This window comes from Ananas comosus, linkage group 16 (assembly GCF_001540865.1).
Source record: "Ananas comosus cultivar F153 linkage group 16, ASM154086v1, whole genome shotgun sequence".
Lineage (NCBI taxonomy): Eukaryota > Viridiplantae > Streptophyta > Magnoliopsida > Poales > Bromeliaceae > Ananas > Ananas comosus.
Genome location: NC_033636.1, coordinates 3,052,491 through 3,124,579, shown reverse-complemented (window position 1 = coordinate 3,124,579; position 72,089 = coordinate 3,052,491). Strand labels below are relative to the sequence as shown.

The following is a 72,089-nucleotide window of genomic DNA, read 5'->3' as shown; positions in this document are numbered from 1 at the left end:
TCTATGCCATTTGGATGGTTTTGTTGTTTTGAGAACTCATGGGTGGGAATTGAATTCCATGCCCGTAGTCGTCACTCTGGCATTTTCCTAGAATAAACTACTACTGTGTTGTCCACAGACTCGGTCATTATTGTATAAGGTTGGTGCTTGCACTTGTGCTGTTGCATCAGCATTCACATTAAGTGTTGGCTATCTTTTCCTGGCAGGATTATTCGGTGTAATCTATGTTATCCATTCGACTTGGCTGCCACAACACTCCCAAGATGGCCAAAAATTTCCTCGGCGAAATTCTACGAAATTCGGATCTTAAATCACATAGAAATCCAATTCCAAGCTTCAGTTTCAGCGAAAATCCATCAAAAAGACCTCTCGTCATATCCACTATCAAGAATCCACCAAAAATCGGATTCAAAATTATAAACTAACAAGGAGAAGAATCCGCTAAAAGGCCCGTAATAATTCAAGTAATTTAATTTTAGTCCAATTTTGATCTGGTACATCCAATTGGAGCCCTTCTGCATGTCGATTTATACCTAAATTTGACAGGCAGACTCAATTAAAGTTAATTAGATACAATTTATCTTAAGTTTTTGGTTTTGGATTATTTTAGACTATCGAAAGTTCTACGCCGTTTTCACTGCTCAAGTATCCAAATGACACAAAACTTTAAATCTGACTTTAGAAAAATAGTAAAATCAACTTTTCAAAGTTTCATAATTTTTCAGTCCTATAAATTTTTCAGTTGAACTATTAGCCCTGTTTTATATACAAATTTCAAAACTCTTATTTTCATTCTAATTTAATCGTAAACCATTTCTAAATTATCCTTTATTGCTCTAAATCTAATAAAAATAGTATTTCATACTATTTTTATTTACAGTTACTTCTATATTAAAAAAATCTTATGTACTACAATATTAATTTACAATAATATTATGGCCTATCTAATTTAACAGGACCACAAAGTGATCTAACATGAGTTTTGGAGACATCTATTAGGTACGGGCTATTAATGTGTAGAAGCCTTGTACATGACTAATTAGCGTTTATGTAGGGGTGGAACTGGGCCGGGTTTGGGTCGGGTAATACTATGCCCAAGCCCAGCCCTAATGAAAATGTTGGGCTTCGGGTCGGGCTTTTACCCAATTTTTTTAAAAAACTAAGGCCCGACCTAAGCCCAAGCCCAAGCCCAATGCCCAATACTCATCGGGCTTTGTGGAGGCTCATTTCATTCATTTATCATATAATACATAAATACTTTTATTTGTATAAAATTAAAATAAAATATTTAGTTTTAGTTTGATTACATCAAAGAAATTAATATCTAACATCAAATATATCCTAATATAGAACTAAATATTTTGCTAATATATATTATATCCTCATATATATAAGTACATATCATTAATAACAATATATACTATATATGATATACTATATCATTTATTTCTTTTAATAGATAAATAATATGTATATAATTAAATATTTTATTTTGATAATTAATATATCGGGCTTTTGGGTCGGGCTCGGGCCGGACTTGGACATGCCCGAATAGGCCCAAAATATTTTGGGCCTAAATTTTTAAGCCTGGCCGAACCCAAAGTTATATTTTTAATACCCAAGCCCGGCCCAAACATGGCCTATTGGGCCGGTCCTTGTTTAGCCCCGGGCCCAGTTCCACCCCTACGTTTATGGGACCCAAATTATATATAGTATATAAGAAACACAATACAGTTGTGGTCCTGAGTTGGATTCTTGCCATCATTTGCCCTGTCCCATTGAGAGCAAATTAGAGAGATGACGAATCCAAACTTGGAAGCACTCAATTCTAGGATCGGTATTTGAGAGAAGTTAAAGTCTATGAACATATTTCATCATGCTTGAATTTTGGTTAGTGTTTATAATTAAATACATTAACAATTGTCTAACGGTTTACATGTGATTTTTGGGTTAGTTGCATTTATTTGCATAAAGATCTAACAAGTGGTATTAGAGCGGACACACGTGATTAAATCGTTAGATGTCTATTTTTTAAATAAAATTGTCATGAATCTTTGTTAGTTTTTCACATTGTTGTTCGATTTATGACATTTTGGATTTCATATTCTGATTATTTAAAGATTTAGGATCATAAAATAAGGTTTTTAGGGTTGCAAAATAACCCATAAGGCCCAAGGGAGGATTAATTTCGCATCTTGAAAACTATTGAAAACTGTCATCTTGCGACCCCTAACAATCTGCCCCCTACCTTATATTTCTAGTTTATGAGAATTTTGATTTTTCTTTTTTTGTATGCAAAATATAATTTTCAAATTTTGGTNTAGGATCATAAAATAAGGTTTTTAGGGTTGCAAAATAACCCATAAGGCCCAAGGGAGGATTAATTTCGCATCTTGAAAACTATTGAAAACTGTCATCTTGCGACCCCTAACAATCTGCCCCCTACCTTATATTTCTAGTTTATGAGAATTTTGATTTTTCTTTTTTTGTATGCAAAATATAATTTTCAAATTTTGGTACTTTTTTACTTTTGGGGTGTCTAATTTTTTAAAATAAATTAATTGAAATAACATGTTACCAAAGTAACCTCTTTTGTGTAGATTAATTTATGTAATATATTTGGATGTGTGTATTTGTTGTTTATGTGAATAGTGATCGGCCCAAAAGAAGTTACTATTTGGCCAAACTACACATACACTTGTGGTAATAAATATATGACAATCATCAAGTGTGCCATGTGAATAATTAGTCAGTCCAAACATTATTTGTCGGGATTAATTTTTAGTATTTGATTACCATTTACAGTTGATATTTTTGTCAAAAAACTAAATGTCAATGTTGTACAAGGTATCTTGTTTTGGGGCCCACCATTATTTAAATTTATTTATTATGTTTTGTTATGGAAAAAAATTCTTAAAAAAGTTATGAGCCTAATGTTTGAAGTCTAATTCTCTGTTTAGTTAATGCTGATGCTTCTTCAATATCTGCAAATATCAATTCAATCCTAGTGCCGAATGGCACAAATTTCAAGAATTGGAAAGAGAATGTTGTGATTGTTCTCGGTTGCATGGATTTGGACATTGCGCTATGGACAGAACGACCCCCTTCTCTTACAAATAAAAGTTCCATTAAAGATAAAAAGGGACTTTGAGAAGTGGAAACGTTTTAATTGCATGAGTCTCATGATAATGAAACATGCAATTCTAGAAACTTTAAGGGGCGCTATGTTTGATGAGGATAATGCTAAGAAGTTCCATGGGGAAATGAAAAAGCGCTTCGCCAAGTGCATAAAGGTTGTCTAAACTTATTTCAATAAGATATAAAGGAAACGACAACCTAAGGGAGCACATCATGGAGATATCTCACGTTGCTTCATAATTAAAGGAACTAAAGCTAGAGTTGTTTGAGGACTTGCTTGTGCATCTGATTCTCATTTCTCTTCCTACACAATACAGCCAATTTAAAATGAGTTACAATACTCAGAAGGATAAATGATCTCTTAACGAGCTTAATTCTCATTGTGTGCAAGAAGAAGAAGCTGCAATACTCAGAAGGATAAATGATCTCTTAACGAGCTTAATTCTCATTGTGTGCAAGAAGAAGAAGCTGCAATACTCAGAAGGATAAATGATCTCTTAACGAGCTTAATTCTCATTGTGTGCAAGAAGAAGAAGCTGCAATACTCAGAAGGATAAATGATCTCTTAACGAGCTTAATTCTCATTGTGTGCAAGAAGAAGAAGCTGCGATTAGGACATCACAAAAGAAAGGGCAAAAGAAATAGGATTCAAAATTCACTTGTTACTTCTGCAAGAAGGGTGGACATATGAAAAAAGAATATCCCAAGTATGCCGTTTGGCGTGTTAAGAGAGGCAAGCTTCTCACTTTGGCTTGTTCTGAAGTTAATTTGACTTCTCTTCCTAGATACACTTCGTGGATAGATTCTACTGCTGCTACTCACATAAGTGTGTCTATGCAAGCTTGCTTGACGACCGACAGCCAAATGATGGTGAATGATTCATCTTTGCGACAACAAATCAATTGCAGTTGAGGCCATAGGGACTTTTAGGTTGTTGTTAAAGATTGGTTTTTATTTAGATTTGGAAGAGAAATTTACGTTACTGTTGTTTAGACAGAATTTGGTTTCTATTTCTGTTTTGGATAAATCTAGTTACTCTTGTTCATTTGGAAATAATAAATTTAGTCTTTTTCAAAATTCAAATCTTATTTTTTTTGAGAGATAGGTAGCACGCTACCCTTTTCGTTTATTTCATTTAGAAATAAACTTAGCTGAAAATGTGAATCAACTATATTGGTACTGGTTCTTCAAAATTCAAATCTTATTGGTACTGGTTCTTTATATATAAATGACAATCTATATTTGTTGGATACAATCGCTTCATATAATGAAATTTTGCATACTAGTTCTCGCGGTACAAAATGAAAATTAAGTAATGAGAATTCCACTACGTTATGGCACAAGTGTTTGTGTCACATCTCTAAATAGAGAATTGAGAGACTTGTGTCTGATGGGATTCTTGATCCTCTTGATTTTACAAACTTTCAAATCCGTGTTAAGTGCATTCAGGAAAAATAGACAAATATTAGAAAATTAGATGCCAATAGAAGTTCTGACGTCTTAGAAATAATTCATGCTGATATTTATGGACCATTCCCTATGGCTTCCTGAAAGGGTCAACTGTCACGCCTCAGGGTCCCTTTGAAGTTTTAAAATCGATGCGGAAGTGATCAATTTTTTTAAAAAAAAAAACCTTGACCCCAGGGGATGTCAGATCCGCCACAAATACAGGAACCCACTGTTCACATGACAGAGTCTCCCCTGTATTTGCACGGCGTCGTACAAATACAAGATACAACCACAATGTATAACCATACACATACAATCACTACATCGCATATACCATTTTTCATTCATTCAATCACCAGTTTATCATATTTTCATCATAAATCCACATCTATTAGTTTAAAATGTTTTTCACTCGAAAACTTATTTTGAAATACCAAGAATCATGAAAATCGAAAAACTCTTTTTAAAACCGTTTTCCACACAGAAATCTTTTCCTTTAAAAACAAGTTACCACGAGGGGTAGAAAACCATTTTCATAATCTCACAAAAAAATCATGAGCGCGCACTTTATTAATTTCACAAAACCACATGTATCCAAATAAAATAGAACCAACTGAACCATAATTATCTAAGTTACTTTATTCGGGGGAAACAGATCAGGAATTAACCGTAAATCATCGGGCCGAAATACTCTACAATCACTAATCACACGCCTCACGTACCGTCTCTATTCGGACCAGTAATGTCACCCGAAAGAGGGGTGGGGGGTAAGAACATGTACACATGTCTTCCCTCCCAGTGGGTACCGCAAACCGATAAGGGCGAAGGGTACTCACTAGTCAAGGAGGATAACTGAGAGTATAAATAACAGTAATACAGTAATGTCACGCCCCGGGACGCAGCGGAAGCCCGCCCGGCGCGTGTCGAGACCCGCCATACGTCTAAAACATATAAGGCGTCTACAACAAAACGTTAAATAAAGCAGTAGAAGAAGAAGATCTAGGAGTATCAGAGCAAAGTACAACTAGGTTCTACAATAAAGGAAAGAATAGGACTAAAATCCACTAAATAAAACCATAAAGTGATACATCAGAAATCCCAGTACAAGGGCTAAGAATAATACAATGGTGGTCTCTATACATAGTAACAAAACTCTCTCTCACCAAAAACACAAAAAGAGAGTAGACCACCTAGGAGCAAAAGCAAGCTCTGCGCTAACTAGCTATGCGACTCCCTTACCGTGATCCCGTGCCTGCGCCGGTGCTGAAGGCTCTGAAAGAAAACCACAAACAGGGGGCGTGAGAACTATTAAATAATAGTTCCCAGTAGGCAATTACTGACTTCAGTGAAATGCGCCACTAGACCCAAAAGCGAAAAGGGATAAGTACAAGTATGAAATAAACCATAAGTTATTAACATGAAAGCTTACTACAACATGATATCTCTACTTAGCATGATTTTGCACAAGTAAGAAAGCTATTCTAACATAAATAAGCATGAATGTATAACCAACATAATGTCCACAACGCAAATAGTAAGATGTCATTGTTTACTATTATAGTCCAAGTCCTCTTGTCATATTAACTACTCATAGTTCCAATCTGTAAGACCCATCCGTAGGCTGTCTAGCCTGCCCCATGCCTAATGGCCCCGTGGTAGTCAACATCCCCACGCTAGGAATGAGCCTCCCCCACGGCAATCCACTTCGGCGCCCAATCCCGCACAGGCGATCATATGTCACGATGGCTATCTCCGGAGTACCGGCTTGTAGGGAGCGACCCTCACAAGCATGTGCGAATGAGCACAAAGGCAAGTAAGCGTAAAAGTCTGTCATAAGTACCAAGTCCTCATGTCTAAAATATGGAATATAACATATATCTCAATGGCCTATCACTATGTCATAATGTCTAAAACATGGAATATAGTCGATGTCCCAATGGCCTATCTCTATGTCATCATGTCTCTATGTTGCAATTTAACCGTTTACTAGTTCGAGTGCCCCTTTATGGCACTTTTGTTCATCAAGTCCAAGCACGAGTTTAGTGTTCAAGAATACATCATTCGAGTTATTTTCGTCATATGAGACATGTTTCCAATCCACAAGGAGAATGCTACTCGTATGCATGTTTAATCCACATAAAGCCCTACTATATAGAGATGAATTTTCATAATACATAACACATGCATTTTAAGCATTCTAAAATTCACTAAATTCTATCTAGCATGAATATGCATGCGATGCGATGAAACGAAAGCATTTAACCCCTTAGGAGAAGTTTTTCTCCTATTCCAATGAAGCCAAACCCACCGAAAAAGTCGGAACCCTTCGTTTCGCCGAACGAAGTTGTCCACTACTCTCCTAGCACCCTAAAGGTATAGAAACAAGAGTTAAACGAACCTTACGAACAACACCAAGCTCAAACATTAAGCAATTCGAGCAAAGGTGGAGAAAACTCACCTATAGTGTAGAAATCCCCTTTTAAAACTCAAAAGAGAGTTAAATCCCTTCCAAAGCAACCTAAACTAAGGTTCTAATCCAATTAATAAAGCTCTAAAAGCTTCTAATCAAAAAGCCCCAAATAAACCCTAAGTTTCCAAAATCTAGGGTTTCATCTCAAAAATCATGCAATTCATGATTAAAAGAGGAATAGCAATCAACTAACCTCACAAGAAGCTCCAAACAAGGCTTGGAACGAGTTAGGGTTGAAGATCTCTCCTCCAACAATCCTCCAACCAAGCTCCAAGTCTTCTCCTATGGTGGAAAAGTCCCCAAGATGCAAAAGAAGACCAAAAAGAGATGTTTAATCTCTCAAAACCCAAGCAAAAGCAAAGAAATCAAAAAGGGGAGGTGTGGAGGACCCCCTTACCTCTTTCTCTGCTGGTGCAAGGCTCAGGGAGAGCCCTAGGGGCGTAGGGTGTAGTTATAGAAGAGCACAATTGCAAAAACACCCCTCAAACACTGCCTGTTCGCAGTCTGGCAAAGTGTACCGGTACACAGAAAAGTATACCAGTACAAATCCTGCGAAATAGCTAACCCGAGCTTCGGGTTGGCAATTCACCTCAAGTGTACCGGTACAACCATCAAGGTGTACCGGTACACAGCCTTGCAGACAGCAACCCGAAAGCAGCCTAAGTCCTCCTCTTTGGTGGCCTTAGCGCTACTTAAAATACCATAATTCTCGGGATACGAGCCATAGGTCGGAACACTGTCAACGACCCTCCAGAATATCTCGAAAAGCTCGGAACACGGAGCAAACACTCGAACCTTGCAATTTGCAAAGGTCCAGTGTGTTACAAGTAACAATGATAAATAAGGAAACATGATATATATAAATCACTACCGCTACTGTATGCATGCATCAACACGACGATAAGTCCAAAAGTACCCAATCAGAAACCTGCCATATCGGTCCGCAGACCTCAAGCCTGTGCCACTGCCACTCTACCTGCATATAACCCAGACTAGGCCTTTGGGCTCACGGGTTGGCACTTCCAACCACTTTTTCGAAAAAGAACACCCCCTTGCGGTGGATCAGATCGCTGGTGTTCGTGAAATGCGTACGAGTATTGGACGATCAATGCTGATATGCTCAATAGCCAACTATCGGCAATTAGCCGACAATCCTACCCCTCGGGGTATACCGACCGTGTAGGTCATCAAGTAGCCAAACTGACCAAATAGTTCACAATATCAGGAACACTGAACCGACCAAATAGGTCATAGATCTCAAATACAACCGAAAACCTGCTCTACCTCTAAATCATGATACTGAATATGCAAACTAACCAAGTAGAGCAATAGTGAGAAATAGTATGGGTGCTAGGCTCATCACATGACATGCAAAGTAGTAGAAAAAGAGGGTGGAGAGAATGTCACCGAGCGTGCACTACTGTACCGACTTCGGATCGAAGTACCCACCTGTACGAATGTAGCACCGGTCTTCCGGCTGTGGAAGAATGTCAACCGAACCTACGGAGGGTCCACCAGGTTAGAATCCAACCCATAAATATGAAATACTAAACTCACAACCCCATAATTAATCCCACGGGAATCGATTTCTCGAAATCGATTACCGTAATTCGCTGGAAGTCCCGAAAATCGAGCTGGGACTCCGTCGGTACCCACAAAATGTCCCGAGACTCACCGACTCGTGCCATGAGTCACCCGCTGCCACAAAACACATCATTTTGAATATCTTGGCAGCAAACACAAGATCACACATCCAAACAATTATCGTCGGATAATCGTTCGGATCTGGATTCCCGAAAGTGTCAATTTCGACACCGGAATCCACCGTCGCTCACCCATCATCTCCGAACTCTTGAGATGACTATGGTGACCAGCCAACAAGGCTCAGCGACAAAACTCAGGGCATTCTAACACCATCGGATGTAATCCGAACCGAAATCGCATTTTGCCGGCGAATTTCACCGAAAAATGCACCGAAACCGATATTCAATTTCTGCGAAGGGCATCAGACCTTGGACAGTCAGTCCAGAGGTCACTCGCAGCCTACTCAAGTGGTCAGTGTGTTCTTTTTCGTGGCAACATTGCTGCCCATATAGCCGTTGAGTCACTTCAAGCTGGTCTACAGTACACTCTTCGGTAATCCCTACCCGATCATGTTTAACCTCAATATGCTGGCACAAGTGGTACACCCAGATGTCTCTACTCGAGTGGTCAATGTGTTTTTTTTCGTGGCAACACTGCGGCCCATATAACCGTTGAGTCATTTCGAGCTGGTCTACAGTACACTCTTCGATAGTCCCTACATGATCATGTTCAACCTCAGCATACTGACACAAGTGGTACACCCAAATGTCCCCGCCCGAGTGGTCAGTGTGTTCTTCTTCGTGGCAACATTGCGGCCCATATAGCTGTTGAGTCATTTCGAGCCGGTCTACGATACACTCTTCTGTAGTCCCTACCCGATCATGTTCAACCTCAACATACTGGCACAAGTGGTACACCCAGATGTCCCTGCCCGAGTGGTCAGTGCGTTCTTCTTCATGGCAATATTGCGGCCCATATAGCCGTTGAGTCATTTCGAGCCGGTATAAGGTGCACTCTTTGGTAGTCCTTACCCGATCATGTTCAACCTCAGCATGCTGGCACAAGTGGTACACCCAGATGTCTCTACCCGAGTGGTCAGTGTGTACCTTTTTGTGGCAATATTGTGGCCAATATAGTCGTGGAGTCACTTCGAGCTGATGTACGGTACACTCTTTGCTAGTCCTTACCTAATCATGTCCTACCTCAGCATGCTAGCACAAGTGGTACACCCAGATGTCCCTACCTGAGTGGTTAGTGTGTTCTTTTCGTAGCAACATTGCGACTCATATAGTCGATGATCCACTTTCACAACTCCTTTATAAATTAAAAAGAAGAAGAAGAAAAAAGAAGGAAAGAAAGAAAGAAAAGAAGGGCTCACCAGCTTGGGTGTTCTGTTTTGCTTCACACCCAATCCGGTGGGGGGCATTTGTTGGGCCTGTCTGAAATAGCATAAAACAAAGAGGTCCAATTTAGGCCAGTTTTGATCCAAACCCGGACTACCTAATATATATATATATATATATATATATATATAGTAGGTCTCCCGTGCTTTCAAAAGTACGGAGGCCTCCGTACTTATAAGTTGTTTTCGATTATAGGACATCCGATTCGACGATCGGCTCCGTTAGGCATAATCTACGCTATTGTAACTATCTAGAAATCAAATTTTATAATTTTTCGACATCATTTATCAAGCGATCACAGGGTCTCAAAATTGACTATTTGAACGGCCGATGTGGCACGTTTTTAAATTCAACGGTGTAGAAGTTTCCAAATTACATGAATTTTAATAGAAAATTCTACTTAGCATTAAGAGTAAGAACAATACTTCCGATTTGAAATTTGAGTCTTTTATCACTGTTTTTAATGAGATTTTTATTTTCAGCCGTTCATTTTGAAACTACTCGTTCACTAGGCAAACAAAGTCAAAAAATTATGAAATTTGGTTTCTAGATAGTTCCAATAGCGTAGATCATATTTAACGGAACCGATCGCCGAATTGGAAGTCCCATCATTGAAAACAACTTACAAGTACGGAGGCCTCCGTACTTTCGAAAGCATAGGAGCCTAGCTATATATATATATATATATATAATGTGTCACGCCCCGCCCCGAATCCACTACCAATTTGGCACGGTTCGGGCGCGCCGGACGGACCGCCGAACGGACAGCACCTCTCTTGTCCGCCCAAGGCTAAGCAACTAGATCATGCACAAGAATTTGCCCAGGAGAATAAATTCAATACATACATGATCGACTAAGGCACACAAGTGCCAAGTAACTAAGAACAAGAACCACAAGTATAGGTACAAGTGTATAAAGAGAGATAAGTCTAGCTATTACAATCATTCAACATTTACATCATTTGAATATATTACATTTTCATCTTCCAAAATGTAAATACATGTTTTTCTCAAAATACAAGTAGCTCTTCAATAACTATCCAAAACATCATCTAGTACACGAGGGTACTCTAATGCATAAAGGAAAAGCTACTAACTAGGCTCACTTAGGGCGCTATACCCTTGCCGCGGTCATCGCTCGGCTCGCCTCTGTGTGTACCTGTACACCAAAACCACATGGGGTGAGAACTATATAAATATAGTTCACAGTGGGTTCGGCCGCCGACGCCGTCGATTTTTCCACTAGGTCTAAGCTGACACAGATAGAGAGATAGATAGATATATAAAAATGAACTGCAACTACTCTATTATGCAATCAATGATAATAATGTATGCAACAACTACTATCATGCTAGTATTATGTCATGAGCATATAAAAGTGCATAGTAATGTAAACTACAACATACACTATGTCTACTCAAGGTAATAATGCAAGTCTACTATGCATTCCATGTTTATTACCCAATCTACTTGGTTAACCCGTAGGTTAAACCCTCGACTCACTCTCAATCTCATAGGTGAGGAGAAGCTGCACTCGCACACCGAGACCGTCTGCGGGACAACTACGTCTGCCCCTAGTGAAGTACTCTGGAGACTCGTGCTTCGGTGGAGCGACCACCGACAAGCGAAAACAGATGAGTATGATCAAATCCTCTCAAGAGGATACCCTGTCTACTAGGGTCAATGTGCCTCTGCTGCACAATCATGATATATAATCAATGTTGGGACTTCTACCATCCCTAGGTTCATGTCTCGTTTACTACATTAGACTCGATGCCACTCGTTAAGTCGTTGTAGTAATTGTCTCAATTATTCTACATGCCACTCGTTCATGTCATAGTGCTTCTACCACACTAGTTCAATGCCATTTTCCTAGGCTATCATATGTCTAAGTTCGGCTCTTTATGCCGCTATAGGATTCTATGTCACAGGACCCAATCCTCATGCTATCCTAGTCCACGTGTCAAGCTCACCTCATTACACTACCAAGAAAGCATACAAGGAAATGGAAATGTACAACTACTATCCCTATAGCGCAATATGATCAACATAATTAACTTAAGCATAAAAAGAAATCTGGTTGCTTCGGGATGACACCCCCCACCTCTTGAGGGAATGGAGTTTCTCGAAATGCCCTCCAACGGACGTTACGACGAAGTCTCGGTCTTCTTGGTCCAAAATGTTGCTCAATCGGTCTTATTTTGCCGATAGCTCTTGACCCATTTGACGAATGCTAAATCCGACTTCGCCCCCGCGTTTAGGTACCTACCAATTGGGTTTACAAGGCCTCAAATGAGATCAATCTCATACTTTACCAAAAATTCCATTTTGGTGCCCTAGGGTTCCCATCTTGTCATTTGCAATTAGGAACCCTAACTCTAGCTTCAATCCACCAACAATGGTGCTAGGGGTCCATTTGACCCCATCTCCAAAGCTCAAAACCCAAAACCCTAAGTTCTGTAAGCTAGGGTTTAGTAGCTTACCTCTAGGTTAGCTCTAAAGAGAGAAGAGATGAAGAGGGAGAGGTCCTTCTTAGCTTGATCTCCTTCTTCTTCTCCTTCCTTTCCTTCCTTCTTTTTCTTCTCTTTTCTTCTTCTTCTTTTTCTTCTTCTCTTCTAGAGAGAGAGAGAGCAAGAGAGTGTGAGAGAGAGAGGGAGTGGAATAAGGAGATGAGAAAAAGGAGGGGTCCCATTCACCTCATATTGTAACAATATCCATCCAAGCCCCTCCACTTTTCACTCTGTGCACTGCCCCTCACTGGGCATTCTGTGCCCAGAGGGACCGGTCTCCCCGACTTGGGACCGATCCCCGAGAGCTTCAGCTCGGGTCACGCGTTCGGGTACCGGTCTCTCCCAAAGAGACCGGTCCTCGGGAGACCGGTTCCTTTCTGAGAGACCAGTTCTCGAGAGCTGGGATTTCGGGACTTAGCCAATTTTTGGCTTTTCTCGCTGGGATCACGTTCGGGGACCGGTCTCTCCCTGCCAGGGACCAGTTGCCTCAAGCAACCCCGCAACACCAGCCGATGGGACCGGTCCCTCCCTGCCAGGGACCGGTCCCTGAGAGCAGTTTTGCTCCAGTGCAGGTTTTGCACTATTTGCTCTCGTGGACTCATTTCCAAAGCACTTTTGGTGATTTTAACATCTTTGGCTTTTCCAAAGTACACCAACACGACCTTTGGTCGATTCGCATGAAGTTTAACTCTCGTATTTCGAGAATTCACTTCCTTACATAATGAATGAACAAAAAAAAATTAGTGGGGGAGAGAGAGCAATCTGTTTCTCTTTCTCTCTCTTTCTCTCTTTCTTTCTCTTTCTTTCTCTCTCTACAAGATCCATGCCACCCTACAAACAAATCCCACAAAATTCGGGATCACAAATCCCACATCATCGCTTGCATATCTCCAAGATCCTTTCCAGATTTGTGCTATGGGGAGTTCTATAAATTCATGTTGAGGAGAGGAGGCTTGGAGGAGGTGACACCCATAATGGCACTGTGAGGAGTAAGTTAAAAAAAAAAAGAGAGTGAAGAAGAAGAGAGAATTTTTTTAAAAAAAAAAAGAGTGAAGAAGTCGTCGCCGTTACATCCATCGCGTCCGCGGCCGCCACCACGCCCGTCCGCTACTGCATCCACTGCCTGAGCTGCCCAAGGTGCTGCCCAAGCCGCTGTGTCCATTGCTGACGTCACCCAAGCCGTTGCCGCTGAAGTCGCTCAAGCTGCTGCGGCCTTGAGTCACCTAAGCTGCTGCTACTCTATTGCTTTGGGCCAAGCAAGAACACAAAAAGAAAAAAAAAAAAGAGTGGAGTTCTCTTTTTTGTTAGGCTTAGAATAAAATGTACCATATAGTTTTTCTTTTACTAATGAAATATCGTACTTTGGACTAAAATAAAAAAAAAAACAAAGATTTATCTATATATTTATATATTATATATATATATATTATATATATATATATATATATTAATAATATATATATATATTATTATATATATAAACTAGGTGATATTACTATCAATAGACACAAGCTATTGGTGGCTATTGATTTTTTAGCCCTTGGATTTGAGAAATGTACGATTAGGATGATATGGGCTCTCTAGGATTGAGCGGGTGGTTGGTTTAATAGTATAATCTAATGGGTAAAAATAATCAAAGGGTTAAATCTAACGGTGGAAAATTCGATAGCACCAAATTCTTGGTGCTATCGATAGTACCCCAATCGGACTATATATATATATATATATATGTCACGCCCTGAACTTCAGCGGAAGCTCACCAGTCACGTGCACAGACCCGCCGTGTACACTACAATCCCACGTATACACCAGGTGTCTACAATCCACATAATAAAAGCATTTGATTCTAACCGGGTATTCAGAGCACGACATAACTGTAAAATAAACTTATACATCCCACAACCTTATTTCAACTTAAAAGTAAAGTACACTTTACATAAATCTAAAATACAACCATGAGCTAAACCAAAATAAGCCAGTAGAGGTTCCTCTATTTAACATCGAGAAGTCTTTATTTAACCGCTGACCCTTCGCTAGGAATCCTTAGCCTTTCCCGCTGTGAAAGGCTCTATAAAAATAACAACAAAGAGGGTGTGAGAACTATTAAACAATAGTTCCCAGTGGGTAAGCCGCCTAGAGTGGCGAAGTACACCACTAGGTCAGCTGAGACATAAGTATATAGCAGTAATTAAGCAGATTAAGTACAACAATAAAAGAAATATTTCAGTAATACTATGCCTCCACAAGATATGTCTCATAATATGTCATGTATATCAATTCATGTGAATGAATGCTCTAGTCACAATAGTTAACAATTTAATCAATCAGATGTCATGCTGTATGCAGAATAGCATTATGTTTACCAACTACTGATATCATGTAGCTATCTCCTACATTGACCAGTGTGTATACATTCAGATACGATTGTAATACTACTAATCAACCTCTTTGGTATGTTTATTATTAAATAGACTTAACCACTAACATAAAGCATCTTTACTACTATGTCTCTTTAAGGTTAAGATAACTCATAATAATCCAATTCACAATAGACTTACACAGGGTATAGTCATAGCCACGCCGTGCCTAATGGCCCCGTGGAAGTTAACACTACCCACGGCAATATACTTCGGCGCTCAAATTCGTACATAAGCGAGCAATCTGTCGCTAAGCCACTCCGAAGCGCTGGCTTGGGGGGCGCGACGCCCACAAGCATGTGCGAAAGAACACAATGGCATGCAAGTTGTAATCCATAGCACAAGTATCACGATTTCATCATGTCTCGAACATGGAATCTCAACTCGACACAAGGTCAACACTGTAGTACGAAATCATAAGTCTCTATCAACTACTTGTTGACACAATTCTACCAATAGCTAGTATAACTTAACCAAGTATATTCATTACATCATAAGGGCTATACCCATACCTACTCATGTAGAGTCCTCTCACTACTCCCTATACATAAGGAAAGTGATTTTCTAAGGTCATATCCAATGACTCATGACACATATTCTATAGTTCAATATAATCCTCTGCTACTAGGAATAAACAAGCAATATGCAATTACCTCTACTTGATTATGCAAGTATAACATCATGTACAATTCTAGTTATTCACTAGATCATTTTTAATAAAATAACAATCATGTTATGTTACAATGCCCAGTTCCAATTGCTTAACTAGATATATATATATATTCCAACATGAAACTCATGCTATCACTATTGGTGAAAACAATAACCATTTGTTAATACAAGTATGTGAAGCATTCTCAACTGTACTCTTAGTATGATTTCATAGAATTACATAAGCATGTAACTTCAACATACTTGATATGCTAAGAGTTCTGTTATCTAATCCATAACATAAGGTTACATGGATTCAACTCCAAAAATAATCATTACAATACCTCATTCACTTAGTTACACCTCTAAACTAAGTGTCGTGATCATAGCTTTATCATTATTCGTTCCTGAAGGATACCCTACTTAACTTGTCTACACAAGTATGTTAACATCATATCAAGCATATTGAACCAGCGAGTGATCTATGTATGCAGGCTATTTCACACTTTTCCTTACTACATATAGGTTTCCTCTTGTCCAGTTTAGTATGCATGTTGGTGCAGCCACAATTCATTCAGATGAGCATGTACTTTCATGACTATGCAATAATTGCAATACCATAATGTCTAAGAAGACAGAGGGAATTCACCCATTTCGGGAAGGTCCGACCCACCGTAAGGTTGACGCTTCTTGACGATCTCACAATCGAGGGTCATCTGAAGTCTCCAAGCACCTTTGATTAGAGTCCAACTTAACTTCACTTTATTTCAGGTTGGAATACATCAAATTCAGACTTTAAGAATCATCAAAATTCAGCCCACGGTGGTCTTTAAACCTGGTGCGAATAAGTACTAAAAACTGTATTAAAACTACAGTTGGAGTATTCCATTTTGGTAAGATTCTCACCTGGGTTCAGATTAGAACCAACCCTCCATTTCCACTTAGGTTGAAGTACTCTAGACCAGCTCACAATAGTTACCAATTCGACTCAAATGCTTCTAATTCCCTGCTGCAGACCAGCTGAGAACATGCCTCCAAACTGCATTAACACTACCACTATTACATTTAACTTAAAAGCTAGTAAGTAGTATACTTCTCAATGGCTCTAATTGAGCTTTTCCCCTGGTTCCGAATGGAAGAATCACAGCAAACTAGCTTCACAAATTACCCAAAGCTCAGTATCAAGTTCACATATCCTGCTGTGAATAAACACCCCAAAAAAAACTGCATCACTACTCACTAACTCAACCACTAGCTAGAACACTTAACTAGTGAAACATTAGGCACTATACCTTTCCAAGCTTTTACGTGAAAGTTTTGGGGTAGCCCAAGGATCTATCTAAATTATATCCAACACCTAGAGGGGGGTGAATAGGTGTAACGGCCAAAAACCACAAATCTTAATGCGATCAAAATAAATGCGGAAAATAAAAATCACACCGAGATTTACGTAGGAAAACTCCAACTTGGAGTAAAAAACCCACAGGACGAACACGCGATAACAATCCACTAAGAATAAAAGATTACAAGGTGATTTACCAAATCCACGGACTCAAACCTCTCTTTTATCTTCTCCGGATCTCGCGCACACCAACCGGTTGTCCACACCCCACGTCCGAATCCACGAACGCCACGTCCCGAATCCACGAAACGTCCACACTTCAAATCCACGAAGCCTTGATCACGCCGAATCCATGACGCCCACTCGAATCCACGAGCACACTTCGTCCGGAGCAAGAATACCAAGATTGATGATGATTTATTGCTTAGACAATCATTAAAGAACCATAGAAGATGTTTCTAAGCAATAGCCGGATCAATTCTCCATGAAGAACAAGAAATTAGGGTTTCAAGAATTGATCCAATAGAAACTTGTTGTTTGAGAGAAGAAAGAATGCACCCAACAAGTTTCTAGGGTTTCAAAAAGATATTCTATCCTTCGTTATCTTTTAGAAACACCCCTACATCTTATTTATAGGTTTAGAAGACTTAGAAACCGACTAGGATTGTAAAAATCTAATTTTAAAAACTTATGTCATCCTTAGGGACCGGTCTTCTCGAGGAGACCGGTCTTTGGGAGACCGGTCCCTCGCTGCGTAATAGAAAACACAACGTTCGAGAACCGGTCTCTCATGCCAGAGACCGGTCCCTCGCTGCGTTACAGAAAATCCCATGTCCGGGAACCGGTCTCCCTTTCCAGAGACCGGTTGCCTCAACATCCCATGCAGTGAGGACCCTCGGAGACCGGTCTCTCAACTCAGGGGACCGGTCCCAGCACATTGAAAAACTCAGTTTATCCAGATTCATATTTTAAAAACCATCCTAAGTCTTCCAAACACTTTTAAATATTTATAAATCATCATCAATGGTATTTAAACTTACCGAGCATTATGCATTCATGTTTTGAGTCTTCGAGTCTTCGATCTTCATCTCTTCTTCTTCAAACATTCAAGACTCCGACTAACTTCACGAAATATGCCAACATAAAATCCGTAACAATCTTCTCCTTTGGCAATTTCGTGACAAAACCCGAAAATACATCAAAATACTCACAATGCTCAACTCTCCAAAAAAAATGAAATTCATTGCCATCACCAAAACAATGAACTTCTCGTGTGAAAAATCCAAAGAAAATACAATATTACAATTTTGCAACTCCTAAACAAACTCTATGACTTAAACACAAGGAGTCTTGAAGTCTTCGAGAATCTGTAGAAAGAATACTTTCTCCTCGAACAAAATTAGTTAAAAAAAATGAACATCTCTCCCCCTTTGTTAATGAAATCCTCTCCCCCTCTGTTCATGCATCCTTTGTTAATAAAAATCTCTCCCCCTCTATTCATGCATCTAATATGATCAATAAAAATTCACATGAAAAAATTTTAAAATCTCAAAATCTCTTCTCTCTCTCCCCTTTTTTGTCAAAAATTGCCAAAAGCAAGTACCAAAAATAGAGAGAGTACCAATAATGTTAGTGCATGAATACAATAAATTCACATAGACTTTCGAAAGAACCAGAAAAGAGCACTTTGAAAAACTGTGGCATCTTCGGATTGTTGCAGCTCCTTCCAGAAGCCATTAACCCTTTTTTTTTTTTTACTTTTCCTTTTCATTTTCCATTTTTATCGTTGAGAACAAACGTGCCTTGTAACATGTTTTAAAAAAGAGAAAGGAGAAGTTTTGATAAAGTTTGGAGAAAGATTGAAAACCTATAACCGGTTTTAAAACTGTGGCTACCAATACACTTTGCCGGATTTCGAAAATTTTGAATTTTAAAAACTTTTTAAACTTAAATTAATTTCATACGAATTAAGGACTTTACTCCAAAAATCATTATAATAGAGGTAAAATATTATAAGATTTCAAAATACATTGAAACACAAAAATTTCATTATCAAAAACGACCTCAAGTTTCAAAATCATCAAGATGTAACGATTCACGAAAAATAATTTTTAGAAATTCGGCAAAATTGACACCAATTTGTCGCAATCCGTTCAAAATAGAGATTTAACTAATATGATACCGGGGGTGGCTCTTTGAGCATCTTTTTATTTTTTTTTTCAAACTAACACCTTATAACTCCGAAAATTCTAAAATATTCAAATTTTTTTTCAGCCTTTTCGGTTATTCAACTCAATCTTCATGTGGTAGCTTCACACACTTGCCGGACGACCGGGGTGGTAGTTCTTTCCTACATGTGGTGGTAGTTTTCACACTCCTTTTTGGATGTAACTCTTTCCACATCTTTTACACATAGGAGTTTCCTTTTTTCCTCCTTTTTTTTAAATAATTTCAAACTCCCCCTAAATTAGACAATCTCATAATTGAAAATATTTTGACAAATTTTAGTCTATTAGCGAATATCCATCTATCATATCCAACACACACAACTGAGATAGATTAAGTGTCTAAAGATTACACAAGATTTCTCAAATTTGATGAATATAAGAATAAGATATCCTAAAATAAATTATCTTCATCAATAATGAAAATGAAGTGAAACCAATAATTAATATGAAATTAATTTGAAATGAATAAAAGTAAACTATCAATGTTCAACGCACTATTTAATATTGTAATCACCGAATTATTCTCAAAAGTCTGAAGCACATGTAATGCAATGATCAAAAGATATGTAATAAAACCGATCATAGCAAAACATAAAGTCAAACACAAATTAAGACTTAAGGCAAGGAAAGATATCACCTTTTCGAATCCAAACTAGTCGGATTATCGGTTGTCATAATTTGTTGTAGTTGTGTACCGATTGTTTTGACTTTTGATCAACCGTTGGTCGTCTTGTTACTTGAAGCTTCGGTTGAATTTGTCGTTGAAGCTTAGAGATCCGGTTTGCCTGTGGGTTTGGTTGAACATGACGTTGAGCATTAGAAAACCGATTCCCTTGAGGTGCACGACTCAATTGATTTTTATTTGAATTCCGTGAAGAAAGTCGAGTAGTGGAGGGTGTTGCTTGATTTTTCGAAGTTGCCAATTGATTCTTCTTTGTCTTGTTCGGGCAACTCTTTTTGATGTGTCCTTTGATGCCACATTTATGACACACCTTCTCTTTAAAAGTTGTTGAGACTTTAGAATTTGACTTTTGATCCTTCTCAACATAAGTTCTTTCATATCCGAGGCCAAGTTTGTCCGTTTGACCCAATCTGAGCATATGATCCAATTTCTTTGATCCTGAAGAAAACTTTTGAATGTCGGATTGGAGTTGACGAACTTGATCGGTCAAGGATTGATTGGATGTAAACATTTCCTTAAATTGTTGCTCCAAAAATCCAATCTTATCTTTATAGGATTTGATCATTGATTCCGCTTCATCAAGCTTCTCTTGGAGGACCGAACCAAATTCCCTTTGTCGTTTCGCATGCCGAAACACAAGTAAACTCCGTTTGCGATAAAGCATTGAATAAAGCATTAATTCCTTTACCGTTAAACGAAAATAACTCGTTTTCATCTTTTGTCCACTTGTTTCGTGGTTTAGGAACGGTGGCATTATCGACGACTTTGGTAGGATGCTTCCAACCAAATTCTATAGCTTTCTACACCTGCTCATCGATTGCGATTAGAAAAGCTCTCATACGAACTTTCCAATAGGCATAATTCGTGCCATCGAAGAGTGGTGGTCGATTAATGTTACCGCCTTCGGCTATTAGATAACAATATATCTAGATCCCTCTCTGATATCAATTGTAAGTTTTGGGGTGCCCAAGGATCTATCTAGATTGTATCCAACACCTATTCACCTCCTCTAGGTGTTGGATACAATCTAGATAGATCCTTGGGCACCCCAAAACTTACATAACGTGGGTACTCCCTGAGTTAATCTTGAGAAACACAGCCCCAAAGTACTCTTTCCATAGCTGCTGTAAGCTTCCTCCAATCAGCTGGCAGCAAGAGCTAGCAAAGAATAAGCTCAAATTCTCTATTAGTGCCTTAAGCCAACAAAAGTTGAGTAGCTCACCTCATTAACCCTCAACTAAGCTACCTGCTGTATAGAGCCACGAAATGCCTCCAAAACTCTTCTCTCCACCAATAAATCACAGCTCCCAACCTTCCAAATCTGCCAGCTACAAGAGAGGGGAAGAAAATGGGCTCAAATCCATCATTTTCCACTCTCACATGGAAAACCTAGAGAGAGAAAGAGAGAAAGGGTTCTTACCTTGTTCCCCTGCCTCAGACATGATAAGAACAAGGTGAGGCTCGAACTAAGCTGATAAAGGATAAGCTCAAGAGGTGAAATGACCAAAATCACCTCAGCGACGCAGCTACTGTGATGTGTACCGGTACACGGGCATATCTGTACCGGTACACTATGCAAAATCCTGCATTTCGAAATTCTAATGCACTTTCGATCCTCTGGCTGTTCGATCACCCTTTTAACTTGTCAAGAACCTCACTACAACTCTTTAAAAGATGTAGGTTGGCTCTCATTACCCATTCCACTCCTCAAACATTATAATCGGCCAAGTTTGGATTACTACATTTGAATAGTGCATTTACAATGCACTTTTCCATTTCCAGCTACTTGCTTACTCCAATATCTTGCGAAAACCCCTCAACCATCCTTCACAAGTTGTAGAATAGTTTCAATTACCGTTCCATCACTCGAATTTCGCAATTTGCCAAAGTTCAGTATATTACAATATATATATATATATATATATATATATATATATATAGAGAGAGAGAGATAGAGAGAGAGAGAGAGAGAGAGAGAGAGAGAGAGAGCGCGTCTGGTATGCTTTTGGAAGCATGGAGTGCTCCATGCTTCCAAGTTATTTTCGATGTTCGGACTTTCGAATCGATGATCGGCTCCGTTAGACTTGATCTAGAGTATTTGAAGTATCTAGAAAATGAATTTTGCGATTTTTCGATATCATTTGCCTAGTGATCGAAGTGGCTCAAAATCAACGGCTGAAAATAAAAATCTTACAAAATCTGATGATATGACATTAAAATTTTAGATCAAAGTTATTGATCTTGTTTTATATGGTATAAAAAATTTTTTATCAAAATTTCATGTGATTCGGATATTTCTACACCGTTAAACTTGCAAACGGCTCACCACGGCCATTAAAATTATTGATTTTGAGCCCCTTCGATCACTAGGCAAATGATATCGAAAAATCACAAAATTTATTTTCTAGGTACTTCAAATACTCTAGATCAACTCTAACGGAGCCGATCGTCGATTCGAATGTTCGAACATCGAAAACAACTTGGAAGCACGGAAGGCTCCGTGCTTCCAGAAGCATACCGGCCCACTCTATATATATATATATATAAACTTTTGGTTTACTTCCTACATAAAAATGATTATCTTGCAAATTCGGCGTTATCTATGTGAGCATCATTTTGTTGTTTAACTAAAATAAAAAAAGAATGCTTTAAAATAGAAATCACTGTGTTTATGAAATGTTGCATTTTCATGGTGCTGTAAAGTTGTCACACCCCGGGACCGATGCCAATTTGGCCCGACCCGAGCACGTCAAACAGACGCCGAACGGACAGAGTTTCCCCTGTCCGCCCAAGGCTCATCACATGTACATTTTCATCAATAGAGAAAAACACTAGCGGAAACATACACAAACGGCTTACACGAGGGTAAGCAATAGCCATTAGTGAAAGAAAGGAAAACTAAACATTTGCTTGTAGTATGATTCAATTTAGATCATATACATACATCCAACTTGTAATTTTTTCGAATTCCTTACATTTCGATTCATCATTTCTTTCTTACATCACATTTACCTCAAAATACGCATTACATTCTTTTCTTTACATCATTCATCATCAAGTACAAAAGATGAACATAGGGTACTTTATTACAAAATGAACCCAACTGTGGTGGCCTCTGACTAAGGCGCGATACCTTTACCTCGATCGCTTGCCGGCTCGCTCGGTCCCGGCTCTGTGGAAATAGTGGGGTGAGAACTACAACAAAGTTTCCAGTGGGTTCGGCCTCAACATCACCGACTTTCCCACTAGGACTAACTCAGGCATAGTAGAAAGAATAAGCTGTATAGTAACCAATCTATAACATGATGCTAATATGCCTGAACAATAAGCAAGAAATATGCTCAACATTAAATAAATGCAGATTATGCAATTCTTTTTCGTTCTTTGACTTTACTTTGTACTTTGTTCTTTATTCTTTGCTCTTTGTTCTTTGTTCTTTGTTCTTTGTTCTTTACTCTTTGTTCTTTAATCTCAAGGCTAACCCGGGGGCTTCGCCACATTAACTTGCTTCACATTAAGTCCATCATCGCAGGAACTCACCCGCTAGGACCGTCCTTCGGGTTTACTCCAACCCGTGATGCATAACTCCGGAGCGCATCGCCCGAGGGGGAGCGACCGCCCTCGAGCACGGAACTCATAGCAAGTATGATCATATCCTTAACTCAAAGGATTTATAAGTTCAATCTTGACTTTACACTAGCTCTAGTGTTCTTTACATCACTTTATGTTGCAAACTCATGCAATTACGTTCTTTACATTTCTTTACTCTTGCTAACTCTAGCATTCTTGTTCGTTACAATACTTGTTCTTATTGCCCCACTTTACTTTACTTTACACATTGTCATTTTCATCATTCTTTTCGTCACTTTGGTTCTTTGCATCACACTAACTCTAGTGTCTCTTTACTTTACATTTTCAAATGCTACTCGATCTATGTCATAGTGTCACTCTGTTCTTTTGCTCACTTTGGGTGCTCACTTTTCTCTCATGCATACATAGGGTTTTGACATTCATAAGGTTCTCATTCATCATATTATGCAAGTTATACTCACAATCACGCAACATTACACTTTCATCATTACTTTACCCTAATATGCATGCAACAACATATATACATGCTCAAATGAATGACACATTAGGCATAGAGAGAAGTTCAATGAGTTTGAGAAGCACCACCCACCCCGTAGGCTTTCAAAGGTGCTCCGATGATTTTCTTGAGATTTTTAGACCCTTCGTTCTTTACCTGCGGCAAAACGAAGCCAAATTAGGCTTATTTGGCCATATCTTTCTATAGACTTGTCGTAACGTTAATCCGAACGCACCAACGCGTCGGAAATACCCCCAATTAGATTTTTAGAGGGTCAATTGCACTTAGAAACCCTCATGAGCAAAAGCCCCAATTTGGGTGCCCTAGCTCCAATGTATATCAAAACCTAGGGTTTGATCTCATTGGGAAGCAAAAGTAGCTTCATTATACTCTAAATAGTCCATTAGAACCATTCTTAGGCTTTCCAAAACCCTAGTTTGGATTTCACCATGAGAGGTGGTCCAAGCTCACCTCTAATGCAAACCAAGGTTTTGATCTCTTTAGAAGCAAAAGAAAGCTTCAAAACTCTTTAAACATTTCACTAAAACTCATTTCTAGGTCATTCAAACCCATTTCTAGGGTTTTACTACATTAGGGTTCAAAGCTTACCTTGTAAGCTTCCTTTTCTTGCACTAGAGAGGAAGAAGATGAAGCTCCTTTGCTCTTTGATCTTCTTCTTCACTTTCTTCTCCTTCTTTTCCTTCTTTTCTTCCCTTCTTCTTCTTCTCCTTTGTCTTCTAGAGAGAGAGAGGGAGAGAAGAGAGTATGAGAAGGGGTGAAATGAGAGAAATATCTCACTTACCCTCATAACATAACCATTGGGCTGCAAAAATGCTAATAAACCCCTCAACTTTTATCTCTGTGCACTGCCTGGACTGGGCAGTTTTCGCAGGCAGAGACCGGTCTCCCCGAGCAGGGACCGGTCCCCGAAGGTCCACCCTGCGCAGCCAGAGCCGCCGCGCGCAATGCATCCGGTCCCTCCTTGGGGGACCGGTCTCTCGGGGACCGGTCTCTCAGGCAGGGACCGGTTCCCGAGAGCTAGTCTCTCAGGACTTAGCCGATTTTTCGGCCGTCTCGTTCCATACGCGTTCGGAGACCGGTCTCTCCCACCAAGGACCGGTCCCCGAGAGCTGAAAACCTGCAGAATGCAAATTTCACAATTTTAGCTCTCGAAAACCTCCCGTAACTCACTTTTGGTCATTTTAATACCTTCGGACTTTCCGAAGTGTACCATCCTCGCACTTTGGTCAATTTGACTAAAGTTCGATATTTATTTTCCGAATTTTCGGTATATTACAAAAGTAGTAGTCAATTTTATTTTATTTATTACCCACTTCACATTTTGTTTTTTTAAAATTAAGATTAGTATTTAAATGAGGGTTTTATTATTTTATTTTATTTTATTTTACTCTTACTAGCTTAATCGGAGGTGGCCCTCTTGTAACAAAAAGGGTGTAATTAACCGGGTAACGCAAGGATACCCGGGAAGCATGAACCCCTTTTATCTCTGATGATTGTTATCTATTGTGCTATACATCTCTTTGCACGTTGTTAAAGAATATATAGTTCAAAAAAATATACAAAATATAAAAAAAAAAAGAAAAAGAAAAGAGTTGCACCCTCATAAAATCCCATGCCCCCTTCTTTTTATTTATTTATTTATTTAAATTTTCTCGTTTTTCGGTCGTTCATTTTTCGGAAAAACAGTCGCTTGCGAGGTTGGGCAGTCTTAGTAGCTTGAAATCCTTGCTGCTCCGATGCACTTGCACCTTTGCCATCTCTACTATATATTATCTGCAATACAAATTTGATAATTATTATTAATCTAACACCTCAATATGAATCAATCACAAACAAATCAATTAAATTATAATCTCAAATTGACAAGTTGACAATACCTGATGCACTTGGATTGCAACAGAGGATAACAAATGTAGAAGAGAAACCAACGCATAGCCCCCCCCCCCCCGCCCCCTATAAAAAAACTTAGTTGTGAACAAACATTTTAAAGCCTAAATAGATGAAGTATTGAATATGATGGAATCTCAAAGGCCATCCATAAATAGATGGAGTATGATTAATGAGAGCTACACACCTTACTAATTCAGCACATCTCACATCAATAAATAAATGGGCCCTATTTAATGTGATAGGGCAACAGTAACATCTCCAATTATTAATCGTAATTCCACCTTTTCTTGGTTTAATGTTCATAGCTTTGATGATCCAAGCATGGGTCTGACCCTGACCCACCTCACTAATTCAGCACTGGTTTAGCCCTGCCAGGCTTTGACTCCGTCTGAATTCAATTATCAATCTGATCTCTTAGGCCGAACTAGAAAAAAGGATGATAAGGAGACATTCCTATTCTACCCAGGAATCAAAATTGGAATAGAGTTCTTACGTATCAAACATCCCATTATACTAAACACCTACATACGAAATCATTTATTTCAAACACATTCTAATATTATTTGATGAAATATATTGAAATATACCAAATAGTTCCTTTTTGCTTCAAAATTGGAAATATTAAAGTGGAGCTTCTGCTTTGGACACTCAGAATTTTATTTTAACTTCCTGTTGCAAGAGAAAATTCAAATTTTTCTCTGCACCAAACAGGTATCTCGAATTTGTACTAGAATTAATATTTATTTCGAATTTTTGAAAGAGATGTTGCATAAACTTAATGCACAGAGGAATGAGATAATTAATGTTAAGTACTTCACATTTACTTTTCCTACTTGGCCAGATGTAAAATTTTAGCACTGTCACTTTCAGACATGTTTGATATTAAAAATGATTCTTATCCAACATTGAAAAAAGAAAGTGTCATTACTCATGACCAAAGTACTCAAAATCTTATGAGGGTTAATGTAATATACTAAAATTTTGAGTTGCGACGCTAACTTTGCTCTGGAAGATTAAAGTGAAGTTTGAATTGGATGTGCATCATTCTCGAGTGATTTTGGAGGTGTGGGAATGATTTCTGGAGGTAATTGCGTGTTTGATGCACATCGGGCGTGAAATGAAAGAGAGTTTTGGATTACAAGATTAACTTGGAATTTTATTGCTCAAAGAGAAGCAATAATGTAAATGTGGTATTCCCAAACTAAATTGATAGCTTGGGGATAGTGTTTGGCATGCTTTGAAGGTAATTAGATGGATTCGGAGTGAACTAGATGAGCAAAAGGGCCTCCAATTGCTGCTGCTGCCATGTAGTGTGTTGGAGTTTGATTATGTTGCTAATCTTGATCAAAATGATCAAGATAAATGCTAAAATGGAATTGGTTGCTTCCGAGCTAAATTAGTAGCTTGTGGAGGTTTATTAATGTGTTTTGGAAGTGTTTGAATGGACTCGAAGTAAATTAGATGCACAAAAGGGGCTGAAAACTGCTGCTGCCAGCTGCTGTCTAGTGCAGGACTGATTTGTAAACGTGTAGGGACTGATTTGTAAACCTGCAGGGACTGAACTGTAAACTGCTGGATTGCAATGCTGTTTCAGTCTTTTAAGGGGTTAAAGTGCAATTTTTTGAGCTTATCTTTTAGCCCCAGGTTAATTACACCTGCCTACGTATTCAGCCCCCTCTCTCTCTTCTTTCTTTTCATCTCTTTCCTCTTTCTTTCTCTCTCTAGGCTGGTTGAGGCTTGGTGAGTTGGTGCTGGCAGAGTTGGAATTTTGGGGCTTGTGGAGCTGCCGAACTGCAAGGTTCAGCTGAGGAAGCGTGGAAACCTGAGGTAAGGAGCTGTTTATTAGTTCGGACTTGGACTAGCTACTATATGAGAGGGTTTTAAGTGATTAAAGATGGTAGTAGTATATAGAAAACCTTGAGCACATGCTGAAAACAGCATGCATACATGTATACTATATATGTGTGTGTACAATTCATTAGGGATTGTAGGGTAAAATCTGAAATGAGTTGACTTTGAATCCTGGTTTGAATGATCTCCTTTGCTGTATAAATATGTGGAATGAAGGATTTTTAAGTGTTTGCAACTTGTATTAGTATATAGACAATAGAATTAATTGCTTATGCTGAAATTGTAGTGAGCTGTAAGGAAATTGGTGGAGCAGATTTTCAGCATTGGAGTTTATTGGTTGTTGGAGCTGAAAGCAAGCTAGTTGAGCAACAACTTGAGGTAAATAACTTATTTTTCAGCTAGAGTTAAGTGTTGCTGCCTAAGAAAGGATTCTAAATGATTAAAACTTGTGTAGAATTGGTGGTTAAAGTTGAAATTAGTACTTGAAACTATATAAAACTACATATATGTATATATATGTACATGTTGATGAATGGTTAGAGCAAAATCTGAGATGAATTAATTTTGAATTCTTATTGGAAAGATGTCCCCTGCTGTGAAGAAAAGTTAAAATAAAGGACTTCTTAAGTGTTGAAGTTTCTAAGTGTTTAGAGCTCTATGGAACCAGTTCTATGTGATATACATGTGTGAATATATATATGTATACTTTGTAATAGTTGTTGGGAGATAAAATCTGAGCTAGGATTATACTAAACCCTGCTTAAAGTTGATGTTATTTGTCCCTAATTCTTGGTTACTAAAGTGTAAGATGGATAAGGAACTTAATAGTAAGACTATGTATATGTATATGTTGATAGTATATACATATATACAAGTTGGAGTTGAAATGTAAAGTTTATAAAGATGTGAATGTGACTTAGGTTTAATCCCTTTTATTCCTCTATGAATGAAGGTTAGATGTGCTCGGAAGTTCGAATTGATATTCCGACGGTCCTACGATGCGCTAATTAAGAAACGCTTCGTTCTAGCCTCGTTTGCATCGAGTCGCGAGGGCTAGTTGTTTATATATTTCGAGACGTTGGTTCTGGTGTTTCGGCATCCCTACAGGTGGGTGGTGCTATCCGAAATCTTTGAATCTCTCTTTATGTCTATGTCGTCTTGTTGAGCATATTTATATATGGATTGCATCATATTCATGCATTATAGAGAAATTGTGTTATGCAGTTAGTAACTGAACAATTGAATTCTCGTCAATGTAATGAACCTATGGACATAGAACCCTATGAATGTGTGAATTACTGTGGACTATGACAATAGTAAATTTGGTGACATTATGACTAGAAGAATTGGTTAGCATCGAGATTGGAATTGTAAACTAGCATAAAGAGCTAGTTAGAATCTAAAGTGTAGCATTGTCAGCTGTTGAATCCTCTATGTGAGGGTTGGATCTACTCACATTAGTCTAATGCTCGAGGTAAGGTCGCTCCTCCTTGGGCGATAAGCTCCGGAGTGTGTCATCAGCTGGGTTGATCGTATAAGCCTTCCCAGTAGACGGTCCCGTCGGGAGGCAGCTTAGGGCCCGACAAAAAGGGATTGAGTTGGTGAGTTATAGTTAACTAAATGGTTAACCAGATTGATTGGGTATTGGTTATCAATAGCATGCATGCATAAAATTCATCTGTTACATATTGCCCTTTTCAGCTTTGTACATGCATTGTAGTAGTTACACGTTTTAGCTGGTTACTATCTACTTTCTTTTCTTGCCTACATATGCCTGAATAGACCTAGTGGGTGAGTCGGCGAGGTCGCCGGCCGAACCCACTGGGAACTTTTAGTAGTTCTCACACCATTAACCATACAGGTTTTAGTTCGTGCGGGATGGTCAAGGATCGTGACAGGGACAGCTCGCAGTAGATAGCGACATCCATTGAGTATAGTTATACCTTGTATATTTCATCTGTTATAGTTGATAAAGGGAAATGTAAATTATTCATTTGAGAGATAGCAATGTAAATGTATGAATGTTATAACATGCAAGCTTTGTATTTGATTTAAGGTAATCAAGATACAATGTATGAATGCTTTAGTTAGTTTACTTTCACTTGCTTGTGTTGCTTGCTCTTGTGCAAGCCATGTATATTAGAAATTTTTCCTGGGCATTTCTTTATACATGTTTGTTGTTGTTGTTGAGCCTTGGGTGAACAGAGGAGGTTTTGTTCGTTCGGCGTCTGTATACGAGCCCGAACCGACCAAATTGGCAGGCTCGGGGCGTGACAATTAAAGTCTCAAAAACCCCCCCTAATTTTGTTCCTAATGTTGTAGAATGAAGCACTGAATGGTGGTGGGACACTGTTTGTGAGCAAGCACCTTGATCTCAAAAATTCGAAATAAATATTGAATATGATTAATGAGAGCTACACAGGTGCAAGCGCATATCTATACGCATAAGCGCGTGCACACACACTCACAAATGTATGTACAAGCAACCACATGGACATACGTGTGCGCGCGCACACACAACGTGCACCTATGATGCCGACCAAAAAAGTTTGAATGCATGTAAAAGCTGAACTAAACCTGTAACAGCCACAAAAGGGAATTATATCTGAGATATGGTCAAGGAAATAGGGTTGGAAACAATGTAGATTAAACTTTCAAAGGTCCCGAATATCAAAGTCATAAAGCATCAGTGCACCAAAAATTGTTCTTTAGAATATTTAAATTGAAAAACAGAATTCTGAAAGGGTCGCAAATTGATTTGTATTGCTCTACCCAGTTTGAACTATCGGCATTTGGGGCCAAATATAAAGCAGTTTAAAGTCTCCACAGCATTATAGTTCAGGCCAGGGGTGAAGCTATGCCGGGAATGAGGGGGGCTATGGCCCCCCCCCCCCCAAATTTTTATAATTTGCATAGTAGTCCTTTATATATAAAAAATTTTAAAAAAATATTTTTATTTAATTTTAAAAGTATGATGAGTAATTAATTTTTTTTAAAAAATTTTGGCGCTAATACAATGCTCTCTCAACTCTGATTTTTTTTTTTATTTAGTACCTTTATAACTTCTAATTATTTTAGATAATTTTTTATTTAATTAAATTAAAGGTTATAGTAAAGTTAATAGCTCTGTCAACTAATAGTTATTTATTGTCACAATTATATTTAGTAAAAATTAAAAAATTAAATCATTTACTGAATTGCTATTAGATTTAGTAAATTTCAAAGTTATTTAAGTGAAATAATATAAGTAAAATAATTAGAAGTTAAGTAAGTATACATAAAAAGGGGTAATGATTTTTTACACTAATTATTTAGCCAATATATTTTCTCATAAAAAATTTGACTACGTAAATCTTGTTTATTTGCTAAAATTTTAATTTTTATGTATTTTGGCCTCCCTCATAATCGAGTGCTAGCTTCGTCCGTGGTTCAGGCCAACCTATCCAAAGTCTAAAAGAGATTCTTCAAGCACTTAAACTCTAGCCTAAGAGATCACATTTCAACCGGGGCTTATTTTAGCACTTACATCAACAAAGCAAAGTAATACAAACTGCAACTATACCACGCAGACTCAACAAAGCACTGCAACAATATTATGCATAATTTATATCTACATCAATCTATATATATATATATCCTATATTCTATCCTATTCATGCACATTCTATTCTTATAAGCAAATAAATTAGTTGTTCTCTTCAATTTGTCCACTCACAGATCTAGCAATGGATATTTAGAAAAAGAAAAAAAAACTCAAAACAGTAAACCTAAAACAGAATCAAATTATACAATTACAATATGCAATTAAACAACAAAATGCCTTAATAAAAATCAAATCACAAGGAATCAACTCCAAATAATTGAAAAAAATGTGAAATATTGTGATTGGGAAACTCAGGCTATAGAATCAGCTGAAATTAGTGAAACCCTTTCTTAGAGAACTGGATTGAGGTCGATTTAGCAGCAAATAGCCCAAAATTTTTGGGTAAATCATTCGAAGAAGACCAATCTCCGGGTAGATCCAAGTGAGAAATTGCCCGAAAAGGCGATTGAGGGCGAAATCTCCGAAAATCCCTAGGTAGAGCAGCTCGAGCTCGAGCTCGTGGTGGAGATCTCCGATTTGAAAAAGGGAGAGAGAGAGAGAGAGAGAGAGAGAGAGAGATAGATGAACAAGAGCTCTCAGGTTGTATAATTATAATATTGTTTAAACCCAATGTTGGCCCAATTGATTGAATAAGCTAATAAAATATGGCCCAATATTGTTTATACAATTAAAAATTATCACCACTATACCAGTGGTTTACTAAATATTATAGAAAAAATAAAAAAAATGCTAGTATATTAGTTTTAGCAGCAGTTAGCTTAACTGCTGGCTAAAAAACTGTTGGAACAAACCCTATTTGTTGTAGTGGAGCATCATTTCTCAATTTTCTAGCACCTACTAAAGAACAATAATATCTTAGTAGGACTAATAAACATTCTCAAATTTTCAGCTCAATATGATTATGATATTTGAAAAAAAGCAAATTACATTATTTGATTATGATATTTGATGTAGTGCTTGATCTAATAATACTATTTAAATAATATTTTTTAAATAATATTATACCTTATAGTATGTCTAAATAAATTAATAGTTGTCCCACTTTGATGTGGATGAGCTGAAAACTAGCCAAATATAGGTTTGGAGTTGAAGAGTTGAATTAACCTTGACGTAACAACATCAAAGGATTAGCAGAAAGAAATAAAAAGTTGTTTAGTTTCTCACAAGTATAAAAATTAAATTTTCAAAAAAAAGTTTTATGAAAATTTTCTTTCACAGTTTTTCATTAGTTTGATTCTAAAGAAAATTAACTATTTTGAATTTTTTTTTTTGCAGATTTTATGAAAAAATATATTTTATTTTTAATTTTTTTTTTAAAAAAATACTAAGTTTTTATAAAATTAGTATTTTTTTTTGGAACCATAGAAATGAAAAACTAAAAATATATCTTTCATGAAAAATATTATATTTTTCTCAAATACTTGTTTGAGTAACCAAACACCCCTAAACAACTGTCCCCCTTCCCGAACACAGAGAAGAGAGAGAGAGAGGCTGCTAAAGAAGAAAAGAAAATCAAAACGAGCAGAGAGAGGAGGGAGAGGGAAGTTCCTCCGTCCGTTCTTGTGCGAGTTCGTCAGGATCTAACACCACGACGAAGGCAACTCCAAAATGATGTCGCCGAAGCCGCCCATCTCCGACCCCCGACCTGCTCGTTCCACCCCCCTCAGGCAATTTCCCCGCCATTTCCTTAAATTAGTCACAATCGAAGATCTGTTAAAAATCTGAACACTATCCACTCATTTGCCACACAAGAAAAAGCCATCGGCAACATTTATGAATTCGGCGGAGCAACCAGTGTTGGAGACAGGACGTGTTTGGCATGAAACCTTTAGCAATTTAATTAGGTTATTTTAGGATCTAGCACGTTTGCGGGTCCGTTTAAGCTCCAGATCTGTTATTGGTTTCTATGTCCTGCTTATTCGATCAAAAAGTAGTTGTTATGGCGAATAAACTAGAAGCTAGGTGGTGTCCTTTCTCTCTGCTGATGTAGATGTGCTTGTTGGTCGGAAATCATCATAAATCCAAAGGAAAAATAGTTAGTTCTTTAGAGAATTCCTGGCAGTGCTGAAGTAATATGGCTAGTGTCTTTCTTGAGCGAAGCCCAATTCTAGCAAATTAGAACATGTAGTGAAGTCCTTTTTCAAAGAAAAATCCTGAAGTCCCGTTGACCTTGTTTAGAAAAAAAAAATCGACATGTGCAAGTTTTGTTGAACGCTCGGATAATTTCGTCCCGTAGGTTCATTACAAGGGTACATTGTTACTCATATGGTTATGAGCCTAGACATTTTAATTGCTAAAATAGCAAACTCAGTTGCATGCATGACAGGCAAAGTGTTGGCTACTGTCGGGCTAGCCTAAAGTTGAGTAGATTAGTAAGCAGAGTGAGAACTATTTTGCGTTGCTTGTAAAATATGCCTTTTATTGGATTATGGATAAATATACTAAGCAATTAGACTGGTAGTTAGGTGTAAACCATGATAATTCATAATTCAATATGCCGAGCAGATGTTCTTGTTGATTTTAAGATAGGTGTTCAAGGACTTAGAGTTGTCTATTCATTACAGGCACTCTGTATTGGTTAGGCAGTTATGCTCGCATATTCAATGGATTTCTATTGAAAAGAAAAGGGCGATATAATGCATGGAAATTGATGTTATGTATGATTTATTGCATTGCATCATGGTTTACTTTGTCAACCGTGGCCAGATGATCTATAACACGGCAAAAAGCAAGCAAAACATGTTAGTTAATCAATTGTACAATTCCTTTGCAATTAATTAACAAGTAGATCATGCCTTTAAGGCTAGACAACAAAATACTCCCGAGCGTTGCTTTTCTTTTCAAGATCACATGAATTCTTTTGTGCAACTTCATCTTTTTCAATGAGACCTGTGGCATCTATGGTGCATGTAAATTGGCCTTTAAATATTTCAAGCTATGTGGTGGAAGATCTATTCTGTAAAGTTACTAATGCTAATAGGTTTGTTAGGCTTTATTTGTGGTATGCTTTGTGATATTGGGACCATTCTTAAAGGTGTTGTCGTGTGGGCCTAGATGATCATGTATCATAGCTATTACTCTCATCAGTTTGGTGCGGAAAGGGGGGCTGCTTAGGATATCAATAAGGTGGCAGTTGCAACCTCTAAAATTCCAAATTGATATGTACTAAGAGAAAATTAGAATCTATAAATGCTTTTAATGAGGATGTCAAGTTTTAAAGAGTAGTTTGTTGCCCTCCATATTATTCTCACAATTGTAGACGGTGGGAACCTTCATGGATATAAATATCATATAAGGACTATAGTCTATCAAACGATTGATTTGGTAACATAGGAGTTAGGATGCTCGGAATAAGCTATTTGAGCCCCATGGTTAATGAGGCTAAGTAAATTGTATGCGATGAAAGTGGAATACAAGGGTAAGTCAAGCAAGTGTTTTTTTTTCATTCAGCAGCATGTGTCCCTCATGAAGCTGGACAAGAATTTCTTTGTTTAAGCCTTGTCATTTTTGTTTACCTTCTATAGGTGATTGTGATACATTGGTCATTTTTTGTTGTAAATTGTAAATAGTAGAAACGTATTTTATTCATTTATGCTTATCTGTAATGGGTCGTGATGGGGAATAAAAACCAAAACTGACATGTAAATATTGAAAGTAGACAAGATAGAAGTTGGTTTGATGAAACATTTAATCCAAAACTAGTGGTGAATTGATAGTAGTATTAAAACCTTTTTTTTGTCTGGTCATTACCTAGATGGTAGCCTAATTTTGTGAGAATTGAATCTATATGAATGTGTAGTTGTATGCCCTAAGAGCCAATTGAGTGACACATAATATTAGAGATATAATATGTACTTTTCATCAATAATAATAAAATGAGCAAGTTCTTCATTCATGATACTGTGTTTTGTATATGTGAGTCGTTCGTATAATCATTAGTTGAGGAAATATATTCCTAGGAGTGTTAGAAATTTGAGATATGCATTTCTTTGTGCATGATATTTGAAGAGCTCCTAGTTTTAGGGTCATTATGGGGATGATAATGATCCGGATAGGCTGGCATATACTTTGCTTCCTGTATAGGAAGATAAATCTCAAGTCATTAGTGTGGGGACACTAGAGCAAGTATACAGATGCTTGTTAGAGAACAAATTCACTGAGCGTGACTCGAAAGAGCAATCACATGGATATTTATCTGCTCATCCGTGACTAATTCTTTGTTGTAGTGTTGTTAGTGATCTTTAAACCTGAGGTACCATAGTTAGCTTATGTGCAAGTCATTATAGTTTTACTATGCAATTCTTTTAGATCCTGTATACAAGTTTAAGTTGGCATATGTTAGCTACAGTGGGTTATGCGTAGTGGTATGTGAGTATCCAATATGGGATTTATTAATCTCGGAAAAGAGAGAATATCCTCTGCAATCTGTGCACCGAGACTCGACAATTCTTAGCCAAGGCAATATGGTTTTGTAGAAAAGAGTTTTTATGTGTAACCTTGAGAGTTTTTATTAAGCATATTGGTCATATAACGGGATGATGAGATTTGACGAGTTATCTATAATTCGTTCTCTCGGCTAGCACCTATGAAATCTAGCATAAAGAGCAGCCATGCTGATTGTCTAGGTTTGCACTTTAGACTACCTTGTTTTTGTTATTTCTAATCACTTATACAAATTTATAAATAGAATGTATAGTTGTTATCTTCATCTAATTTTTGTCATGTATCTTTATATGTCATGCCTTGGGTTCGGGTGGAACCTGGGTTCGCCAACAGATCCTTCGTATACATGGGAAGCCCCGTGCACACGAAGTGTCTAAACCTTCAAAAAATAACATCCGCTACAACTATGGCTATCAGAGTTAGAAATGAAAGTAACTAACAAAAATGAGGCTACATTGTAAATACATCATCTCCGAAAAGATACTACATCTCCACTGATATACAAAAGTCACCTCTCACAGTTGAAATAAGATACAAGGTAAGCTGGCCAGGCCAGTCCAATATGTACAGTACCACCCTCCAAAAACCTGCCTCTATAGGGTCCTCTAAACTACGAACTCAGTTGGATGATGCTAACTATGTTGCGGTCTCTTATCTCGATCAGGGATGACAATCTGCACAAAGGGCTCTGGAGAAAAGAAAGCAACAAAGGGCGTGAGGACTACTGTAAAAGTAGTTCTTAGTTGGTATCATCACTGACGACAACGATCTACCTACTAGATCTACTAGAGGCATAAATAAAGATGATCTGCTAAATAGCAGGAAGAAAAGCTGAAATGAAAACTCTATAGCTACTATGCCTCTAAAGTCTAAACTATAGATGCTTGAAACAAAACTGCTAGATGTAAATGAATGCATCAACTAGCATCGGATACCAATAAACATAACCTAATTCTACTGAACGACAAGGGTCCGGTCAAGCTTGCGCCTACCTACTGCCGCGACACCACTCTCAAGTGTGGCCTGTTGATGCAGCAAATAAATCTCGTTTTATTTTCAAATGCAATTTTCTTTTATTTTGTAGGTTCGTGTTTGATTCGGACTTAAATCATTTGGTTTTAGTTGATTTGGCTAACCCAAACCCTTTTTTCCCATAAACAAAAAACAATCCCAAGAAGACCTTTGGAATTCCCCAAAAACAAAGACCTTTGAAATTTCCAAAATTGCTTCGTTTTCAATGCATGACTCTTGGGTGACCGTGTTGTGTTGAAAATGAAAAGACAATAATTTATTATAGGAGGGCTCTCTACACTATAAATACATTGTTCTTGAGACCTTAAGGGAGATATATTTGGATGAATAGAAAATTCCACTCTCACTCTTTATCCTTGGTGTTCTACTTCCCGGTGAGATCATCGACGCTTCTTCCTCGCGCCGAGATCGTCTTCTTCCTCAACTTGATCGTTGTCGCTTCTTCCTCGTGACAAGATCGGCTTCTACTTCTACCCCTCTTCTTTTTCCGAGTCACTACCTCATCTTCTTCTTTCCCATTGCCGAAGTTCTACTCGTGGTGTACCGCCTTTCTCGTCGATCGTGGATTCCCCGCAATCGTGTGAACGGTGCACTTTTTGTATCTCTCATCTCCTGACATCCTATTATCCCCTTCTAATCTAGCCTTCCACCATTACTAACCATATTTTGCTAAACAACCAAACCTAAAGCTTTAAGTCCGATAAAGCCGAATTTACCTTTTGGAACTATTATATGTATTTTCAGTTGGTTATTATTATCTCATATATTGAAGGTTTATCATCATCTTAGTATTACTTCAATTCGATTTTAATTTTTGTTTTGCTGAAATTTTTGTTTTCTTGCTTAAAGTTCATCGGAATTGATAAATTGAACCTAGTTTTATCTTTAAACAAAAGCAAACTTGAAATTCACTTTTGGCAACCTCTCGGTTTGCATCACCTGTTAAAATATAAGTCATCCACCAGGGCTGCTGCAACATCAATGTTATAGCAAGGATTTAAGTGCCGTGGCACGGGGTCGTGCTGGAAACTTGCTGGCACGGTACGGCACGGTGCGTGCCGAGCAGTGCTGATGCATGCCGGTCAAAAATTCTTGTGTGCCGACACATTATAGTATGAAATATTTATTTTCTTTAGCAACAAAATATTCTAACTATTTATTATGTCTTTTTATCACATCTTTTGAAATTTATTGAGGAAATTACTTACTAATTTAAAGAATAGAGGGTTTTGAGCTGTGCAATCGGTACGGGGCCTGTATCGTGCCAGTATCTTGTTGGCGTGGTACAGTACGGTGGATACGGCCCGTGCCGACGGACACTTAAAACCTTGTGTTATAGCCAAACTTTGGAGTGGCACTCGAGGGGCGCAACCCCACGGAGTAAACTACATATCTTTGTTGAGCTCAAATATGACTCATGCAGGTTGTAATCAATGCAAATGATCAACCGGATCATAAATAATGCTAACCACGTGCCCTCGGCACAATCCGGAGTATAACTCAACGATCTGGAACCACCGCAACACTTTACGACATCAATACTAGCTAGTTTATCGACTGCTATACAAATTGTCTCAACCCCTCAGCACGGGCGTAAAATCATCCTATACTATTTCAAATCATCCCTACCTACTAACCTGGGTGAAAAGCATGTAAAAACTGATGCTAACGACAAACTGGAACGTCGAAGATAATGGGACTGCATAGTGTAGGTTCTACATTACCATAGTCTAGTTGTTGATGTCATATTCACCCCCTACATGCTACTAGTCACAATCTGAGTAATAACAAGAAAGAGAGCACCATCTATAGCAGCAATACTCATGCTAACATTGGTAAATTTCAGGTTATAAGAACTAAACATGAAGCATGTAGGATACCTAGACATAGAGAGTACTTTGCTATTTTTTAACCTATCTCGATGCGGTAATTCGACAACGGAACAAAACGAAACTTCACGAGCACCTCTCCACAACTCCAAATCACTAGAAAGTGAAGTAAAATCCAGCAAAAATCCACCAGCAAAGCTCCTATAAAAATTGGAGTTAAAATTCTATTGAATGTCCAATTAAACCCCGAATTTGATCCACCTACCTTACAAACCAGCATGGATGCGAATATAGCTCCCGGGGAAAAGAACACTGGTAATCCAACAACAACCAACTCTAGAAATCTCTAAAAACCAGCACTAACCCTGCTAGAACAAACCCAATAAAAAATCCAACCGAAAGTCTAATGGAATCTCATTTGGTTCGGAAAACTCAAAATTCACCTTACGTTAACTCCAAAAGAGCTGAAATAAGATAGCCCGCGAACTCCCTTCCTAAGTAAAAATTCAGCAACAAAAAGCTCCATTTCTTCAAATGTCACTGCTGCTGTTGTTGCTGGTTCTGCTGCTGCTCCCAGCCCGCAGGGAGAGGAGGAGGAGGAGAAGGAGAGAAGTAAGGTCTCAGGGATGTAGGAGAGTGAAAAGGGTGAGTATGGGGATGCAGGGTGCTATTAGTAGGTGAATGGATTGGGTTACATGAGCCCTTGGAACAAAAGAAACTAACCTGTTTTTGTAGAAAATCCACATTTCGGGAGTCAGAACCACTTTTGGGCGTCTGAAAGGCCTCGCAACAGCATCCATAGTCCAAAAAAGGCGCCCGCAAGAGGTGTCTGAATTCGAAACCTGCGCTCGAATCCAAAACATCCACTTTACGCATGTCAACATTGTTCGCTACACTCGAGGGGTTCATGAACTCACTTCCGGACTGCTACAAAAACTTTTGGGCATCCGGAAGTAGGATTCGAAACCTGGTCCAAGGCATACAGCACATCTGGGTGCCTGGAATGTTATCTGGTCGTTGCCCGAAACCTGTAGATACTCCAGTTTCAGTAGATTTTGTGATCCTGAGTCTATTTTTGCGTCCGTTTGTGCAAAAACGGCTTCCGTTCGGTCCGACTCTATAGATGTGTCAACCAGCTACCTCCACTGTACGCAAACCCAGCTACTGAGCACTGGAACACTACATTATAATTGATAGTCGTTATACATATTTGTTCTATTTAGTAAAAATGAATGAAATATCTGTTTCTTTAATTGGCTCTAATTTTATTTCAATTGTCTTTCAAAATGCTATTACTCTCATTTGTGTTGTGCTTTGCCAAGATGCCACCAATCTAACAAATTAAACATGTAGAGCCAATGGTGGATCAGGTTAGGGTAGTTATTCATTTAGGTTTTTGTATATACAAATATTTGTATCATCACCTTCTTTGAAATTCATAAGTAATGGGTCTGGAAGAAACTATGGACCTTTCAGGTTAGCTTATGTGCCCAAACATTAACTATAGATTCTTGGAAAATAGAAGTTTCACAGAGTTTATATAGTTCATTGTCTTATAATTAATATATTGGGTATATTATTAGCTTTTTCACACTAAAATATCAATTTATTTTTGCTTTTTTTGTTGCTACATTGGTGAATCACTTTTCATTTGACACACAAAAATATCTCTACTCTAATAATAGGATCTTCCCATTTCTTGTCCGCTTCCTTTATTTGGGAACTAAAAAGTTCGTACAAGCAATCTATTGATTAACTGTAGATTCAAATGTAATTTAAATGGCTATTTTATCAATTCAATTGTTATGTGAGAATAATATTGTCATTTTGTTGTATTTAGTTATTGTTCGATAACTTAATTATTTTTTTCTCACCATTACTACCAAAATATACATCAGGGGTTTCTGAAAAGTAAATATCTTTGTTAGTGGGTGATTTGATGGTTAAGTAAATATGTAATTCTAAAATGGCTAAATTACAGAAAACCCCCCTGTCAATACCCGCTTTTTCACTTCTCCCCCTGTCATTTAAAAACCTACACTTTGCCCCCTTGAAAAATGAGAAATGTTCACTTTGGCCCCCCGCCGTCAGTATTCCGTTACGGTTCCGTTTATATCCTATTATTATATATTTTTTATACCCAAAATACCCTCTCCTCCTTGCCGCCTCCTTCCTCGCCGCTCTACACAGCCGCCTCGCCCACCTTCGTCGCCTCGCCCTCGCCTACCCCTCTATTCGCGTCCACACACATGCTCTCGTGCTCCTTCGCCTTCTCGCCCTCACCCTCGCCCTCGCACGCCTCTCTGACCATGCCCACTTCGATCTCCTCTCTATCGTCGCCGAAATGGAGGGGCAACGCGAGTGCAGGAAGAGCAGGGGAGCATGTGGAGGAAAATGGAGTCGGAGCTGCGGTTGAGCGAGGCGCGAAGAACGGAAGAGGAGGGGCGACGGCTGAGCGAGCTTGGGGGAGAAGACGAAGATAGTGAGGGGCATTTTGGTCATTTTGTCACGGTGTACCTCCCTGTGAACATTTCTCATTTTTCAAGGGGGCAAAGTGTAAGTTTTTAAATGACAGGGGGGGAAGGTGAAAAAGCGGGTATTGACAGGGAGGTTTTCTGTAATTTAGCCTTCTAAAATCCTTGAAAAATATTCTGTAAAAATTTGGAGGTTAACTATGAAAAATTTCTTTATAGACACCCCTATTCTATTATCTTATGTTATGTTAGGTTAAAGTGCTTTTCATAGACAAGTAGGTTAGGAATATTTTCCCAAGTAGAAAAATAGGATAGAAAAATAATTATAGAGAGATGTTTGAGATTCATGTGAATTGAATTGCTTGGGAATGTGTTTTGTAGTTAAAGGATGGATTGTTAACAGACTATTACTGTGTTGGTTGTCTTTTGTTTTCTATGACGGAAGTAAAAAAAAAAAAAAGGCAGGAAATCATACCATATTGTCTTGTCATTTCGATAAGCATTTAATTTTAGAAGTATTTTATTAAGATTTTTTATAAAAATTATGGCCCGCCTTTGAAGAAACTATGCTCTTTCCAGGTAGCAATGTATTAAAGAATATATATTTATATATTTATAACAAACCTTGGTTTCACCTTTGTTTGTAGTTAATTTATTTTCAATCCAAACGTTCACGCCTGCCGTACTTATTGGAAAGCTCCCAACTAACAAATGAAAACTTTTCTAGGGAAATTTGAAATTCGCATTTAATGCAATTCGAAAGTTCACACCTCTAAATTTTTTTGTCAAGGGAACATGACTTCGTTGGAGAGTGTTGTCAAATCATACTCGCTTTGATATTCATATAGTTTGTAATTTGATTGTTCACACTTTCCTTCCTCATTGGGGAGTTCCAAGTAGAGTTTTGTATAGTTTGAAGAAAACTTCATTGGAGAGCTTTCTGATGAGAATGGCAGGTTTGAATCATCAGATTACACTCAACTTTGAAATTTGTCTAGATCAAAATTTTCATGCTGGCCTTCCTTGTTAAGGAGCTCTCCACTAAAATTTTGTTCAGTTAGAATGAAACTTCAGTAGGGAAGTCCGCAACAAGAAGGGCAGGTATGAACCGTAATATTACACCTTTATGAAATTCACACTGATTTGCAATCCGACAGGTCACAATTGATGCCTATACATGTATGGGAAGCTCGGCAGTAAACTTTGTTCAAGGAACAAAACTTTATTGGGGAACTCCCCAATGAGGAGTGCGAGTGTGAAAAGTCAGATCACTCTCAACTTGATTTCCAAAATAGCATATATTGCATTTTACTGCTCACACCTACCATCATTGGGGAGCACTCCGGTAAAGTTTTATTAGCTTAGAACTTCATTGGAGAACTCCTAATGAGAAGGGCAGGTGTGAACTGTCAGCTGTCTAGACTCATCCTACATTCACACTTGCATTTCTTATTGGGGAGCACCCCTGTAAAGTTTTGTTAGTCAGAAGAAACCTTTAGTGGGAGCTCCACAATATAGAGGGCGAGTGTGAATTGTCAGATACACTCAACTTGTTTTGAAATTTATGTAGTTGCAATTCGATGGTTCACACTTGCCCTTCGTATTGGGGGGCTAGCTAGTAAAGTTTTGTTTAGTTAAAAGAGAACATTGTGGAGCTCCCCAATTAGGAGGCGGATGTGAATTGTCAGATTACACTCAACTTGCCTTAAAGTTCGCATAAATTGTATTAGGACATTCACATCTAGCCTCCTCCCTAGAGAGCTCTTGAGTAAAGTTTTGTTCAATGGAAATGAAACTGCAATGGTGAGCTCCCAAGTGAGGAGGGTGGGTGTTAGTTGTCAGCTCATACTCAACTCGCTTCCTAGGTTTGCAGGATTTCAATCCAGCAGCTCACACTTGCCCCTTTCACTGGGGAGCTCCCCAGTAAATTTTGTTTAGTTGGAACAAACCTTCACTAGGAGCTCCCTAAAGAGCAGGGTGTGAGTTATTAGATGACACTCAACTTGCTTTGAGATTTGCATAGATGACAATCCGATCGGTCCCTACTGTCCTCATTGGCGAGCTCTCATTATCATAACTTGTAATGGGTCCAGATTCAAGAATTTATAGACCTTTAGTTAGCTTCTCCTTCATGTATTATGTATAGGCAATGTTGGATCATATTATCTAATATATATAAGTACATGTATATATTATCTATTATGTGTATGTATTTTATGTACATTGTGGAAAGGATTTATGTGAATTATACTCAATGAAGAGTTCAATGTTGAATTTTATTATCTAAGAAAATGCCAATTTTTCTAAGATCAGTCCAATTGCTTCTCCAAAAAATAGAACTTTTATGTGTTTACATGAAAACAATTCTGCACTGTTATCAATTATCATGTTTTAACTGATTACTCTTTAATTTTATCATTTGATTTTTGTTATCTATGATAAAATTTTTTATAATAAAATATGTCTACAGAAAGTATATCATAACCGCAACCAATTATTCCATCTATTAGCTAAGAAGATATAGAGTATCCAATCCGTGTGAATTTTACTAACATTTTAGCCTTAATCTTTTGTTTCCAAATGTGGATTTTATTATATTAGTTTGGGATATTGGTTACTATAATTTCACAAGTATATCGTTGATAAGAGTTGCTTGTTAACACCGTTATCTTTCATTATCATTCTTTTGCGCAGGCCCACTCCTTTGCAGATAATTCATGTCATAGGCAATTTCATGAGGATATGGTCTGTTTACTCCTTGTACCACTATCTATCTGATAAAGGAGATTCAGTGGTAGCTTTTATTTTTAGTTGCCTGGTTCCATCTTCTATCGTCTTCCTTGTACTGCAGAAGCCTTGGAAAGGCAGGCCCTTGCCGAACTCACAGGTTTCTCTCTGGCTCTTTCTCTAGTTTGCGCTATACTCATATATAGTGATATATTCCTTCTTGTATTTAAACCCACTCACATGTACTAAAACGGGCAAAAGTTTTTAGGTCATACCTACAGTGATCAATGGAGGAATAATGGCATTATACTACACTTTATGGGGAAAAGGCCTTCTTTCTTGTGGGCCACTTGTGTAAGTATACTTGCAAAAGTTATTTCTTATCAAGAATATATATATTGTTGGTGGATTCACTGCAAATGTGACGTATGAGACAAACCTAGCAAAATGCTTAGTTCAAGTGCAGGATACAGCAGAGTAGTCAAACTCAGTATAATAATATAATTTACATTATTTTATAGTTAACTCCAGCAAATTGGTTAACAAAAGCTTTTCAATATTAGATTTTTTTTTTCCCTAGGATGTAAGTTTAATTGTGTTTAGGCATGTTTATGAGAGTTGAATGTTTTGTTGCTTGGCTTATTTGGTGCTTCCGTGTGAGTATTGTGAGGATTGCTTCCTTGCAAGAATTGCTAACTCAGCAAGGAGGCTGTCTCTTCCTTGCAGAAAGTCACTATATTGCATGCTGCTTCTGTGTGCTGCACTATAAACCAATACGTGTCGACAAAGCTAATAATTCTCTTATTTCTTTCTCTTCTTTTATNTCAGCAAGGAGGCTGTCTCTTCCTTGCAGAAAGTCACTATATTGCATGCTGCTTGTGTGTGCTGCACTATAAACCAATACGTGTCGACAAAGCCAATAATTCTCTTATTTCTTTCTCTTCTTTTATACCAAGTGGCTGCTAAACTGTTATTTACTCTTGTATATTGAGATTTTAGTGCTCTAATTGCGGAGTATGCTGGTGCTATTCTTGGAGTTCTCTCAGCAGCATTGTATGGAAGGAGAGTCCGGATTTGGAAGAAGGTAAGTTGCTTAGAAATTTTGGAGGAAGCATCTGCATTGTTTGTTCAAATTAGTTTTCTACAGCAATATTAATTAACATGGCCACATGCTGGCAGGCTTCAACTAGGATGGTGCACTTTACACTCTGATAGTATCACGGAGATGTTTCTATTATTGCATATCTTTTTATGTTAGTCATTTCTATGTTACTGTTAGTCATCTCTAAAGAAATCAAGAAAGCACTTGGCTATTTTAACATGTACTAGGGTTTAATCGACAACATTATTCCTTTTCATTATTTGATTCACTATATTCATTCGTTCCTTTTCATTATTTGATTCACTATATTCATTCGCATGGGCATGTGCGGTGCTCGTGGGTCCCTTGCACAAAAACACGTGTGCATATGCATGTGCATACAAAAGTGCATGTTATGACTTGCTATTTGCATTTTATTTCCTATTAAGATTTTAATTTTATTTTTGAATGTTCTTGATAATTGATGCTTCAGAAACCACAATTTTTTTCCTTCTTATGCTCAGAAAGTGACTTGTAGAATCTCTACTCTGGTATCACTAACCAGTAAACTGGGATGGTGATCATAATAGATAATTGTAAATGAAGTTAAGCTTAGCAACATTTGAATAGTTTTTCTGATTTCTTTCTGACTTTTGTACAGTTTGGTGGACTCGCTGCAATGATGGCATCATATTATTTCTTATCAAATGGGTGGGCTACCAGATCATATTCGCCATTCTGTATCCAAATTCGTTTTTAATCTTGAGTATTTTAATTTGCGGAACTAATGCATCACAAGTTATTGCGGCAGCAAAGCTGAATGCTGTTCTAATATGTAGTTTATGATATCATACGATGTGCAAATGTTGCTGTCGTGTCATTGGGAGACTTGACTTGATATAGCTAGCTTTGGGAGAGAACAGGTGGTGCAGGAAAAGCAACCTTTAGGAATGAAAGAAATGGTGGCGCCAATCTCTGCTGGTATTTTATCAGCTTTGAGAAGGGTGATAGCAAGACGTATTTCTTTAAAGGTTTTTTTTTTTTTTGGAATTTTTTCCCTTTCCAATATACTGTTTGTTCTTGAAGAATTGAGCATCGTTCCATCTTTCCTAGTAATTTCTGCTGTGGTTTAACAAGTCAACTTGCATAGCTAACTATTTCCATTGTTTGCCTGCAGAATCAGCTCAAAAGGCGGCTTCATGCAATAACTGTTGCTTCAGCTACGTGCTTTCTTTTTCCTGTTGCCATGTGGGATACAATCTTAGTGAGTATAGGTTAACAACACATCTCTTTTACACAAAAAAATGTTTTCTTAATATTTAGCTATGGCCTGCAAGCTCTTATGCCACAGATTTTTCCCTTTTTATTTACTAGGGGTAGAAAAGTTCATGTTTGTTGTTTGTTGATTGAGTGCAGGGGTCGACATCCGATAGCATAATTAAGTTTCAGTTTCCGAGCTGGGCTTATTTGAGCACAATTGTTTTTGGAATTATCTTTATATACTATATTGACAATGTTGCAGAGGAAAGGTATGTCACAAATTCTTGATTCAAATGATTAACTACCTCATGGGACAAAGTATTGCATTCAGATTTTTCATTTTTCTTTTATGTGCACTTTTATGCTTTCATTTTTGTGAAAATATAGCATTATTCCTGAAAAAATAGAGATGAAAGAGATCCACTGCTGCTGATCATTTTATTTTATTATAAAAAACAAAACCAACAGTTGCTTCTTTTTGCAGTATAAATCAACTTATCACCATTTTGCTTTTCAACAATGGCAAAAATTTATTTTCTGTAAATGATATTGATAATTGTTATTTTCACAAAAATGACTTGTACTTTCTCCAATATAGATTTTTTTTTTTTTTTTTTTTTTTTNACTAAGAAAAGTCAAAAAGTATAGTTAACAGAATATAGTCCATTATTATGATGAATGGCTAATTATTACAGTACATTAAGACTTTTTTTGAATAAAATAAGTTTTCTAATTAGTTGAGAAATAAATACAGAAGAAATGAGGAAATATGTGGGATTTGGCACATACCTAATGGCCATACTGAGAAAGTAACCTTTCTAATAGGAACCAAAATCATTTAAGGATGCATTTGGTTTGCGTTATGTAGCATTACAGGTTATTTCGTCATAACCATATATCTGAGATTTCTGAATCAGATTACTGCAGATGCTGTATTACTGCGCTTGGTTTAATGTAGTAATATAATGTTGGATTATAGTATATATAGAATTACTATGTTTGGTTCATTTTATAAAATTTAATAATCCTAACAATAAAATTAAGTGTATTCCAAAATTGCCCTTAGGATCTGTTTGGTTTGGGTTATTCTGGTAGGATTACAGGCAATCTTGCCAGGATTACTACATTTGGTTCATTCGGTATCTAATATGTTAAGTATTGCAATATTACAGAAGGTGTAAATTACACCGAAAATATTACGGGGGGGTGTGTATCTTGGATTACTGAAGGCGGGCTAATCTTGCACGTTATATAAAATTATAAGTTCACCCCTCCAACTCCCAAAAACTTTTCAATACGTCATTTTAAAAATTTTAATTTAAAATTTTTAATTGTCAAATTTAAAATTTAAAATTTGAATTTGAATTTTCAAATTTAAATTTTCAAATTTAAATTTTAAATTTTTAAACTTCAAATTTCAAATTTCAAATTTTAAAATTTAAAATTTAAAATTAAAATTTAAAATTTAAAATTTAAAATTCAAATTTAAATTTATATTTAAATTTTAAANGCCAAATATAGTAATGCTATAAACACTGCAATCCAATATTGTATTATTGCATTAAACCAAACGCGCTAATTCAGCATTAGTAGTAATCTAATTTAGAAATTTAAGATGTCTGGATATATCGAAATACTTGGTAATATTACATAACTTGAACAAAACGCGCCCTAGTCATATTTGGCAAAAAAATTTTACTCTTTACAAGTAATAATTTTTTACAAAATTTTATTTTAAATAATTTAAAATTTGAATTTAAATCTAAAAAAAAATATAAAATTTAAAATTTAAATTTAAATTTTAAATTCTAAATTTTAAATTTAAGTTTTAAGTTGAAATTTAAAATTTAGAATTTAAAATTTAAATTTGAACAGAAATATAAATTTTAATATATTAATTTAAAATATAAAATATAAAATTTAAAATTTGAATTTAAATTTAACTTATAAATTTAAAATTTAAATTTAAATTTAAAATTTAAAATCTAAATTTAAAATTTACAATTTTCGTAACTATAAATTTATTACAATAAATTTCAATTTTAAATTTTAAATTTATATTTAAAAATATAAATTTGATGTTTAAAATTTAAAATTTCAATTATAAATCATAGATTTTAAAATTTAAAGTTTTAAGTTTGAAATTTAAAATTTAGAATTTGAAATTTAAATTTAAAATTTTAAAATTTGAAGATTTGAAATTTGAAATTTTACAGTTTAAAATATAAAATTGAAATTTAGAATTTGAGATTAAAAATTTAAATCTAAAATTTGAAAAATTAAAATTAAAATTTAAAACTTAATATTTGATAATTGAAAATTTTAAACAAAAATTTTAGAAATGACACATTGAAGGGGTGTGGAAGAGTTGGAGGGGTAAACTTGTAATTTTATATAACATGCAAGATAACATTCCATCAGTAAGATGAGATACCACCCCTCGCTTGATAATATTTTCGGAGTAATTCTGCACCATTTGTAATGTTACATTACCGATCAGATTACATACTAAATGAACAAAAATGCAGTGATCCTGGCAGAATTGACTGTAATCATGACAGGATAACCTGAACCAAACACGCCCTAAAGGGCATCATTGTCCAGTAATCTCTCCAACTAGAACCAAAATCGTAAAGGGCATCTCTAGGAAACCTGTAAAATCAAGAAATTTTAGGTCGATCTTTGCCTTGTTTTTTGATTTTCTACTAATTATTTTCTTCTGCATCTTTTAGAATTTAGATGTTTTGGGGCTTTAACTTCTATGGGATTTGCTTGCAGATTGCACCTTGTTTTCTCTTCTCCAAGGCACTTAATGGTTTCAGGAGGATGCATCATTTTAATGGAGATATTCTATAAGATGGATTTCTCTTTACTAGGTTTTCTGATTTGCTCCATAATTTTGGGATATGGTATGTCTTGTTATCTCCACTTTTGTGTCATTTTAGATAGTTTAAAGTCTAAACATATATTGTGGACATTAGTGATGCATTTTTTGCTTCTTTTATTAATCTACATTTTAAAAAATTTCTAACCTAACATTTTCTAAATTCAAAATGATGTTGTCATTACTTTTTTCGTCTTATTGACTAGACTAATGAATATGGTCCTTCTATAGTATTATAAAGGAGTCGTCTAGCTACTATCCTTTTAGGACGATGGAGGCTTTCGTCCTCCGAAGTCGCAATGATCAGAACAGAGTATTTATAACATTTAGAAACTAAATTTCATAAATTTTAAAATTCGTTATCAAATTCATTGAAGAGTCGAAAAATAAACGGTAGAAAACAAATAACCTTGTGAACATAGATGTTAGACTTTTTCAATTCATGATCGGAGTTATCAAATGTTATCTAAATAATATAAAAAATTTTCTATTAAAATTCAAGCTGTTTGGATTGTTTTACGCTGTTAAACAACCAAACGGCTCATATAGGCCATCAAAAACCGTCGATTTTGTGATCCTTTGATCACTACGTAAATAATTTTAAAATTCATGAAATTTAGTTTTTGGACACTTTAAATACTCTAGATCAACTTTAACGGTTCTGATCATCGATTCGGGATCCCTATCATCTAAAACTACTTAGGAGGACTAAGGCCTTCGCCCTCCTAAAAGGATAGTAGCTGGGTTCTATAAAGGAGTATCCTGGCTGTTTGTCTACAATTAGCTATTTGATGAATTATGATATTTTATAATGAGCCAATCTACTGTCATTGGGAAAATAGAGCCCAATAGAAAGCTACTAAATGTTATGTAGTGCCTCTAAGTAGTGATTTCTTATGGTAGTCCATTCAAATTTACAAAACCACCTTGGATTTGAGCTCTCTAAAGATACAAGAGATAGGGTTTGCTTATACAAGAGATAGGGTTTGCTTGACTTGGCTGTAGGGTGTACTTTGGTTGAAGAAGTGCAGTGGCTAGTAGCGTGGTGCTGGGAAAGAAAAGGTCTATATTGTTTGGCTAATTCTGCCATACAAGCGTTGTCTACTATAGAAAGTTTTTTGGCAAAACTTCCCAGTGAAAAGCTACCATCTTCTATGCAATGTAGAAAAAAAAATTAATATAAAATAAAAATTAAGGGTAAAAGTGTATGAAGACCACCTCAATTATAAACCATCTTGAAATAAGCCCTTGAACTTTATTTTCTTGTGATTGACGCCCTTTTAATTTAATTTAATTTTGGGCTAAATTACAAAAATCTCTTTGCACTTTAGCCTGCATTCCTATTGCATCTTGGCTTAAAAAGTTGCATCGATTTTTACTTGCAATTTGCCACTGTCTCAATAGGCCCAAAGTTTTGGATGATCGTTAAATTTGGATGTAAACTTTGTGAAAACGTGCGGACAGATGATAATCGTAATATTTAATGGAGTGCAATCACATGAACTGAATAATTATCCTATTAATTGCCAATTATTTTGGTCGATTGAATTGGAGATTTCGTTAAATAATCAATAATATATCTTGACTAAAAGGACAAAATCATGAGTGTATTATTAGAAGAAATAAAGTTTAGAGGCCTGTTTCTTTCCCTTTGCTTCTTACAGAGGTGGAAGTCCTCTTGCAAGCGGAACGGTGAATTTCCTTTTTCATGTAGGAGAGCAAGCTTCTCCATGCTAAGGAGGATGGGTGCTCCTCCTTAGCCTTTACAGCAAGGATCCCTCTGCTTGGCATTAAGGAGGGGAAAGGAAAGCTTCTCCTCTTTTGTTTATAAAGGTGGAGGAGAGGCGCTATTCCTCTGTTATCCTTAGGAGGATCTCCTGCTGCTTACGTAGCAGCCTTCTCGTCTTCTTGTGCTCGTAGATAAGAAGGGCCTACGTTCTCCTGCTTGCAGAGGTGATGGTCCCCTCCGACCAAGCGGGTGGAGGGTCTCCTCTTGTACACGCATGCGAGAGAGAGAGTTTGCATTTCTCTCGACAGAAGAGAAAGAAGGTATAGTTTGGACAAATTTAAATTAGGCAGACATGAAGTGTACTCTTTATTTATGGGCATTCTCATCATTTTAATGTGTTCAATAATTGTGTTCACGAGCATACCCTCTTGAGTTGTATTAACGAATATATATAGTACAAGAGATTGTCTACTATAGTAACAATGACTACTATAGTAAGAGTATAACTAGGATTACATACTATATAATCCTACTCTATAGAAGGCAATAATACACAGTATCCTAATATAGATAAAATACATCGTAACACTTATACTGATAAAGTTTGGTGTGATGTTGTTCCCATGGATGTGAATCACGTATTGTTAGGTAGACTTTGGCAATTTGATCGTAGCACTATACATGATGGTAGGGAGAATACCTTCTTATTGTCGCAAAGGACAACAAGAAAGTTAGATTGGTTCTCCTAAATTACTTTCCCAAACCAAAATCTAAGCCGATTGAGTTCCAAAAGCAACCCTCCAATAATGATCAGAAAATGATGGTTTTGAACAAAAGCCAATTCTCTAAAAATCTAGCAAAGTCTCTAGTGGTATATGTTCTTTTGGCAAAAGAAATATCGAAGAACACAGAAGTTCCTCAAGCTGTTCAACCATTGCTTAATGAATTTTTTGACATCATGCCTGAGGAACTCCCCGATGGGCTTTTACCTATGAGAGACATCCAACACTGCATTGATTTTGTACCCGGTGCTAGTCTTCCACACCTAACCCATTACAGGATGAGTCCCGCTGAACATGAAGAGTTACATGGGCAGGTCTCTGAACTTTTGCAAAAAGATTACATTAGAGAAAGTATGAGCCATGTCGCGGTGCCTGCCCTCCTTACACCAAAAAAGGACGGAACGTGGTGAATCTGTGTTGACAGTCGTGCAGTTAACAAAATTACCATCAAGTACAGGTTTCCTATTCCTAGGATTGATGATATGCTTGACATGTTAGGAGGTGCGAAGATATTCTCTAGGATTGACCTTAAGAGCGGATATCATCAAATTCGTATTTGACTTGGAGATGAATGGAAAACAGCGGTTAAAACTAAAGGAGGATTATACGAGTGGCTGGTTATGTCGTTTGGGCTATCCAATGCCCCTAGTACTTTCATGCGCTTTATGAACCAAGTCTTGCGACCATTCATTGGAAAATTTGTCGTAGTTTACTTCGACGACATTCTGAAACTCATATAGATCATTTAAGACAAGTGCTTCAAACTTTAAGAGATAACAGCTTATACTTGAATCTTAAGAAGTGTACATTTCTGACCGATAGCCTTACCTTCTTAGGCTATGTGGTGTCCATCGAGGGAATTAAAGTAGATCCTGTTAAGATAGAAGCAATTCAGAATTGGCCAACCCCAAAGACTATAACTGAAATCCGAAGTTTCCACGGACTTGCGTCGTTTTATCGACGTTTCATTCGAAATTTCAGTTCAGTAATTGCGCCAATAACTGATTGCCTAAAAAGGGGTAAATTTACTTGGACATCTGAAGCTGAAAAAAGTTTTCAATTGGTTAAGGACAAACTTACAAAGGCTCCAGTACTTGCCTTGCCCGACTTCGAAAAGGTGTTTGGGATTGATTGTGATGCCTCACATATCGGAATTAGAGGCATACTGTCTTAAGAGAAACGTTCTATAGCCTTCTTTAGTGAAAAATTGAATGATGCATGAGCACGTTACTCTACTTACGATCTTGAATTTTACGCGATCGTGCAGGCTTTGAAACATTGGCGACCCTACTTGATTCATCGAGAGTTTATTCTTAATTCGGATCATGAAGCATTGCGATATTTACATTCTCAAAAAAACTTGAACAAAAGACATGCCAAGTGGTCTGCATTCCTGCAAGAATACACTTTTCACTTGCGGCATAAACAAGGCATTGCTAATCGAGTCGCTGATGCACTCAGTTGTTGAAACTATTTGCTTATCACTTCTTCTGTCACGCCCCAGGACCCGGCAGAGGCCCGCCCGGTGCGTGCCCAGACCCGCCATATGCATGCAACATATAAGGCATCTACAACAAAAGGATAAATAAAAACAATAGTACGAGAGTATCTAGAAGTATTAGAGAATAATACAACTAGATTCTACAATAAGGAAGTAAATAAAGGAGCTAAATCCACTAAAGTAAACCATAATGTAGTACAAAGAAGAACCCAAACACAAGTGCTATACAAATCCAAATGGTGGTCTCTATACATAGATACAAAACCTCTCACTCTTTACTAGATACAAAAATAGAGAGAATGCCACCTAATAAGCAAAAGATAAGCTCCTCGCTAGCTAACTAGGCAATCCTTTTGCCACGATCCGGTGCCTCCGCCGGTGCAGAGGGCTCTGAAAGAAAACCATAAAACAGGGGCGTGAGAACTATTAAACAATAGTTCCCAGTGGGCAATTACCGATTTCAGTGAAATGCACCACTAGGCTAAAAAGGTAAAGGTATATAATGCTCAACTATTAAATGGAAATAACATGTATGTGAAACATGAAATAAGCTTGCTAACTACTATGTTTCTACTTTAGCATGAATTTTCACAATATAAATGCTATTCTAACATGAATATGCATAAGTATGACCAACATGATGTCCACAATGTAACTAGTAAAACTGTCATTGTTTACTAATTTATCTAATGTCCACTTTACATTTTGGTTCAACTTGTTCCAATTCTCATAGGACCTACCCGTGGGTAGTTCGGCTTGCGCCGTGCCTAATGGCCCTGTGGTAGTCAACATTCCAACCCTAGGAATGAGCCTCCCCCACGGCATCCCATTTCGGCGCCCAATCCCGCACGGGCGAGCATATGTCGCGATGGCTATCTCCGGAGCGCCAGCCTATAGGGAGCGACCCTCACAAGCATGTGCGAATGAGCACAATGGCAAGCAAGCGTATATATCCAACTCAAGTCTAATGTCATCATGTCTAAAACATGAAATAAAGTCAATGCCTCAATGGCCTATCACTATGTCATCATGTCTAAAACATGGTAGAAAAGCTAGTGATCCATTTCTGATGCAAACCGAACCCGACCCGTCTCATCGCCCGAGTTTCAGGTCTATCAACGAAGGCGACGCAAGTTGGCACCCGAACCCGCTATATGGATCTGAAGATTATTCTTGATTTACTCTGTTATTTTAAGATTTTCTTGTTAGGAATATTTGTTATATTTTTCTTTTAGATAAATCTTTAGTTAAGATTTTTTCGGTTATTTTTCTTTTAGATAAATCTCTAATTGAGATTTTTCGGTTATTCTTGGATGTAATTAGGATATAAATAACCTACAAGGTTTTATGAAGAGGACGATGATTATTGAAAAAAAATTTTGAACCTTTCTTGCAAAGATTTTTGGTGAGAGTTTTTCCCGGAGGGTTTTCCAGTTCTGGCGAGGTCCAGAGTTTTAATATTTTGTTGGATCTGAGTTCCTCTTAATTTTCTGCAAATTTTGACTGCCTATTTGTGAGGTTTGGTTAAGATTTTAGAAAATAGAGGGTAGATAGTTGAGAGAAGAGAGCTTGTGCAAGCAGCAGGAAGAAGTTGGAGACGAAGCTCCTTGGGCGCACCTCCCGAGGTGACTTTATTTCTTGCAAACGTCATCAAGTTCCTGTGCAGGTTTTGAAACAACAAATAGCAGCATAATATTGGATGAACCCGGCTCATATCCCAAACTAGTATTTCTTCTATACCTCCCTCTACGTATATTATCTGTTGGTAACAAAAGCTTGGTCTATAGCAAGGCTTTAAGTACCCGTTGGCACGGGCCGTATCCACTGTGCCGTACCGTGCCAATAAGACATCGGCACGATACAGATTCCGTGCCGATGGCACAGCTCAAAAACCTCTATTCTTTAAATTAGTAAGTAATTTCCTCAATAAAGTTTAAAAGATGTGATAAAAAGACATAATAAATAGTTAGAATATTTTGTTGCTAAAAAAAATAAATATTTCATACTATTATGTGTCGGCACACAAGAATTTTTTTGACCGGCACGCATCGGCATGGCTCGGCACGCACCGTGCCGGCAAGTTTCCGGCACGACCCTGTGCCACGACACTTAAATCCTTGGTCTATAGCATGTTTTGATTTCTATTTTTTCTCTCGGAAAAATTTGTAGACTTGTTTTTTTATCGTCCTAAATTCTAGAAAATTGTTTAGATACTTGATTATTATTGTTGGGTGAAATTCGGTTACGCGGCATTTACAAGCATGATTAGGAAGATGTTGCAAATAGATTGTGGATGATCTGGACTAATCGCAATAGTTTAATCATGTATTCGCTGGATGTCGTATGGTACAATCTCCTATCTGAACAATTTTTCTTACTTTATTAATTTTCTTTTCGAACGTTCTTTTCTTTTTTTTAAAAAAAAAATTGCTTGTTTAATTTTATCTCTGCAAAATATTTTGCCTACCACATCTAAGGAGTATTTACTTGTAGCATAGGTTTAACCCGTCCTGCATCAATTTCTTTGTCAACATGTTGCAGTTTAACCATTTACTAGGTTGAGTGCCCCTTTATGACACTTTTGTCCACTAAGTCCAACATGAATACTAAGTCCAAGAGCATATATTGTAGGTCATTCTCTTTGCAAGAAACATGATTTCCAATCATAAAATAGAATGCTATTGCCATGCATGCTGCAACGCACATGTCTCTCTCTACTATATAGAGGTAATTTTTCATCATACATAATACATGTATTTTAAGCATTCTAAATAACTCGTAGGCTCTATCTAGTATGAATATGCATGCGTTTATATTTTACGACAAGTAAAAATAACATAGGAGGAATTTCTTCCATATTCCATCAAGTCAAACCCACTGAAACTCCTCGTAGCCCATCGTTTGCGCCGACGAAGGTGTTCACTACTCTCCTAGCTCCCTAAAGATAATAAAAAGAGAGATACACGAATGTTACGAACACTAGCGAGCTCAATATTAACCATCTCAAGCAAAAGGGTGAAAACTCACCAATAATGGTGAAAACCTCTCTCGATCTCCAAAAGGGAGCAAGGACCCTTCGAAACCAACCTAATGGAAGGTTCAAAGTCAATCAATAGGGTTCCAAAAGCCTCTAATCAAAAATCCCCAAAAAGAACCCTAATTTCCATTTCTAGGGTTTCAACTCACAAAACCTACTAAAACATGGATCAAAGAGTAGATTAAGCTTATTAACCTCTCTAGGAGCTCCAAACCGAGCTTGGAATGCACCAAGGTTGAAGATTGATCCTCTAGAAAGCTTCTCTCCTCAAGCCAAAGCTTCTTCACTGGTGAAAACCCAAAATGAAGCAAGAAAAGGCAAAAGGAGGAGATCAAACCAAACTAAATCACAAGAAAAATGGATAAAAAATCCAAGGGGAAGGGGTCTCACCTGGTTCTCCACGTTCTAGGGCTCAAAAGAGCCTCCAAGGGCTGTGGGTGGCTTTATAGGTAAGCTACAATTGCAAAAGCACCCCTCAGAAACATGCAGTCTGCGAACTGCATTGTGTATCGGTACACGGGGAAGTGTACTGGTACAAAACCAGCCAGATAGCCAAACCCGAGCCTCGGGTTGACAGAAACAGCCATTTGTACCGGTACAAACCTGATGTTGTACCAGTACACCCACTTATTCTGGTACAACTTCATTGTACCGGTACACTTTGCAGAATGCAACCCGAGAGCAGCCAACAATCTTCACTTTAGAGACTTTGGCGCTGAGCTTTAAGCCTCGATTTTCGGGATGCGAGCCATAGGTCGGAACACTGTCAACGACCCTCCAGAACATCTAAAAAAACTCGAAACACAGACCAAACACTCGAACCTCGCAATTTGCGTAGGTCCAGTGTGTTACATCTTCCTTACAGATAGTAGGATTTGAGATAGTTAAGGACCAATATCAAAATGACCCTAACTTCGGTCCTATCCTAAAAAAGTGCCTATCTCCTGACAATGATTCACCTTCTGATTACTGTTTGGACGGCAGGTATCTTTTTGGAAAGTCCAAGTTGTGCATTCCCCAGGGATCGTTAAGAGAGTCCTTGATTCATAACTTGCATAGTAGCGGGCTAGGGGGGCATTTCGGAAGAGACAAAACTTTGGGATTAGTTCAAGAGAGGTATTATTGGCCTAACATGAGTAAGGACGTTGAAAGGTTGTTCAGCGGTGTAAGACTTGTCAATCATTTAAAGGACAAACTCAAAATACTGGCTTGTATACTCTCCTGCCCATTCCCACTGTGCCCTGGGAGGATATTAGCATGGACTTTGTCCTAGGCCTACCCAAGACTGCACGCCAAGTTGATTCAGTTTTTGTGGTTGTTGATCGTTTTACGAAAATGGCTCATTTTATTCCTTGCAAGAAAACTTCTGATGCATCACATATTGCAAAATTATTTTTCAATGAAATTGTACGTTTACATGGCATTCCTAAATCAATTACCTCTGATCGAGATACAAAATTTATTAGTCATTTTTGGAGAACTTTAATGTCAAAGGCAGGAAGCAAACTGAATTTCAGCAGTCCATACCATCCACAAACTGACGGGTAGACGGAAATAGTAAATCGATCTTTGGGTAATCTCTTAAGATGTTTAGCTGGAGAAAAACCAACATAATGGGATTTAATTTTACCTCAAGCTGAATTTGCTTATAATAGTTCCATAAACCGAACCATTGGAAAATCTCCTTTTGAAGCTTTATATGGCCGTCCTATAGCCCACTTTCTTGACCGAGCACCAATACCTTACCCTGGTAGAGTTAGTGCAGATGCCGACTATTACCTAAAATAGATTCAAGAGGTGCAACAACAAGTTCATCAGAGGTTGCGGGATTCCACTGTCAAGTACAAGGAGTCAGCGGATAAACATCGCCGAGGTATGACTTTTAGTGAAGGAGATAATGTCTTAATCTATTTTAGAAAAGGTTCTCAGCTGGAGGCTATAGCAAGTTGAAGAGGAAAAAGTACGGGCCATTCAAAATTCTAAAGAAATTAGGGGAAAATGCTTATCTAATTGATCTACCTCCGGAAGTATCGATGTTCCCGATCTTCAATGTCAGTGAGCTATACGAGTACCATGGGGAGGCCCCCTCTACTGTCGATATTGATGGCTTGACATCTCGCTCCGACATTAAAACTCCATCAGATGGCGTGGAGGATCTTCTGGATGTGCGCGAGTCTGCGACGCGACGTGGTACTCATCGCCGATACTTGGTGCGTTGGCGTGGACGACCATTGTCCGATAGCAGTTGGATTTCTGAGGCGGAGTTGCGCCAACTTCGAGAGGACTTATACCAGAGCTATCAAGATGCCATCTCGACGGAGTCGAGATTTCCCCAACTCGAGGGGAACTGATGCAGCAAATAAATTTTGTTTTATTTTCGAATGCAATTTTCTTTTATTTTGTAGGTTCGTGTTTGATTCGGACTTAAATCATTTAGTTTTAGTTGATTTGGCTAACCCAAACCCATTTTTCCAATAAACAAAGAAACAATACCAAAAAGACCTTTGGAATTCCCCATGAAAAGACCTTTGAAATTTTCAAAATTGCTTCGTTTTCTATGCATGACTCTTGGGTGACTGTGTTGTGTTGAAAACGAAAAGGCAATAATTTATTATCAGAGGGCTCTCAATACTATAAATATATGGTTCTTGAAGCCTTAAGGGATAATTTTGGATGAATAGAAAATTCTACTCTCACTCTTATCCTTGGTGTTCTACTTCCCGATGAGATCATCGATGCTTCTTCCTTGCACTGAAATCGTCTTCTTCCTCGACTTGATCGTTGTCGCTTCTTCCTCGTGACAAGATCGGCTTCTACTTCTACCCCTCATTTTCTTCCAAGTTACTACCTCATTTTCTTCTTCCCCGTTGTCGAAGTTTTACTTGTGGTGTACCGCCCTTGTCGATCGTGGATCCCCTGCAATCGTGTGAACGGTGCACTTTTTGTATCTCTCATCTCTTGATATCTTATTATCCCATTTCAATCTAGCCTTCCGCCATTACCAACCTTATTTGCCAAACAACCAAAACTAAAGCTTTTAAGTCCGATAAAGTCGAATTTACCTTTTGGAACTATTATATGTATTTTCAGTTGGTTGTTATTATCTCATATATCGAAGGTTTATCATCATCTTAGTATTGCTTCAATTTGATTTTAATTTTCGTCTTGCTGAAATTTTTGCTTCCTTGCTTTAATCATAGTGAAGTTCGCCGGAATCAATAAATTGAATCTAGTTTATTTCAAGAAATACCTTTAAACAAAAACAAACTTGAAAATTCAATTTTGGCAACCTCTCGGTTTGCATCAAATATCAGGAATATATAACTTTCTCATAATACTAGCAATACTTATATCAATATTGTCAAATAAATCTTGTATCTGCAGATGGCAATATGCTATATGATCAAGCGCGATGATGTATGTCGAATTAAGCAGTCATCTCTATGTAAAGATGTAAATTTAAATAATTATTGTACTTGTGAATTTTATTATTATATTTTAATTTTTATTCTACGTCAAGTATAATTGTATTTTACTTATAAAAAGCTTACATACATGTTAGTTGATGAGTATAGGAAGGTATACATAGTAAATATTCATAATTATTTATTTAAATCTTTCAAAATAATATTATAAGAGTTTATTGGAACAAAAAAAACTGAAATAAGTTCGTGCCAAAGCGTGCCAGTAGGAGGTCATGCGTATCTATCGGCACGCAAGTGTGCCACGTGTCGGAACGCAAGCGTGCTTGTGCCGTACCTGCCAGGGACATAACGGCACGCCCCCGTGCCACAGCACTTTAAACCTTGTTTCAGACTAACAAAAATATGGTTTCTGAAATCTTGGTATTCAAAGGTTCGTGAAGGACTTCACAATTTGCTCCTAGGATTGAAGAAGACATTATACAAAGACTGTCAAGACTTCTAATTATGCAACTAAGAAGGTAAATTGTACGTTAGTCCATAAACATTGCACTAGGAAGCCTATTTTCCAATCCTTGTCCTTCTATTAGCTTTCATTTACCAGATAAGACAAAAATCTGGTCTACAACCATCAATTATGACTAAAGTAGGGAAATTCCTGCTAGAGAAACCCTACTTTGCCTATTAATTTGCTTGCGGACTGGCTTGCAGTTAATTAATAGACACGTATAATTAATAGACACGTAACCTGCAAGTTTTAAGTGTTCTATGGTAGGAGTTTTCATGCTTGCTCAGAATGAATGGGCTTAGAAATAGTGAGTTGCCATGGTGGCATGGTGCATTAGATTTCCCTCTCTCTGAACAATGAAAACTGAAAGCAGGACTAGAATAATTTGATAGCTTGAACCCCTGATGCAATAAATTGAGGTTTAGGGACCACCTTGAAATACAAACAAGAGTTTAAGGACAAATAGTGTAATCTAGCGTCATCAGATGTGTGTATGACAGTAATACAGGTTAGACAATTCTTTTATGTTTTTGGATGGTCGCAAAAGATGAGCTTTGCATACATGGTACTGTTTGGACCTTTAGTCAAGAGTACTTAGTTAGGTAACTATTCCTTTTTTATCATATATGTTTGCGCACATACAGAGAGAGGATAGGCATTCCATGGTCTAGATTTTACTGTTAGAGATACTTTGCACTTAGTATGAAAGGTTTAGTACAATGACCTGGCCAGAATTTTTCCACGTTTCAGCTCTAGTTACAGGTTGTGTCCATCATTTGCAGACAGCACCAAGACATCAGAGTTCAATTACTGGGTTGCACTTACACTCCGTATATCTTGAGATCAATGCTAATTTGTGATAAGTTATACAATTTTTCTTTACAAGTCATTGTTTAATATTTGTTGAATCACTGGATCATGCTTCGACGAAACAAGCCTGTTTCCATGTTCTCTTACAAGACAAAAGTATAACTGAAAGTTATACTTTCCATTTTCAGTTACCTTCTTAATTGCAAGCTTATCTGGCTTCTTAGGCTGGTTGAATCATTTTATACAGATTAACAGTATCATGCTTAATTCATTGACACTACACCTGATTTATGAATCTTTCTGTTTCTTACACAAACTGATTTTCCTGACTTCTCATTTTATGTTCACATCTGGAGTAAATTTATGAATTTGCATTCTCATTTGGTAAAGATATATTGAGAGTTGTCAACGAGCAGAACATGAGCAAGCTCGGGCCAGCTTGAGACCAGCTCGAAAATAATTCGAGCCGGCCTGTGTTTGGCTCAATTGTCAATGTGCCGAACACAAGCGAGCCGGAGCTAGCTTGAGATCGGCTTGAAAATAATTCGAGCCAGTTCGAACAAAAACGAGCTGGGATAATCCAGCTCGTTTCGGGTTGAAATTAATTCAAGCTGGCTCAAAATTATTCAAGCCAGCTTGAATTAAACTTTAATAAAATAGTAATATTACTTATAGTTAGTATTATTATTAATTTATTACTATTGATGCTTATTTTTCCTTTTAGTATTATTAATTAGTATTGAAATTTAAAAGTAATGCTAACAAAATAAAAATTTAGAAAGTAATAATCATATTTTCTACATATCAATCTAAAACTAATATTTATATATATTACTTATTTATTTTGGAGCTATATCGAGCTGAAAATGAGTGAGTTGGGATCAGCTCATGTTCAGCTTGTTTATTTTTCGAGCTAAAAAAGTTAGCTCATGATTGACTCATTTATTAAACGAGCGAGCTGAATTCGAGCCAATTTCGAGTTGAATGCTTGTTGGCTTGCGAACAACGAGCTGGATTGACAACCCTGGATATATGCTAGATTGTATTTCTGGAAAGTAATTTTGTTAATAATGTTTCGTGTATTTGGTAATGATTTATCTGACCACTTTGTAGGCATTTTTGAAGCAACTTCCCTTGAGCGTTCAAAAACAAGTCCTTCAGAACCTCAAGAAATATCAGATGGGACATTTCACAACCACTTGCCAGTATCTGCAATCTGATTATTGTAAGTTGAGAGATTGTTATAATATTCTAGTTCACAGCACACATTTAAATTTTCCTTTCCGCTTTATAGTATGAATTACTGCATCTAGTCAATTTGTCCTTCTAATCAGCTGATATGTGAAAAGGCTATTGCGCAGCTGTGAAGCCGCGACAGCTGGGTCTTGCAAGTGTATTTAGTCCTAAAGTCCTAGTCTCCAGTATTTTTCACATTATGTGGTTTGTTTTGAGACCTAAACCTGCAATCGTGTGTTGCAAGCATGGTTACTTGCACTTGATCAGAGTGTTACCCAGATAATGTCGGGTTGCTAGATCACTGGGCGGACTAGTGGTGGGTCAATCAGTCAAACCGCAGGTTTGATATTCAACATATAACAAATAGAGGAACATATAAATAACAGATTAATAGCTGGAAATAAGTAAGATAATGTCTAATCTACATATTTTATTTTATTTTTATCAAAGATCATTAGAATATTTAGGACCCTGAACTTAAATTAAGAACTACTTCTAATTTGAGAGACATGAGTTGATGGCTTGATGTCTAGTTTGAAGGACTGAAGTGCAGAGGTAAGGGCGCATGCTGAGTCCTTATTGTCACGACCACGGGCTCAACGCGGTGCTGATAGGCATGCAAACCACCAATTGACACACACGGGCACACTTTGGCACAGGTTTATTTGGCCTTTTTTGATTATAAGAAGTCTTTTATGGCCGTTTCTTTGGTATGGGTTTCTATTCATTGTTTCTTTTGACACATTGGCTGCAGTTGGCTGTATACTTTTAATACCCACAAATCTACATTTGAAGTGAATACCATAATGCAATACATATGAAGTTAATAAGTAAATACAACAATAATGAGGTCTGTATAATTTGTACTGTGATGGGGGTATAATTTGATGAGTGTATCAAGTGGATCTACTTACTCTTTCATTCTTTGTGATATATTTTTTTCCAAAGGAAACTAATGGAAAATTCAGATTTTAAATCTTCAAAGAAGAAGAGGGAGCAGGAGAGAGAGATATAGACTTCCTCCTATTTCTTCTGCTCTTGTAGAGAGAGAGAGAGAGAGAGAGAGAGATTTGGAGAAGGAAATAGGGAAAAAATGGTATGTCATGTTATTGGCACGGTGTACAATATGCTTGGCATATCAAAGTGTCTCACTCGAAATGCCTACCAGCATCGAGGTATGGTACATGCTTATAAGTCATGAGTACAGTATGACTTGCTAGATAGGCTTTGATGCACCCGAGAGTTAATTTCTTGGTCGCTTGCTTTCTACTAGAGGATTAGGTATTAAATCTAACTAAATTGAAGTTTTTCCTTTTCTTTTGATCTTTTGAACTTCAATAAGTGAGGTGTTGAACTATGACAAGACAGGAGCCCATGTGCATAGCCTGCTTAACCTAGGCAGCTAGGCTATTCGGGCCAACTAGTTAACCAGTCAAGTCACTAGTTTAATAGAATTTTAGTTGTTCAAATCTATTTCTAGTCTGAAAATAAAATCAAATTGGTTAGGCACCTGTTTCACTGGGGTCCAAACACCCAATCGATTTTAGGTCACATAACAATGGTGGCAAACCTCAATTTTATTGCAGAAATAAAGAATATGGATGAACAACTATCTAGATAATGGTAACTTATATATTGAAAGTTGTTTCACCCTTATGGTCATCTAAACTCCCATCATAGTCGGTTGCTAGGAGAAAATTTCAATCTAGCCTATTCAAGATGATGTTTTAGGGGTTTTTATAGTACTGGATCTTATGAAAAGAATGACCCTATTGAAGATTTCTTCAGATCATGTTGACAAAGCACTTATTTTAGGAAAGGATGACTCTGTTGAAAATTTCAATCTAGCCTCTCTGCCAGGTTTTTGTATGCCTTATGCTCATGATGTAGTTACTAAATAGCGACTCTCAATTTCAGTTCCAATAAAAACTATTCATCTCAGAAACTGCGTTACATATGTATGCTTTTTGTGCTGTTGAGATATTATCGTGACTAAAACTCTGTCATGTAGAAGAGAAATATTTAAGTAGCTTAATTTCACGGACTTAGGAATTTTGCTCACTAAGCCCGTATGGCCCCCGACTTCTTCAGCGAAGATGGGCAAGTCTTGCTCTCTGTTTGCTATCACGGACCTCTGCTCTGCGGCTAAGTGCAAAAGAGCGAAAAGAGAGAGACAGGTTCTGCAAAAAAAAAAAAAAAAAAACTAAGTACTCTATTACTTACAAAAACAGAATTACAAGTGCATCTCTCCATGCCTTGGCCTCAGCCAACCCTCTTACGTATAGGCATAAGGTACATTGATTCTACCCACTAACCATCGTACATTAACACACCCACTACAGGCTAGACAAACTGTAAAAGGGAACCCAAGACTTGCTTGTGACCTTTGGGCATCTGCTGGCAGTTTTGGAGGCTTTAATGCTGCAATTGCGTGACCCTTTGTCTCCCACAGAAGGTGCTAGAATGGTACCTCTTTGGCTGCCAGTTTCAGTTAGCGAAGTGGGGATAGGGACTTGTAACGGGCTGAAAATTTTCAAGTCCTTGACATAAAGCTCTCTTGTCATTATCGGATCCATGTAAAGAAACGTGAATGGGAGAATTTTTAGTACAGATCGAAACTTTCTAAATGGTTCCTAGAACTTATCATTCACTAGTTGTTTGTTTTATTAGATGTGCTAGTTGTATTTTTATTAGAGCTCTGTTTATTTCTGCTGGATATATAGGTGGATAGTGGAGTGGTCAACTGCGCTTTGCGGACCAGTTAATTTAGTCTGTTTTGTAGGACTGCAACCGAAGAATAAAAATTGCAGCCATATAGTCCGACAAGTTATTTTCGAAATGTCTTGCTTCAATTGAAGGTTAATTACTGAACAGGATTAATAAGTCAAAGTACATGCTTTCACTTGGAGTTTGCGTAGTTTGTGTGAAGTTTCTAACTCTTCCACTGCACAGGGTCTTGTGCTATTATTGTCAATAAACCGTGAATGATATTTTACTTACTACCAGCCTAAATTACGAAACTTGTACTTCAGTGTTTTCCCTATTAGCTAGTGCAAAACAAAAATTGCATCTGCTTCAACCCTCCAGTTTACTATTGTCTAAAACAAGCCCCAAATTTTGGAATTATGAATGAGCTGAATGCAAAACACAATGCAAACGAGTTAATGGAAAGTCTTGATGTTATTGAGTGTACAAAAAGTCAAAAACCACGTAAATTGAATAAATTGTCTAATAAATGACCAAATAATAAATCTGTTTTTTTAAAAATCTCTATTATTTGGTTGTAGATTTGTCACCAAGTTCTAAGTTAGATAAATATTCAAATATAAAATTGACCCAATATACCAACTTGTTCTAGTGAAGTTTTACATCCAAATCCGCTAGTCATCCGAAACTTTTGGGCCTATATGAGATGGTGGTAAAATGTTATTGCGATTGATGCCAATTTTTTTTTCATGCGGGAGGATAAACAGGCAAGGGCTTAAATGTAGGTGGTCTATTTTTGTAATTTATCTTTAGCACTGTAGTGGAACAGAAAACTGTGGAATCTGATTTCAAACACAGCTAATTCTTGGTTCTTTCTTATGTTGTGATTTGTGATTTGCGATTTGCTTTATTGTTGGTTTCTCTGAAGTTCTTATATTTATTTACTGCTATATTATACAAACAATAGTTCTCAGACTAATTTGGTTCTCTGGACATTGTTACAGTGGTTAGACCTCTTCAGCTCTGCATCTACTATTGAAATGAAGTAAAAGCATGAAGATATTCTTTGTACAATAGGGGCAATTTTTTGTTTTTTGGTCCATTTCCATTTGTTTCTTGAGTAGCTTATTGGTGGGAAACCATTTACAGCATTAGTTTCACCTGTATGTGCTATAACTAACCCATACTATGAAAGATTGTTTAGAAAAATTACACACTCCCTTTCTCGTGATGTTCGTTTCTTTTCTGCTCTCAATTCTTCAAGGATCTGTGCAAAGTGTTGCCGAAAGTGCTTATCCATATAGGATTACTGGGGCCAAATCGTAAGCAGATAAATTTTTAGAGCTTGTTTCATTGTTTGGGCATATAGGAGCAAGTCATAAGATGATAAACTCTACGAGATGGGATTTTGTGTGATTTCTACTTAAAAAAGTTCTTAGCCGAAGTGATAAAGATGTATATACTATGTGCATGTGGACATATTTTGAACTCGTAAATCTTCAATTACACTGCTATTTGAGTGAACAAAAGAAATGCCGGACTAAACATCTTGGTGGAGTTGGATTCTTTTTTAAGCTCTATTTATGTTAGGATGTTCATCACTATATTACCCAGGAACTACTTCAGTTAAAGTTTAGCTATTATTACGTGGAAATGCTGGAACGTGGTGTTATCTTCTGAGACTCATATCTTGAAAGATCTAAGCATAAAACGTTTCAAACTTAGTGTGTAATCTAACTTAAAAATGTAGTAACCGAAGTGAGATCTAGACATAAAACTTGCAAACTGTGTCATTATTGTACAGCAATCTTTAATCCTGACTGAATTAACCGAAGTGAGAACCGTTTCAAAACGTGAAGGAACAAAGTGCAATAAATGTATATATAATACACACACTTCAGAGGACAAAACCATTCGAAAGCTAGGATATTTTGATAGTAGACATTAAATTAAGGGTTAAAATACGAAAAAGTTTTACCTCTAAATTGTTGTGCGAATCGTTTAAGGAATAGGAAGAAGCAATGGATTTTTCTTGCATTTAGCCTCCCGTTTTTATTTTTTATTTTTTATTTTTTATTTTTTATTTTTATTTTTTGCGTGTGTGAACGCCCCTGCATGTTTATGTTGCAAAGGGTGTTCTATGTGAAATTTCAAGTTGAGTAGGGCAATACATTTACCGTCAAATAAGAATTTAAGTTTCGTGGTACGGGGTCGTGCTGGAAACTTGCCGGCACGGTGCGTGCCGAGCCGTGCCGATGCATGCCGGTCCAAAAAATTTTTATGTGCCGACACTATAACAAAAACGGTATATAGCGAAACTTTTAAATGTCGGTATAGGTCAAAAAAAGTGCTGCTTGCTAAATTATCGACACTTTTTAAAAGTGTTGCTATATGTGGTGTCGCTAGGTATATAGTAACACTTTTTAAGAGTGTCGGTATAACCTAAAAAGAGTGCTACTAATATACCGATACTTATTTAAGCTTTTAGCAGCACATAAAAGTGATGCAAAATAATATTCTAGCAACACTTTTTTTTTAATTTCAGCGACACTTTATAACTGTCCTATTTTCTTTATATATCCAAATTTTTTTTGATGCATCACACTTTTTAAAATATAATACTACTCCACAATGATTATTATTAAGCATATCTTTAATTTTATTTGCCTTGATTTGCATTAACAAAGAAAGCATATAAAAGATGTTTTGTAGTTACACTAATTAATACCAAAATGTCTCAAGGTATTATCCATATATCTTTAAACGAGTATTTAGTCACTAAATTACAGTACCAACAATTTCTAGCTTTTCAACCCAAAAGAAAGAGAAATGAAAACAAAATCTAATAATATCATATCAGATCCAGTCGTAGTGAGCTCGGCAATTAAGATGTTGAACCTACAAATTAAACAATACTAAAGTTAATAAAAAATTAGTCAAATAATCTTTTAACATGAAAACCAATTAATATAAGTTTAATTTTACCTGAAGGGCAATGAGGTTGTGGATGAATATTATGAGCGTTAGATGCGTCTGAAACCTAAACAAATAAATTTTTTAGTATTAGATAATCATTTCATCTTAAAAAAAGGGTATTATTTGACAATGAACAAGATATTATTTAAGTGACAGATTATCATACTCAAAATGTAATTTAATACATGCATCTTCATTTCGTATATAAGTAGTAATTAAGATGGTGGCTTCCCAATCTATTGCACTTAATAATTTACCACAACTCGTGAGGCATATAGCACTAATTAATGAACCCACCACCAATAAACAAAGAACAACAAAAGAGCCAAAAAAGTGAGGACACATTAATTGTATCATTTTACTAGAAACAACAAAAGTTTTGGTTCGCCCCCACCATATACGAACTTAGGAATTTTCCTAAGATTGGTGAACTCTTTTTTGGGACAAGTTTTATCGTTCAAAAGGACAAAAAAGATTGCCCTAAAATATCCTACATTTTATGGTTCAAAAGGACAAAAGAGATTGCCCCAAAATATCAATTCACTTAACAATGGACGGAAAACATGAAATCAATTAATCAGATTTTGAGCTGAAAGCAATTAATCAGATTTTGATTAAGAGAAGAACAAAGAGGAAGCAAAAGAATAAAGAGATGCTGAAAATTTTGAGTGGTTTATAATCCTTACCTTACATATAATCAATAATATAATATAATGCACCAAATTTATGCCATAACTCTGAGAATATATTCTTTGCAGTTCATAAGCCTTAATAGCATTAATACTAGCAATAGCATGTTCCTCCATACAGTAATACTGCAAATGAAAACTTAAAAACCAAAAAGGTATTAACTTGCTAAGGAATAGAAAAGAAAAAAGGAAAAAAAAGATCTTTAAGCACCAAAGCTGCAATCAACAAATAATGTAATAAAATCACTGCACTAAGTACATAAAATATTACAGACAAAATCTATTTTGGACCCAATAATCTCGTATTCAATTGTTTCAATTTTACCAAATTAGATACAATCCACACAGCAAAACTCCAATTATCAAATCAAGAACGAGCTAAAATGAAACCAATAAAACCTACAATGGGAAGTGAATAGCAACCAATGATGTATCTAAACCATAAAAACCAACTTTTCACTCGTCACAAATAGTTACAAATGGAAATTTCATCAATAAGTGTTTAGCCAATAAGGATGTATTTAAACCAGAAAAACCAACTATCCATATAGCAGACCAAGCTTTACAAAATGTGTGTGTGCGCGCGCACAAGCGAGTGAGTGAGAGAGAGAGAAAGAGAGAGAGAGAGAGAGTATTGAAAAAAGAGAATTTTCTTGAATATGAAACACGAACGGAGCCAGATATAGAATATTTTATTTGGTAGATGGTAATATACAACAATTTAATTCATAGACCACTATTACGGCCAAAGTCAAACAAACATCCTCGAACCACGCGTAGAAACTAGAAAGTGAATCTCCGTCCTACCAAGTGAACCCAGTAGATAAAGAAAATACTAAATGCTTATTTTCACGCTATCTACAATCTATATTAGGTGTCCAAGACCAGAGTAAAAGTGACAAAAAGAAATACATGGATACTGGAGAAAATTTTACTGCATTCACTATTCAATATATAAAATCGATCTCAATAATCACTTAACTAGCAAATCTTATGTGTGCAAGAACATAATAATCATTAACTGGACAAACTAAAAATGTAGTTCGCGAAAGTATGGCTAACCAGGGAGAATTGCTTCCAATCACACCCCGCTAATTCTTACAACTGGGAGCAAGCCGACTCCGCGGCGATTTCGGTTCGAGAAAGTATGGCTAACCAGGGAGGATTTCTCACAAAACGTTCCTATCTGGTGGAACGAAGTATCTGGTGGGAGGTCTGCAATACTCACTTTAACGGCAAAATTGAGGCACTGCAGGATCAGAATTAAAGAATGGTGTAAGACGAAATTTCATAGTATAGTCAACACGATAAGGTCTTTAAAGGAGGAAATTAGAAGCATCGATCTTTTAGAGGAACAGGACATCCTGCCACAGGATGTACGGGAGAAACGGGTCGATCTTAAAGCACATCTCCAAATTATCCTGCAGGAGGAAGAAATCCTTTGGAAAACTAGAGCTAAACAACACTCGCTAAAGGAAGGGGACAGGAACACAAAGTTTTTTCATGCAGTTGCCAACGGTCGGAAGCGTACCAACGAGATACAGTACATTGAAGATGAGTCCGGTGGCCAAATCAGGAACGAAGCTCAAATGAATTCATTTTTCGCTCATTCCTTCAAACGTCTGTTCGGGAGTGTTGAACACGAGCCTACTTCTTTTGGTGAATGGGCCAACTTGTATCTAGCGGACGCCTTATCGGACTCGGACTTAGATTTACTCTCGACCCCCTTCACTTTGGACGAAATTAAAAAGGCGACCTTTCAACTGGGTAGTAATAAGGCACCTGGTCTTGACGGCTTCCCTCTTATCTTTTTCCAACATTTCTGGGAGACGGTAAAGGATAACATATTTGATATTTTCAAAGAACTCTTCGATTCTAATCTCTGCACGGCACCAGCGGACTACTCTTATGTTTGTTTAATCCCTAAAAAGGAAGGAGCATGTCATGTTAACGATTTCCGACCAATCTCTCTCCTAAATGGTATTCAAAAATTGTCTCCAAAGTGCTCGCGAACAGATTAGCGAATGTGTTACCATCTATTATTTCTCCATCTCAATCGGCCTTCCTGAAAGACCGACTACTAGCTGACTCTTTTGTCACTGCAACTGAACTACTCAACTGGTGTGCTAGAACTAATAAGGAGTGCATCAGTATCAAGGTAGATTTTGAGAAAGCCTACGACAAAGTCAGCTGGAAATTCTTGCAAAGTATTCTACGGTGGCTTCGATTCAGTGACAAATGGCGGTACTGGATCGAACAATGTATCTGCAATGCCAAAATCGCCATTTTAGTGAACGGCTCGCTGACACAATGGATTAAAACAAGGAAAGGGCTGAGACAGGGGGACCCGCTTTCCCCCAATCTATTCATACTAGTGGCCGACTGTTTGGCTAGGATCACGAAGGCAGCAAAAGGTAACAACTTGCTTCAGGGAATTGGACCGGAACCCGAGTGTCAGACTGTGATTCTGCAATATGCTGACGATACTATATTCTTCTCGGAGCCCAAAAAGTCTGCGATGCGTAACTTACGCTTCATCTGGAAGATGTTTGAATGGGCCTCTGGGCTCAAGATTAATATGAACAAGACAGAACTTTTCCATGTGGGAACCTCTGCTAACAGAGCTAAACGACTCGCAGATATTTTGGGGTGTAGAGTTGGTAAACTTCCATTTCTCTACTTAGGGTTGCCACTTCATATCAAATCACTTCGGAAGGCCGATTGGACTCCGATCATTAACCGCATCGAGACGCGCATTGATGGATGGAAGGCAAAACTCCTCTCTCAAGGGGGGAGGCTCATCCTGGTCAACTCGGTTCTGTCAAATCTTCCGTTATTCTACTTTGCAATTTTCAAAGTGCCACATTGGGTACTGAATCGCATTGAAGCTCTTAGAAGGTCCTTCTTTTGGAAAGGGTGCTCTAAAAGTTCAGGGGGTTCTTGTCTCGTAGGGTGGAAAACGATATGTAAAAGCAGGAAAGAAAGAGGTCTGGGAATCAAGGATATGGAAGCAATGAACAAGGCTCTACTAGCTAAATAGTGGTGGCGTTTCTTCAATGAGAAGCATCTGTTATGGGGGAGGTTGATCGCCGTATTATATTATTCTAGAAGAAGGCCGTTACATGAGGGAAGATCCTTCAGACCGCACTCTCAGTGGTGGTGAAGTGTGATGAGCTGTCAGGATGTGTTCAAATGTGGTCTTTCTTACGTACTCGGTGACGAGAAAAACATCAGGTGGTGGTCGGACATTTGGATTGAAGAAACCTCTCTTAGTACCAGATTTTCTGGAATATTTGGCAGAATTGCAAATCAGGAAGCCACTGTCTCACAATGCTGGAATGAAAGAGAATGGAGATGGCGTTTCATAACCAGAGGCTTGGCTGCAAGTACCAACCCTCAGACCCGTCAGCAGACTACGTTACTCAAAAGCTTGCTCGCTAGGTATAGCCCATCGAACACATAGGACATACCAAAATGGCGATGGACCGCGAACCAAATTTTTTCCGTTAAGTCCCTTTACGATTTTATCACTGATGGAGGACAGATTGATCCTTTGTACGATCACCTTTGGGGGCTAAATATCCCGCTCAAGCATAAAGTGTTTGTTTGGATTCTACTTCGAAAGAGATTACTCAC

The 72,089-nt window shown here is 37.3% G+C and overlaps 2 protein-coding genes and 3 long non-coding RNA genes across 10 annotated transcripts in view; 3 read left to right on the top strand and 2 right to left on the bottom strand.

The window, feature by feature from the left end:
• LOC109722267 (V-type proton ATPase subunit G-like) overlaps positions 1-234 on the top strand; it is a 5,461-nt gene extending 5,227 nt beyond the window's left edge. For both annotated transcript variants that reach the window (XM_020250239.1, XM_020250241.1), the window contains exon 4: positions 1-234. This exon is cut by the window's left edge and continues 195 nt beyond it. The gene's annotated coding sequence lies outside the window, so the exon portion shown is untranslated.
• Positions 25,403-25,911, bottom strand: LOC109721951. The gene is made up of 2 exons (XR_002219327.1): positions 25,860-25,911; positions 25,403-25,755 (listed from the first exon to the last, which is right to left on the bottom strand). It is a non-coding gene; the product is annotated as an uncharacterized LOC109721951 (long non-coding RNA).
• LOC109721950 lies at positions 27,172-29,679 on the top strand. The gene is made up of 3 exons (XR_002219326.1): positions 27,172-27,699; positions 28,010-28,101; positions 28,676-29,679. It is a non-coding gene; the product is annotated as an uncharacterized LOC109721950 (long non-coding RNA).
• On the top strand, positions 32,780-66,319 carry LOC109722411. 5 transcript variants are annotated; one of them, XM_020250470.1, is made up of 11 exons: positions 32,780-32,994; positions 43,800-43,992; positions 44,101-44,186; positions 44,832-44,916; positions 45,575-45,653; positions 45,817-45,944; positions 46,091-46,177; positions 46,330-46,442; positions 48,952-49,082; positions 61,960-62,071; positions 66,053-66,319. In XM_020250470.1, exons 1-10 carry the CDS (start codon positions 32,936-32,938, stop codon positions 62,064-62,066), a joined length of 1,068 nt encoding a protein of 355 aa, XP_020106059.1. In that variant the 5' UTR covers positions 32,780-32,935; the 3' UTR covers positions 62,067-62,071; positions 66,053-66,319. The 5 variants fall into 5 exon arrangements, with proteins under 5 accessions (XP_020106059.1, XP_020106060.1, XP_020106058.1 ...); XM_020250471.1 differs by lacking the exon at positions 66,053-66,319 and adding an exon at positions 64,806-65,728; XM_020250469.1 differs by lacking the exon at positions 66,053-66,319 and adding an exon at positions 62,616-62,711.
• LOC109722440 lies at positions 67,482-68,109 on the bottom strand. Its single transcript, XR_002219466.1, has 2 exons — positions 67,774-68,109; positions 67,482-67,686 (listed from the first exon to the last, which is right to left on the bottom strand). It is a non-coding gene; the product is annotated as an uncharacterized LOC109722440 (long non-coding RNA).

Bases quoted from the DNA above. Each gene is read 5' to 3' on its own strand.
- LOC109722411 (XM_020250470.1), top strand. From the start codon at position 32,936: ATGATGTCGCCGAAGCCGCCCATCTCCGACCCCCGACCTGCTCGTTCC. The intron at 45,654-45,816 runs GTATCCAAATTC...GACTTGATATAG, and splicing joins CAGATCATATTCGCCATTCT to CTAGCTTTGGGAGAGAACAG. The intron at 49,083-61,959 runs GTATGTCTTGTT...ACCACTTTGTAG, and splicing joins CTCCATAATTTTGGGATATG to GCATTTTTGAAGCAACTTCC.